Source organism: Spermophilus citellus (genome assembly GCF_964194105.1).
Source record: "Spermophilus citellus genome assembly, chromosome: 16".
Classification (NCBI taxonomy): domain Eukaryota; kingdom Metazoa; phylum Chordata; class Mammalia; order Rodentia; family Sciuridae; genus Spermophilus; species Spermophilus citellus.
In genome coordinates this window covers 37,928,582-37,989,529 of record NC_138196.1, presented here as the reverse complement: position 1 = coordinate 37,989,529, position 60,948 = coordinate 37,928,582, and the positions used below count along the sequence as shown (strand labels likewise).

The window sequence follows — 60,948 nt, the reverse complement described above, 5'->3', positions numbered from 1 at the left end:
TGTGGTGAATAACATTTATTGATTTCCGTATATTGAACCAGCCTTGCATCCCAGGGATGAATCCTACTTGATCATGGTGCACAATTTTTTTGATGTGTTTTTGTATTCGATTCGCCAGAATTTTATTGAGGATTTTTGCATCTAGGTTCATTAGAGATATTGGTCTGTAGTTTTCTTTCTTTGAGGTGTCTTTGTCTGGTTTCGGAATCAGGGTGATGTTGGCCTCATAGAATGAATTTGGAAGAGCTCCCTCTTTTTCTATTTCCTGAAATAACTTGAAAAGTATTGGTATTAATTCTTCTTTAAAGGTTTTGTAAAACTACGCCGTATACCCATCCGGTCCTGGGCTTTTCTTGGTTGGTAGTCTTTTGATGGCTTCTTCAATTTCATCCATTGATATTGGTCTGTTCAAATTGTGTGTATCCTCCTGACTCAGTCTGGGCAAATCATATGACTTAAGAAATTTATCGATGCCTTCACTATCTTCTATTTTATTGGAATATAGGTTTTCAAAATAATTTCTAATTGTCTTCTGTATTTCTGTAGCATCTGTTGTGATATTGCCTTTTTCATCCCGTATGTTAGTAATTTGAGTTCTCTCTCTTCTTCTCTTCATTAGCATGGCTAAAGGTCTGTCGATCTTATTTATTTTTTCGAAGAACCAACTTTTAGTTTTGTTAATTTTTTCAATAGTTTCTTTTGTTTCAATTTCATTGATTTCCGCTCTGATTTTAATTATTTCTTGCCTTCTGCTACATTTGCTGTTGTTTTGCTCTTCCTTTTCTAGGGCTTTGAGATGAAGTGTGAGCTCATTTATTTGTTGGTTTTTTCTTTTTTTTGAGGAATGACCACCAGGCGATGAATTTTCCTCTTAAAACTGCTTTCATTGTGTCCCATAGATTCCGATATGTTGTGTCTGTATTTTCATTTATCTCTAAGAATTTTTTGATTTCCTCCTTTATGTCTTCTGTAACCCATTGATCATTCAGTAACATATTGTTCATTTTCCATGTGATGTAGGATTTTTCCTTCCTTCTTTTATCATTGATTTCCAGTTTCATTCCATTATGATCAGATAAAATGCAAGGTATTATCTCCACCCCTTTATATTTACTGAGGGTTGCCCTATGGCATAATATATGGTCTATTTTTGAGAAGGATCCATGTGCTGCTGAGAAAAAAGTATATCCATTTGATGATGGTTGATATATTCTATATATGTCAGTTAAGTCTAGGTTATTGATTGTGATATTGAGTTCTATAGTTTCTTTATTCAACTTTTGTTTGGAGTATCTGTCCAATGGTGAGAGAGGTGTGTTGAAGTCACCCATAATTATTGCTACACAGGAGATATGGTCCTGTCTACATCTTGATTTCAGATTTCTGGCCTTCAGAATGTAAGAATAAATTACTGTTGTTTAAGCCAGGCAATTTGTAGTGATTTGTTGTAGCAGCCCCAGGAAAACTCAAAAAAGAGAGCATGCTTTTCTTGGGACCTTTTTGTCTGTGCCCATTAGCTAGCTTCTCCAGCACCCAATCTGGGATATATGAAAGAGAAAACCCAAAGAACTCACTACCAATGTCATTCCTCAAATCCCAAGGTCCCTATACAGTCTGCCTTACCCTCTACCTTCTTATATTTGCTCATATATAATGTCCAAAGGTTTTAGGTGTACTTAACAAAAAGAAAAAGCATATCTACTTCATCTTTTTGGAAAAAGAAGTCTTAACTCTTGGGTTTTCACTTTTTTAATTAGAATGGCCCATGACAAACTTTTCAAACTACTGCTTTGGCTATGTCATTTTCTTGTTCAAAATTCTTGAGTGATTTCTAATTGCCTATGAAACAAGTCCACAGCCCTTAACCCAGCCTTCTCTCCTGTCCCAGGGTTTCTTGTCTTATTTCCCACTATGTCCCTAACCAAGGTTTCCAAAATCATGCTTTCTCAAACCATAAATCCTTTGGATATTAATGTTAAACACACATGGGGAGGGGTGAAATTCTATGATCAAATGACATTGGTCAATAATGAATTTACCTAAAGTTAAGCAAGTTCCTTTATTATAAGACTTTTCAGAGACTTTACCAGTATACAGAGAAAATCTCCAGCAAATAGTTTAAGCATGAAGAATTTCCTAAACTTATTTGACCAGGCACTTGCCTCACACTATCTCCATGGAAATTACTTCATGAAATTCCTCTACTTCAAGTCTTTTTTTTTTTAACCAACAAAACATACCTGTTTATGATCATCTAAATTCATTTTTCTTGCTTTTACATATAAAATCGTTTTATGAAATGCTGAAGCAGAGCTACAACATTGTTTATGATCCAGATAATATTCAATTTTATAAAATTTTCCATTATGCTGGATGTTAAGTTCAGAAATTCTAACCATAGGTATTATAGAAATGGACTGCAGAATCCAGTCTAAGTATTTCAGTCACGTTTCAAAATAAAGAAACTATTTATAAAATAAACCAATTTAATAATACTGCTAGATGATATGAGAGGCTGGAACACCCCTACGCCACCACCACACAGAGACATTTTTTACAAGGTTAAAAAGGTCAGTAGGCTAGTCATTGACAGATACCCTTTTCTTCTTTCCCTCTTCTCCAGGATAACTTACTCCCAGGTCATCTTTGGAACTCAAAAGAAGGTAGTAGCTCTTTATCCTGTCCCTAGGAAGTCACTCTGTAGCTGAAAGGACTGCAGACAATGGGGGGCTTGGCATTACTACAACCAAGTGGGGGATGACCACGATGCAGTGGATAAAAACATTTTTTTAGCAGCAATGAAATAAAAAGGAACAGAGATGGGTTCTGGCCAAAGCTATGATTTAAAAGTCTGTTTAAGAGAAGCTGAATCCAGACGAAGTCTTAGCTGTAACATAAAAAGGGACAGTGGATTAAGGCCTCCCTGGAGCTCAGGAGAAGTCAGAAGAGGGCAGGCTGGCACCAAGTACCATTTCTAAAAGATTCAAGTTAGACATCTGTCCAGTGGTCTGTGTGGCAAACCATACTCTTGAGCACTCTTTTCATAGCAGAGGAAGCAGCTGCTGAGGCTCTGTTTCCCTGAAAACTTACAACTGGTATCGACATTTACTGGGCTTCTATAATGGAGGACTTCCAGTGTACAGACAAGGTACTGGCATGGTTTGCTGAGGGCCACAACTTTGGTCTGGGCTGAAAAACACAGATGCTGGGGAAGTAAGATCTCCATCTAGATGCTGGAGAACACTGGGACGTCAATACCACAGGAGCCTCTGTAGGAAAGTGGCAGGTCAGGTGGTCTAGGCCCCCAGTCATGAGGCTTGCTCCAAAGCACTCTGTTCTTCGTCCTCTGTCTGTAACCAGCTCCAGTCCAGAGCCTGCAAATCAATACGCATGTTAGACATTCTTTCCTTTTCAGGAGGCAACCAATGCAATTTCAAAGTAAGTTTAAAGCCTTCTGTCAGGAACAGTCCTGTTATTGCAGGGCACTCTTGAACTAAGCTACATATTCAAACCATGCAGGATATTTTTGGATCAGCTCAAAGCCCTGTGAAAACTAAAAAGAGAATTTTAGTACTACTGGTAGCTCACAACACTTACATACTCACTATAGGTAAGTAATACTGAGAGTTATCACCTCAACTCTAAGTTTCCAATCTCATAAGAGGAAATGGCCTGATGAGAAACGATTCTCTCCTGGCAGAGGTCAAGTAGCAGTGAAATGATCAAAATATATATATATATAGCACCAGGAGGTTAAGAGAAATAAGAGGTACAGAAAGCTCCCACAAAGGAGGACACTTGAGCAAATCAGAGACGACTACAACTGGCAGTAGTGTCCTCTTTGATTTTTCTTGAAGTTAGGGAAGAGTTAGAAAATGATTATATTAGCAGAAAAAGCCTATTTAAACATTTAAGGGAAAGATTTAGGATCCTCGAAGTGATTTCAGTTTTGTCTTAATGTACCTCTCTATCTTGGCTGGGTTTTCCTCATGTAGCTTCCCCATATCAGTACTGCCTACTGCTAAGCTAAGTGTCTAAGGTATAGAGCCATGAGAGATTGCTGTTTTGTCACCAGAATCCAGCACAGCACCCAACATAGTTGCTCAGCAATAGTAGCCAAGGTGGGGCAGGATCTTCTAGGAATAATGTTGCCTCCTCATCAGGATTCAGTTTTGTAAAGATTAAAAATGTACTTAGAAACATGCAATAATCAACAGCCATTAATTATTATGAATCACAAAAAAGTACTAGAAAATCATAAATACATACTGAGACCAAGGCTAATGTTGGGTTGCCTTTTCGTTTTCTCTTTTGCTACAGGAAAAAAGGGCATGAAAAGATAGAGTTCCCACAAGCTATTACCATCAAACTCTGGTCCTGCTCCTTCATGGTGTCTTGCATGGCATTTTCTAGCTGGGTGCAGAGAGTATGTGCTTCAGCCACCAGTTCTTCACTAAAGATAATGATCAATTATTAGAAAGGGTTATAAGTATCTTTTGAAGCTAATACTTCAGTTGAAAATATGCTAAAGAACCTTTGACACTATTTTTTGAATGACGCAACAATTATTTTGATCCTAAATGTCTTAACACCATGTCACTGACTAGTGAGTCCATTCATCTGATTAAGTACTTCGTAGAAGCCCAAATCCAGTCATGAGTATTACTGTTCAAAATGGGAAAAAGTAAATAGATCTGTTTAATTAATAAAGCAAAACAGCCTTTTGACTTACTAGATAGCTATACTGAATTCTTTTCAAATTGCCAAAATCTAAAGGTATCCTCTTAAGTAAATTATTTCCCAGTTTTTTAAATGGAAAAGAAAGAAAGGGTGGGGGAGGGGAGTAAGCAGTCCCCTGGGTTTCTACAGTTCTTTTTTAAAATTTTTTAGTTTTAGGTGGACACAATATCTTTTATTTTATTTCTATGTGGTGCTGAGAATCGAACCTAGTGCCTCACGCATGCTAGGCGAGCACGCTACCACTTGAGCCACATCCCCAGCCCTCCACAGTTCTTTTTGATCTGCTGAAATGCATAGTTCTGGGATATTATTTCATTGAATCTGATCTCTCTTTTCTATAGTAAGAAATGCCTGTTTCTTTTCATGAATGGGCCATCATGAGACTAAGGAGTATCTGTCAAACCATTTGTCCTTTTCTGACCTCTGCTTTATGACATGGAGAGACCAGAGAATCTCTGTGCTCTCAGTACAAATTTTCTGAACTTTAACAATACCACTGGAGGAAAAACACCAAGTATAAGATAATGGTGCCCTGGAATTTACTCTGCCCTGTAAAACTTGGTGGGAAAGAACAAAATCCTGGGTAGGAAGGAACCAGCACATTTGTGCTCAGGCTCATCTACGGGACTTCTAGCTAAGTTAAAGGCTCAGTATCAGCTCAGAGAGTCACGTGACCTGTGACCAGATTACAGTCCTCCAGAAGTTCACAAGAGATAGGGGATATAATGAAGAATCTAAAGTTGTGTATGATTAAATACCAAAACTGGCAACAAACTCCCCAAGGACAAGAACAAATTTTTTCAAAACATTTTGATATATAATTTATACACCACAAAGTGTGCCTGTTCAAAGTGAACAATTCCATGGCTTTAGTATATTTATAGGGTTGAGCAATCATTACCATGTCTGGTTTTAGAACATTTTTTCACCCCTAAAAGAAACCTAGTACCCATTATCAATCAGTCCTTTCGTCCTCCCCACTAACCCTAGGCAATCATTACTTTATTTTCTATGCCTACGGTTTTGCCTACAGGAACTGATTTAACCATCTCCAGTACCTAGGGATCAGAACACAGAAGGTGCTAAATAAATGCCTATGGAACTGAACTAGAAAACAAATCCTAAGAAGGGAGCAAGGCATGTGTGGATGCTCAAGGCTTTGAAGGAGGTAGAAAGCAGAGAAAAACAGTGTGCCCAGTGTGTGGGAGGATGACCACAGTGAAGGGCACCTGAAGAATGAGAGCTTGCTCAGTAAGGACAGCAGTTCTCATTCTTCCACATGCAGCAGAATCATCCAGACAGCTTTTAAGACACAGACTCCTAGGCACCACCACTGATTCAGAGCTTTGGTGGAACCCATGAACCTACTGTTTTAACAAGTACCTGGATGTTATTGCTGCTGCAGGTCTGGATGGGATTTTTTAAGAACTGGGCTAGTGCAAGAAGTTTGTAAGGGATAGTGGATAAGCCCAAGAGCCACAATGAGGTGCTTGCAAGTGCCTGAAAAAGTTCATACCTTATCTAGAATGGAATATGAAAGCCATTGTTAATGGAATGTGAAGCCACTGTTAAAGTAACTACTTGGTCAGAATAGTATTTGTCAATACTTGGCAGCAGGGTTGGGGTTGAAGCTTAGTGGTAGAGCTCTTGTCTATAATGCACAAGGCACTAGGTTCAATTCTCAGCTTTGCATATAAATAAGTAAATAAATAAAAGGCTCATCAACAATTGAAAAAATACATTAAAAAAAAAAAGTCTAGGCAGCAGTAACAGATAGGAAGCAGAAGCAGAAAGCCTTGCTAGGAAAAGGGTTGAAATGTTCTGTTTGGGAATTCCATTGAAGTGGTTCAGGAAAAAGGAAGGAAAAGAAGGGATGAATGGGAGATGAAGAGAGGCCCTGGGAAGAAAAATAGTAACTTGCTAACTCAAAATGTTATGGGCCACCATGAGACTAAGGAGATTCTGTCAAACCATTTGTCTTTTTCAGACCTCTGCTTTATGACAGATGTAGGTGAATGGGATGGAGGAGGCCAGACAACCCAGGTGTGAAGGGAAGATGATTGTTGATAGACTATATGTAACAATATGTGACTGACTAGAACTGTGTCCTCACTAAACGATTAGTAATCCACCTAGGACAAGGAAACTACTTAGTGGGCAAATTACAAGGGACTATTCGGGTAAAATATGAATCACCTTTGTCACTGTAGGGCCTTGCATATATAACAAAGAGAAGCATGCACAAAACCAGTAGATGTTTATCAGTGATAAATATAATTTCCATTTCCATGGTCTCCTGATGTGCCCTGAACGTGACACTAGGCATTGTTAACTGTGACTTACCTTTTCTTGGCTGACTCAGGTAAGCTGTCAGGGGCAGTGGATGGCTGAGACATCAGGTGACCGGGGTGACTAAGTCGAGAAGCATTCATGCTATCTGGGCTTCCACTGACAGGACCACGGACCTTGCTCTGAAGGACAAAACCCCAAAACAGTCAACAAAACAAATTCTGCATTCGCACCACAGTACTTCCTCTTGAGACAACTGGCTGCAAGACACCATAACTATTCCTAGAAACTACCAGTCAACATCTCTATCCGTGACAACAGCTGGGGATATTGCATTATGCCTCAAAAGTTGAGCTGGGGATACATCTCAATTGGTAGAGTGCTTGCCTTGCCTCGCATGCTCAAGGCCCTGGGTTCAATCCCCAGCACACACACAAAAAAAAGTGTTTCTGTATCAACATATGTGCTTTTTGAAAAAGGACTCTAAATATAGAGAACTTGAACACCTGAATTTGCAGGCTTTATTTAATTTGATTCCTGGAGTACTCTTAAACAAAAGAAAGGTATTTTTACTCTTACAAGGAGAATGAGACACACAAAAAGAATAAGAAACTGTGTGAACGGCACAATCTGCAGTAGAGTTAAGAAGAAAATGCAGCTGTTCTGAATCCCAGGAGCAATGCAGCCACTGCCCTTTCAAGCAGGGGGTCAGCCAGTGGCTCTGGCTCCAGCTCTTTGCACCTCTTCATATATGCAGCCTGTGAACATGACGTAGTGTGGACATGATCTATTGTAAACATGACCTACTGTCATCATCTCTGCACCTCAGGCACATCTATGAGTCTCTGGATACCTCCTCCTTCTACACTCACGATCCCTGCTTCTTACCCTCGCTGGAGGCAGCAGTTCTGCAGTCTCTCCCTAGCTGTCAATCTGGAGACCTTTCTAAGCTTATACTCTTCTCTGGCTAAACATTGAGGTTGTCTTTAACCAGACTTTCAAATATGCTAACTTTTTAATATTTATTTTTTAGTTATAGGTAGACACAATATCTTTATTTTATATTTATGTGGTGCTGAGGATCAAAGCCAGTGCCTCATGCATGCTAGGCAAGCGCTCTACCTCTGAGCCACAATCCCAGTTCCTCAAGTATGTTAGCTTTGCTCTTATCTATCTGTTGTGCCTTCCAGGCCGATCAGCCACCTACTCCTTCATTTCTTCCCTGGGTCTATAATTATGGGTGGCAGATAATTTCTACACAATCTGCTCCTAACATTCTCCTGTTAGGTCCTGTGCACCCACCACTGCATGGCCCCTCATAGTTAGTACTGAGGTTTGACAGAGTGCCAAATCTGGACTCCAGCTGCCACCAGAGTGATTCACATAAAACCCAAATAGGATCATATAGTTTTTATACTTGCGTTCGTTGATATGAGGGAAGAACAAATCCTGCTATATTTCCTTAGACTTTGAAAACACAGGGTGGCCTACTTGAGCTAACCCTTGACCTTCCCAGATTTCATTCTTGGTGAAACCCTTTCTCCAACACCACTGCAACCTGCTTCTGCCACCCAGAATGCACCACTCTCTTCCAGGCCTCTATGCTTTCAATGAAGCAATCCAACTGTACTGGAATGTCCTTACTGCCATTCCCCCAAGTAACTCCTATGTACTCATCAGGAGCCTTTCTTGTCGCTCCCTCACCTCTCAGATGAAAGCTGGCTTTCCTCCCCTGCATTCACACCACTGCTCATGCGTACTATAGCTATAGCTGCTTTTTAGCACTTCTTGCTCTAGATTGTTCTCATTCATGTCCTTGTCCATGGCCTTTGCCAGATTATGAACTCCCCAGGGCAGATGTCATGCCCTGTCCCCACTGTATCTCCAGTTTTCATCATACTGTTGAGCAAGTAGCACTCAAAGAATGCAGAAGGCAGGTCAAGTTATCACCTGTGCAGACCTCAACTTCTCTCTCCTTGGATCATCTCCTCCTTTTCTCTTTATCATTTTTCTGATAGGAGAAAATGCTGCTCACACCTTCCAAGGCAAATCCATCACAATGCTCCTGATCCTAACTCTTTTTGGGTCTCAGGACCAGATTAATCAACTGTCCCCCACCTCTCTCTGATTAAGGATCTCCTGGTACACTGTTTTCTGCTTGGCCCACAAATATGCTCTATTCTCTAAGACCTTTGAAAAGCACCATCTTTGTATCTTGCTCCCACCATAAGCAACCATCTACCCTTCCTCCTCCCTTTGCTTTTGAAGCTACTTACTAGTAGCTTCTTATATTTGTAAATCAGTAATTCTGCTGGCAGGAATTAGCAACCAAATTGCTCTCTTTCCATTCTTTCCAACCTCTCTGCAGCCTTTCATGATTGGGTCACTCTCCTAGTGGCTCTGGCTTCCATAACCAACTTTTTACCTGGCTCTTCTTTATTTTTAATTATTTTTTTAGATGTAGATGAACACAATGCCTTTATTTATTTTAATGTGGTGCTGAAGACCAAGCCCAGTGCCTCACATGTGCCAGGCAAGCACTCCACCACTAAGCCACAACCCCATCCCCACTGGCTCTTCTCTTTTCTCTGGCTTTTAAATTTTTATATTTTCACCCCAAGTGGATTTGATGGAATTACAGTTGCATTAAGATGGTATGCACAGAAAGTCTAGGCCATAATGCTGAGAGCACCACAGACCCAGATGAGGGTTGACAAGGCTGTTTTTAATTGGTGGCCCTAAAAGATGTGGGTCCAAGTCCTAACGCCTGGAACCTGCAAATGTGACTTTATTTGGAAAAGGGGTCTTTACGGATATAATTAAGGGCCCCCAAATGAGATCATTCTGTACTAGCTCAGTGTGATCCAGATATAGTAACAGGTGTCCTTAGAAGGACATCCAGATGGGAGACACTGAGTCATGTGAAGACAGATCCCAGAGTGACATGGCCACAGGCCAAGGAATACTTGGAGCCACCAGCAGCTGTAAAAGGCAAGGCAGGTCTCTCCCCTGGAGCTGCTGGAGGGGCCCTGGAACTCTGAGAGAATAATTTCTGTTGTTAGAAGCCACTTGGGTTGTGGTAATTAAGGCAGTCACTAGGATAAATAAAAACTACCAGCACAAGCCTTCCTCTCACCTCCCCACCTAGTCCTCCCTTCCCTGCCCATTCCATTTCATAGAGATGACAACAGAGCAGTGGCAACTAAGGAGGGCTGCTGGTGACGCTGTGGCTCCCCTAGCAGAATGCTGTCAGTGGCATAGAGGCAGGGAGGTGGCTGGCAGGCCAAGGGCTGACTCACACACGCGATCTTCAAGAGGTTCCAGAGCTCCTTCTGCCGCTTCTCCTGAAGCCGAACGACAGTCTTCTCATCCTCATTCATTAGACTCACCACTTCTTCCACCTTGGGCAACAATTCCAATGCCTTCTGCTTACAAACCACAGTTTTGCTGTGAAGAACAAACATGAAAAACTCGAGTGGGCTTTGGGCTGGAGCAAGCAGAACATCACCCTTAATAATATGGATCCAACTAGCAGTTGTGGATAGCTTCTTTTGCTGTTAAGCAAATCAGATCAGAGTGAGGGAAATGGTCTCACCCATGGCCTTCATGCTGCACTATATTCCATCCTCTAGCAGGAAAGGGGGCTCGTACCTGAGCTGTGTATAAATCATTCGCACTTTCTTTTCAAAACCTTGAATTGCCTGAAGTAGTAACCGTACCATCTCCTGACTGTCACCATCTGTTCGTTGGTCTGGGAAAGACAGGGGTAGTAACATAGTTGCTCCAGGTGCCTGGCAGAGTACCAGTGCCTCAAAATGAGATAAAAAGGAGCCAGAGGCCCCCATACCACCTACCTCTCGGTTTTTCTCTTAGTCTCCTATAAAGCTCTCTTGCTTCTTCCTCTCTGAAATATATAGGAAGCTCTGTTTAGATTCAAGACCAAATAGGAACCCTGGAATTAGTCTTGGTTGCTAATTCCTGCCAGCAGAATTACTGATTTACAAACATAAGAATGATGATATGTCTTTCTGGATTGGAGAAGACTATTATTTCTAGTAATGTCTGTGGTAAGTGAATGATTGCCTTCATCATCCAATTCAAATATCCCCAAGGTATCACTAGAGCAAATCTTAAGAGAAGCAGTATTGGCTCCATCCTTCTGAATTCCTCTTTCACTTGAATTCTACAGTAGTGACTACAGGTGCTATCCCTGGATCTGAGCAAGAAAACATGCTTACCCTTGAAAATTTGAGCCAAGGGCAGACACAAATTCTTACCCCATTCCCCTAACAAAGGTCAGGCAATGTTCTCAAAAGAAGACTCTCATTTGAAAACTAGAGAATAAGGATTAAAGAATTAGAGAAAATATGGAACAAATAATTAAAGTTCTGATGCTAAGATTTTTCATCTTAAGAATCCTAGTAAAAGCATCAGGAAATACACTGAGCTCAGCCATGGAGTCCTTAATACACTGATCCTGCCTGCCTGCTACCTTCTTGTCAGCACACAGGGGAAAGATGTTATTTCTTCAGGTAGGATGCTCTGCCTGTATGCCTCATCCCCTTCTGGAGCCAATGCCAAATACTTAATGAAGACTCAAATGAACCATGTCTAGATCTAAACTCCTAGACTTGCCAGGCTCCTCCCTCCCTGTTTTTCTTCCTGCTCTTTCAGTCACAGCTGAGCCACGGTAGGCAGGATGCGCAGTGATGTCTGATACAATGGTAAAGGATACTTGCATTTTATAGATCTTTATAGATTGCTTCTTATATGCAATTCACGAATGCATCCTCAAAAACTTTGTGAGGTCAGACAGTTTTCTCTGCTATTTAACAGATTTGGAAACTGAAATTCAGAGTGATGGTGATTTCCCCTGGCTCATCTCTGGAACATCTTGACATGATTCACCAGGGGAACATGCTCTGCAGGAGGCTGATTCTACCAAGCCTCCTGAGACGACACTAACACACAGCTAGAAACTTGGGCAGGGGTATCAGTATGGGGGAGCAGAATTGGTCCTCTCCCAGGTGGCACTCACAGGTCATCCAGTGTGCCCCCCTGCTTCCGGCCCATTGGGCTCCTCTGCAAGTCCACGATGTCGGTCTGCAGTGCCATCATACGTTCCACCAGATGTTTTACTTCATTCTCCTAATGAAAAAGCTACACTAATATCAACTGATGCAAGAAAAGCATTCTGAAGAACAGGTTTGCTTTGGGTTGCCAGAGGGAGAACCTCCAAACTCAATGGAAACTTTCAAGTGACTGGCTGAAGGAATATGGACTCTGGAGTCAGAATAACCGGAGTTTGGATCTCACATCTACCTCTGTGTGACCCATGGGCAGTTATTTAACCCATGAGTTGTAGTTTCCTCTTCCATAAAAAGAATTCTAGTAGGGCCATTTTAGAGATTAAGTACGATAAAGTATGCACAGTATCTGGCACAAAGAAGATGCCCCATGCACATTACTTTGTCTTCTCTCCATTTGTCCATCCCAATGCCATCATGTGTGTGAAGGCCTGGACTCCTTTACTTCATAGATGATGTATGTGAATGCCAAATAAGGAAATGTCTATATGATATTCACTTCCAAACAAGTTTAAACCCATCAGGACTCATTTTTAAAAACAGACATCAAGGAACAGAGGTGAAAGTCCTCATCCAAGTGCACAGGGTGGAGATGGTAGGAAAAGCCTTGGAGCCCAGGGTCTTGGATTTATGCAAGGTTTACCGAGTCACATTCCATTGACTCCACAATTGCTGTTTTTTCAGTGGCATCTGATTTAGTGTCCTGAAACTTTCTGCCAAGACCTTTCCTTTCTTATGGATTTCATGTACCAACAAAATCTGGCAAAAATTTTAACAAGAGGGTGTGTTGATCATTCATCTAATTCCCTTCCTAACAACAAGAGGTCTAGGTTTTTCTCCAAGGACATTTGATATTTTGCTCTTTACTTAAATCTGAAACATTGGTGTCTACCTTGAGTCTGCCTACAGTAGAGCTTCTTGTATTGGGTACTCTATCAGTTTCTTTCCAACAAGTCTGGTTAAGGAGAAAGGGCGTGGCAAAGAAATTTGAATTCTGACATGAAAGATCAACCAGTGTTTGATGAGAAAGTGGGAAATGGTAGAACAAAGCCTAACTCATATCACAAGAACAGAAACCTAAAATGAATCTCCTACCCGCCCACACAGCTCCACAGCCTGTTCCATTTCCCTCCAGGCCAGTAGCAGTTTATCTGATGCTGGAAAAACAAAAATTGGGAAGAAAAAAAAAATGAAAAACAAAAACAAAAACACCACAAAACCAAAACAGAAGTAAGCAACTTAATTACAAAAGGACAAAAGAAACCTAAGGGAAAAAAATGAATGAATGAATGAAAGGAGAGAAAGAAAGGAAGGAAGGGTTTCTTTACACTCATTGCAGAATACACTCACTGATTCCAAACTCGGTTTGCTCACTATACTTCTCCAGGTCAATCTGAATGCTGGTTTTAAAGAAATCCAACTTGGCCTTGAGCTGCTGAGACATAGAGGCCATGGAATTCTTCATCTTGGAGAGGCAGCTGTTATTCCGGAGGAGATTCATCCTGCAGGAACCACAAGAAACAGAACCTTGGAGCATCTTTGGGATCCAAATACCATTTCCTGTATAATAACAACCCCCCCCCTCAAACACCTAGGGAGGTCCCTGCTATAATAATAATCATCACTATTATTAAAGAAGCCACTTAAAACCATAAGGACAATTTCCTAGCCCTTAGCAATACATGGGGTTCTGCACCAAAATTAGAATTATATACAAACGGCCAATAAACTAAACTCTCTTAACTGGGGAAAGCATCTGTAACCCAGCATAATAATCAGGGGAGTTTTTCTAACCCAAATTGCAATGAGCTTCCCTGAGTTCCAAATTCTGTCCACAGTTCAGCCAACTCAACCCTCAGTTTTGCAATTCTGCTGCATATACTGACCACACTCACCTCATCAGGTTGAAAAGGGCTTCCCTCCAGCTAGCCCACCCAACCACTGCCTACCCATCCAAACCAGTGTCTCCCTCTTGTCTCTCATAAGAGTTGCTTCTGGGTCCCTGCCTCAGCCACCTCTCTTAGAGCCAAAGCCACCAAGGAATTTTAAATAAATTAAATTTTTAAAAAATGTCTGGCACAATACATGGCAGCTCGCTGTCCCTGCTGTAGCCGGTTACAATCCTCTTTCAGAGTTTGGATGCTGTGCCAGACCTGGCCCCACACTTTCCTCAGCTGGAAGAACGAGAGATTCCTTTTGGGCTCTTGAACTGGAAAAAGAGATGAACAATTGTCAGAAAATAACTCTCCTGCAAAGAACCACATCCTGCTTTGAAACATCACTAGTATTTAAAAAATTTTTATAATTATTATACTATTACATAACTTTTTTGGTATTATGCTTGGTTATTATCTTAAATATTTTGTGTAGCCTATTCACAGTATAAGCATGTACCAGATGGTTAATAAACAGCTACTGATTTGATTTGAAGATACATTTTGTGAACCATTTAAAGGCATGTTCACATGTACAGAGGCCCACATATTTTCAACAGAAACTCTTTTATGTTCACAACATTTAAGGTTCACGAAGTTTTATAAAAACACAGCATCAGCTAACAGTACTAGAGATAATTAAACTAGCGAGAAGCCTAGAGATCTCTAAGACCTTGGACCGCCAGTCTGTTTATTCTAGGTATATGTATGTTTGTTGGGGAGATGGGAGTAAAATTATTCATTAAACGCTCATGCAATGGAATGTTATACAGCTATTAAAAAACAAAACAGCTCTGTATGTACCAACAGGGGAAAAATCTATATAATAAATTGTTAAGTGAAAAGGGTACTACCAGTGGTGTGTGAGGAAAAAATACCCCTGGGTGGATATCCAAAAATTTGATAGCAGCAGTTTTCCTGGAAGGGGAACTCACAAGCTGGGGAGTTGGAAAGAGAGGCTGGCTTATTTTTTCATGGTATATTCAATCTTTCATATTTCTTCTTAAAGATACCATTTACATACATTAGTTACTAAAATATAAATGTAACTTCAAAAATAACTAAAATGGGTAATATGCAGTATTCTGTCCTCTGCTTAAAGCTCTATTATATTGAAATTAACTGATAATCTCCTTGACTTGTTTTGCTTGTGTTACTCCTTTCACATACTAGGTTAAGAAAGCTGCCCTTAGGACTGGGTAAATGAATTTCCTTTATGTAGCTCCCTCCCCTGGTTCAAGTCTCTCTCTTCTGCCTTCATCCATATATTACAACCGATCTTTTTTTTAAAAAAAAAAAAACAACAAATGATGTTCTTACGGATACAGCTGACACTTTCAGGTTGGGGTCGTGGGGAGATCTGAGTCTCATAGGCAATTTTACTGTTGTCAAAGAGAAAAACAAGATCCATGTCCAGTGTGCGGCCCTCATTTAGCTGCAAAGAGGCAAGAACATAATGAAATCTTGTGGATCCAACCTTCCCATTTCCCAGCTAATCATGAGAGGTTCTGGATCAACTTCCATTGTTCATCAAGGGCATCATCTTTAGCCCCAGGTACTAAGCAGGTATGATGATTTTCTTCCTGACTCCAGCCTACACTCATCTTTCCTTTTATCCTCATAATTGAGAAACCAGCCTCTACCTCAGAGCAAAGACTGTCCAAGGAAGGGGACGTGACCCTTGTCCTTGGAAAGACCCACAGAGCACTCCTAGGCACTTACCCACCCTGCTGAGTTGTCTATCTACAAATTACATGAGAGATCTTTGGCACCAGGTGTCCCTGACTCAGTCAGGCTAGGTGGGGACCCATAGCAACCCCCTAGCAGCCACCAATCAGCATGAGACAGGGAAAATACCTGGGATGCCAGATGACCCTCCCAGTAGTTTATGGTGGTTGATAACATGTTGGGAAACCATGTAGTTCAGCACAAACACCCCTCATGGTTTAAACCAATCAGTTCAAACGAATCCCCCTCTTGTACTAACCAATCATCCTTACCCAACTTGTTCCCGCCAGTGAATGTGCAAATCGTGTTTTAGAGTTGCTTTATGATTTTCCTGCAGTGTGTGATGATTTGCTAAGAGATGCTATGATGTATGTAAAGTCCCTGCCTTCCCCAAAGAGTATATAAAACTGCTGCAAACCCGGGGCCTCTCAGCGTCACCAGTTGCTGTGTGTGCGGGGAGGATGGAGCTAGCTCGAAATAAACGCCTCCTTGCTGCTTACATGGATCTATTGTCTCTTGTGGTCTTTTGGGGGGTCCCGAAATCAAGCATAAAAATAACATGAACCTAAACCTTATTTACATTTCATTCTATTTTGTTCTTTGATTAACTTTCCTGTCCAGTTAGAAGTTCACTGTATACTTCCCTATGCAATGACTATAAGTTAGTTTATAAGCTCTTTATGAGCAAGGACCATGTCTCACATTGAGGTGGTTAACACTGAGGTGCCTAAGAGCTCTATACACACAGGTAATCATAAATAGTTTTGGTTACTCAGAAGACTAGAGAATCATTTTGGCAATAAAGGCAAAAGAAAGCAAATCTGGGGGGCTGGGGTTGTGGCTCACTGGTAGAGCGCTTGCCTAGCACATGTGGGGCCCTGGGTTCGATCCTCAGCACCACATAAAAATAAATTAAAGGTATTGGGTCCAGCTACAACTAAAAAACAAAATATTTTTTTTAAAAGAAAGCAAATTTGGTCTGGAAACAAGTAAAGCATGAAGTGGCGTGTGTCTCCTAGTAAGCCACACAGGAGATCTCATACCCCAACTTATAAAAAAAAAAAAAGCAGGCATGTATATGTAATGCATGATTAAAAGTCTATTTGATACAGTCAAGTAGCAATCCAAAAGTGTGATTAGTTTACTAGGAGACGAAGTTAGGGGAAAACAGGGCAATCTTCAGGAAGCAAGGAGCTCACCTTGCCATCTGAAATACACTGAATGGCAGGCTTGTCGGGGATCAACGCCAGACCTGCCTCTTGCAGTAGCTCCTGGTCCTTTTCTGGAATTCCTGTATCTTGCTGGATTCTAGTCTTTAAGTCCTGTAGACTCTCATTCTCTGTCACAGGATAGGTGTGAATGGTGCCCGTGACCATGTTCAAGATATGAACCAGCTACAACACAACTCAGATGTTATATATTAAAAAACAAAACAAAAACAACAGTCTTTATGCAGATCCCCATCTATTTGTAGAGATCTTCCACTTCCCAACATTTCCCAGTCCCACAAAGTAAAGGCCTAACTTAAGGAAGGGAGGCTGGGTGCTAGGTTTCCACATTCCAGTCTTTAGTATTCCTGTTTGTATGCCATAAGGACTTAGCTATCAAGGTCAATGAGCTCAGTGTTTGCAAACAGTGATGACTTAACTTTCAAGGTCAGTGAGCTCAGTTGTCAGCCTCTTTTGTGGAAAGACTGTCAGAGAAGCCTAAATTTCTTCCTTCAGCAAGCTGGCCCCTGACCTACTACGTCCTCCTGCAAATCTTTCTTGTCAGAATTGCTATGTCCCACCAGGGGACCCAGCAGTTGCCTCAGGGCTACCTTGCTGGTGCATTTACCTTTAAGTTTAAGATGTCATCCAAGGCCTTGAAGCAGCCATTTGGACCATACTGGGGATCTGTGCCTCTTTGTCGGGCGTGCCACATAAGCATCAGCTGCAGCCACTTCTCCAGTCGTTCTGCCAGTACACTGAGAAAAGCACAGTGTAGAAGAGATACTGCCAGCAGTCTCAGGCTGCCTTTATGTGTAAATTTAAAAGTTTGACCCTGCATATGTCTTGTCATTATGCACATGGGTGGCAACCAATAAATGGTTATTGAAAATGAAATGGACTAATCTGAGAGAGAAAACCCTAAGTGCTTCCAACCAATTTAATCATTCATGTGTCATCCCTTCTCTCTTGACCTGCGAACACAGTTCCCCTAAATCAGGGATTTCCAATTCATGGACCAGTACACATTTCCGACTGGCTACCTGTGAATGACCTGTGAACAATGATCTGTGAAGTTTTTAAAATGTACTTTAGGGGGCTGGGGTTGTGGCTCAGTAGTAGAGCGCTTGCCTGGCATGTGTGAGGCACTGAGCTCAATCTTCAGCACCACATTAAAATAAATAATAAATAAACAAATGATATTGTGTCCATCTATATCTAAAAAAAAACTTTTTAAAAGAATGCATTTTAGGCCTGGGTGTGGCTTAGTGGCACAGTGCTTGCCTACCATGTATGAGGCTCTGGGTTCCATCTGTAGCACTGGACAGCCAGGGAGGGAGTGGTTTGTAAGTAATCACTAGCCCACCCCAAAACCTAGCCCCCACACTGCTGGATTTAGCATCTGGTAGGTGTCCATGACAAAATTCAAACTCCTTGTCCTGGACCCCCAGCACCTGCTTCCTAGATGCACTCAAGCCCTCCCCTGAGACCTACACAGCTACTCATGGCCTCCCCAAAGTGCCTTTGCTCACCCCAGTCTCCCCTCTGAACTTCTTTCCTCCAACCTTTTCATCTGTTCATAGCATATACATCCTCCCAGCACATCCAAAATCACCCCACATAACTCTACTGCACACCATACCTCTAAATGCTCACGGTCATCATTCCCCATACCTTGTAACTTTCCTTTGTATTATGAAACAATTCTGATAACTTAATTAACTGCTATATTCTGACTGGATTAGACTGGAATGCCATTCAAACTATAAGGATTTGTTGACTCTTAACACAGCATTAGGACAGATGAGGAGTGCAAAGAGAAATAAGGTACAATCTGCTCCCCTTAAAAGACTTACTATGGAAGTAATTATATTGAGTTCTTCGTGAGCTTTATCTTATATATAATTACAAGAAATGAACAAGAAAGAAAGAGAAAAGATGATTTCGAGGGAGGTGAGGGATGGGACTTCACCCTGTTTAAGATTGAGATAGATTATGTCAAGTTCTTAGTCACAGGGTAGTCTGTTTCAAAGTTATCAGATGTTATCTTGAACTTGTATTTCTGAAAAAAGGAAGATATGTAGTAAATTACCATGGTACCTTACCTGTTAAGATTATTGGGGTAGGGTAATGAGCTTGAAAACTTCACTGCTCCATTCAAGTCTTCACTAACAACAATATCCATCTCACTCTTCTGCCGGACTTTTGAGTGCCTGCAAGTATGCCATTATCATTTCCCTCAAGTTACTCAGTGGCCTCAAGAGCCATTTAATATTTGTAACATCATTTTACAACTATACAGATGACTTGTAACTCCAGATGGATATTTAATATTTTGGAAAAATGATTGGTATCCTGGTAGGTTGGTTTCTTCATTTAAGAATGGTTAGTAGTAGGGTAGGGGAGGTGTAGCTCAGTGGTAGAGCATGTACTCAGCATGCATGTGCAAGACCCTATTTCAATACGCAGCACCACATTACAAGAATGGTCAGTACTACCTGAGCGAGTTTTTAAAGGATAGCCTCTAGTGGTTATTCACCATCTTGTGCCCTGAGTTCTACAGACAGCAGAACTCTCATTCTTGGCTCTTGCTTTTCATTTTCTCTACTTTCCATTCCACCCAATGTAAGTTCTCATGTTTGATACAGGATAAAATTAGGACTTCCAAATCAAGATTACCAAATGCAGGTCACATTTAGATGAGATGTGCAATACATGCACATATGTATATACTTCCCTTTAAATGTGTATTGCTAAATATTTTTTTCTATGGAGAAATGAACTTTTACATTTCCCAATCTATGGAACCTCTTGGGATATCTGAAGTAGTATTTGAAGGAAAGAAATTTAAAACCAACTGGCTTCAATCCTTCATGGTAACAAAAATACCTTATATTTCAACTTTATAGATAACTATGTAGTTTGTCATTGTTTCCTTAGTTGCTCATGTGGTGATATCATTTTTAGTCCAACACTTAGTGATAAGGAGATGAAGATGAAGTGATCTATCTGAGGTCACACAACTAGAATGGCAGAATTAGGGTCTGAAAATTACTGGTGTAATTTATACTCTGCCTAAATATACAAATACATCTTTTCCTGAAACTCCTGAGAAATTCAAATTAAAAATGCTATTGTCCTGAACAATTCAGTGAACTGGCCTATCAGGAGCATGCATGAGATCCAGAATAGTTGGTGTCTGGCAGAGTCTTGGAGTTTCCACATCTGGCAGAAACTATGATAGGTAGAAATCAGAGGCCCTCTCTCTTTCTAATTGAAGTAGGATGGTCCTCCTACAGAAAACTGTCTATCAATAGAAAATTACAAAAGAACACACTAAATGGAAAATTATGTTTTAGGCAGATCCTAAAATATATTTCAAAATTGCTCCTGTTCTGAAATTACTATGGCCACCTGGCCTTCCAGTACTGATGAGGGTAGTTCTAGGAAGAAGATTCTGTAGACAATAGATTTAACTGTGAAGGTGCTGAGCAGTTAGAGATATATTTTCAAAAACATTTGTTCCTGGACTGGGGATGTGGCTCAAGTGGTAGTGTGCTCGCCTAACATGCGTGAGGCACTGGGTTCGATTCTCAGCACCACATAAATGTAAAATAAAGATATTGTGTCCACCTAAAAAACTAAAAAATAAATATAAAAAATATTGTTCCTACAGTTCTAATGGACTCTAACTCATCTTGTTATAAATAATGGAAAAGTTCAACATCTAAATTGAAGAAATGCAATAATCCCTTGATTGATTAAAACCACTATAGATACACAAATAATTTCAAACTTTTTTCATGATGGTTACAGTTAAAATGTGACTACAGTTATGAAATTCTCTAATATTCCAGAATCTATGCAGCTAAAAAAAAAGTTTTCTCCGTAAGTCACCACAGGAGGGCATATTTTGCCACTTTGCCAGACTCCTCCAGTGAAGGGACTTCACCTCCGTCCTCTTTACATTACCAGTGTCTGGGATACAAATACAGAATTGACTTGGGTTGCCATCACAAAAAACCTCTCTTCTAGAACTCATTTCAGAGGTTACACTTTATTCTCATCAATAAATATTCTCATGATGTAAACACTTGTCCTTTGAAAAGTTAATGTCTTTACTATTTCCAAAAAGATATTTAGAAAGATGACAACAGCCAACGGCAATGGTGTGGAGAAAGAGGCAGCTTTGTGTATTCCTGACGGAAGTAAGTATTTAAATAACCTTTTTGGCAAGCAGTGTAATACACATCAAAGCCTTTAAAACGTGCATACTCTTTGATCTGTTAATTCCATTCCTACGAATTTATCCTAAAGAAATAACTATGAGGATGTTATCCTAAAGAAATAACTACAAGGATGTTATTCTTGGTTTTATTTTAAGAAGTAAAAATTATAAACCACCCAAGCTTCCAACAACAGAGCACAAGTTAAATAAACTACAATGCAGCCAGACACTCAATGGAACACCAAACGGACATTCAAACAACATGGAAAAATATAAAGTAGGTTCAATATTAGTTTGAAAAGCAAGGTATATCAGAGTATGTATAATAACTTATTTTTAAAAATTATAAAACACATGCACACACTGAAGATACACAAATGTTCATAGCAGTTATTCCCAGACTGTCTGATTATAGTTGTTTATTTTTAAAAATTGTATCTGTATCTTTCAAAATTACAAAAATAAAACAAAATTTATCTGAAGTAATCAAACTGGGCAGACTATTTAGGCTCAAGACAAGGATTTTTTTAAGATGTAGATAAATTGGCTTTGAAGGAAACTTTGTTACAGAGTAAAACGTTTTAAAGGCACACAGAGGAAAGTGTTCAAATTATGCCACCAGTGGTGCAGAAAAAGGGGACAAATGCAAAATTGAACAAATAAATATCAGTCACTTTGGTTGAGAGGTTCTAAAAACATCCTCAGAAGTAAACAAAACCAAATGGTATCAGGTGCCTGTGGGGAGGGGACCAGGTGGTTGGAGACTGGTATGAGATGACTTTTGAGTACATACTCTTTCATACTTTTGAAGTTTGAACCATGCTAACTTATTACTGCTTAAAACAAACCAAAAAAAAACTTGAAATAAAAACTTTTTGAGAAACAACAGCATCATTTGAATTAGTGTGTGGCTTCTCAAGAAGTAATTTTCAGTGAAAGCTACTTGACTGGGGGGAATGTTAATTTTTAAATCATGTATTTTAGTAATGATTAACCTTTTTTTTCTTTTCCCTCCAGCACTTGAAGTTATTTTAACTGATAAGTAAAAAATAATTTATTAGATTCACAGTTAAAGCCACTTTCTTATACTTTTTAAAAAAAATATTTATTTTTTAGTTGTAGTTTGACTCAACATCTTTATTTTTATGTGGTGTTGAGAATCGAACCCAGGGCCTTGCACGTGCTAGGTGAGCATTCTACCGCTAAGCCACAACCTCAGCCTGACTTTCTTATACTTTTAAAACAAAAGTTTATATTCAGGCCAAGCATGGTGGTACACACCTTTAGTCTCATTTACTTGGGAGGCTTACACAGGGGAGTACTTGAGCCCAGGAGCTCAGGGTCAGTCTGGCAACATAGTGAGATTTGATCTCTTTAAAAGAAAAAAAATAAAAATGTATATTAAGGTGCACTAAAATTTGTCAACACTAAATTTTCATGTAAATATTTCCTCACATGTAATGTGCAGGTATCCTTTATTTTTTACTAATGTATAGCATTTTAAGTACACAATTCACTTAACAGTGGACAAAGAGGCTGACTTGTTACTGCTGAACACAGAACAAGTAGCACTCACATAGTATTAAATTTAAAGAGGTTTCTTAACAACCACCCATTTTTCTAGATTTGTGGAGTTTGAAATGCCCATATGCTATTTGCTAATGGGCTTTCCTCTCAGAAGATCAAGCACAGACCTCTCAGGCTCAGCTCTGGGGCAACCAGTGAATTGGGGACAAAGTGAAAGAGATGAACAGAGCCAGGGGTAACTCCATCTACTAGGCAGCCTTCCCTGCCCAGGCTCTCACTCACCACTGTACAGGCTGCCAGTTAGGGAGGAAAGGCCGGAAGCCTGTGATGCACTCAAAGGCCAAGGTGCCAAAGCTCCAGTAGTCCACAGTTACCGTGTACTTCTGCTGCTCTAGCAGTTCCGGGGCCTGCAACAACACAAGATGAAGCACACCTGAGCTGCCCTCTCTTCTTAGAAGCCACAGCAAAAGGTACAAGCAACTCATCTAATCATGCCCCACCCCCCCACAACCCCCATCTTTCCTGGCTCCATCCCAGGGGTTCTAGCACATCCACTCAAGGGTGAGGAGGTAACTACCTGAGGATGGTGGTCTAGCTGGTGGTACCTAAGGTTTTCCTGTACATCACATACTCTCATTAAATGCTGAGAGAACAGCTAAGGAGTCAGGGCCCTGAGGGGTTATATTTGGTAGATCAGAGTAAATCAATTATGCATTTCAATGTGCTTTAATTTCTCCCCTTTAAAAATGAGGGCTGTGCAGAATTTCAAGGGATTATTGAAAAGCTAAGACAATGCAGGGCCCAGTCATGGGTGCTCTGTAGAGATTCGAAGATACAATACATAAAACAAAGGAAAACAATACCAGGTTATGTATACCAAATGAACAATGTATGCATTAAATGCTGACTGAAATCTCCTGAACCAAGTAACATGTGGCCACACAATGGAATGGGATATTTTCAATCAGGCAGGAAAAAGCCAGATGCCTGACATCTGCCAAAGGTGAGAGAGTTAGGGTGATCCAGGAAGGCAACAAAGCCCAGGTGGGGCCAGAACTGGCCTCAGAAGGTTCATTGAATGATCAGGAGACAGAGACATTACAGAAAGGACTTTCATGAGCAAGGGAGACAGAACTATGTACAATGTGGGTAGAAATGTGATACAGAAAGGTCAGGGAGTCCAAGCCAGGAGAAGAGATTTGGGGATGGTTGGGTCAATCACTGGTTCTGGTTATGAACAGATGTTTTAACTCACACAGGTGAACAACTGGTCACAGTTGTTAGGATCCCCCTAACTGCTGCTGAGCTGATGACTCCTGCAGGTACTCAACAGGACAAATATAAGTACACGTTCTATGGATACAAATGCCCGAATCACAGCTCCCCACGAGTCACCACTAAGAAACCTCTATTCCACTGAGCAGGTGAGAAACGGAGAGAGTTCAGTAGTAGAATTGGTAGGACATGAAAGAAATATTAACACATGCAAAAAGAGAACAAATGGCTTCTTTCTTATTTAAAAAACAGCAAGATATTTAAGCTCCTCTAGCTTTTCAACCTTTTTTATCTAATTATTCTCTACCACCTCACTGCTACCACCAGCTCTGAATGGGCCTGTGGAAATAGGCTTCTTACTGCTTGTCTCTCTTGTTCAGTGCAATCCATTCTCTACACCAAAATGAAAGTAAGTATTTTCAAAGTCTGCTCCTTTTCCAAAGTAAAGCTCTTTAATGTCATTCCAGAGGGTTTAGGATATAGTTTAAAACCCTTAACCAGCTAGCAGGCCCTCGATCTGTCATCCCTCTCCCTCTCCCTCCCCAGCATCAACTTCAGACTCCCTCTTCCTTCTCTAGGTCTCAGTCATGCTCTTAGGTCTTCCAATGTGCTATTCCTTTGGCCCAAATCTCCCCTTCCTCTACCTTTGCCTTTAATCTCCAGCCCTTATCTACTCATCCTCTGGGGCCCAGACTTGGCTAGGTCCTATATACCCCCATGATATCCTACAGTTTTCCTCTGTAGGGCTCAATGCAATGTAACTCTTAGTTACCTGTATATCAAGTTAACACCTACTTTCTTGCTAAATTTTAAGCTCCTGGAGAGCAGAGGAATGCTTATTTTCTTTCCCATTGCATCACCAGCTCTAAGCATAGCACCTGTCACACAGACTGCACTGGATCGATATTCTGGAATAAATGGAGTAATTCAGAACTCAGATCACATAAAATAAAGAAGGGTAAGGAAAATACTTAAGGACAGTGAGGTTACAGTTCTGTGTAAAGGCACTCTGGCTCAGCCCTTCTGACATCAAAGAAGACTACATCCTTCTGGAGGGCATCTGATGGCAGAATATGCTAACTTGAGCAGATTATGGTTGTGAGCTCACGAGACAATTTCTATATATCTAGGAAACATCCATGAATCTGGCAGGACTTAGGTTCAGGCAGGTAAGGATGGAAAGGAGCCCTACAAACATGAGAGAAACTGATAAGTAAACATGTAAATCCCATTTCTTACCAGGTATTGCAGGGTCCCCACAAAGGAAGTACAAAGACTGCCCTGATCCAGTTCCTTGGCATATCCTAGGTCAATAATTTTGTGTATTAACTGAAAAAAAAATGGAGGAGAAATCTGAGGCTTATCAGAATGTGTTGTTCTTCTACAAAGATTCAGATAATTTGTCATTACAGCAGAGATTATTACAGAATTCCCAGAGAGTATTAAATCCTAGATTCCTAAAGCCAGATACATAGAAGAATGCACTGAATATGGTAGAGAAATCATTCACTGTAAAAATGCTAGGCATATATTCTCCCTCATTCTGCCACCAATCACAAAAAGGCCAAAATTAACTGGTCATGGACCAGCCCTCAAGATTGCTAAACCTGGACTTCTTAATGTCAGAGATCAGGCAAACTCCTTCTCAGGAAATACTTTAGTTCTCAAATTTTAGAAAAATCAGCAAGAATGAATATGCCCTGGAATGAAAGTGAATCCTGTCGTAGGCATGGGGTCAGGTCTAGGATGCTGTCAGAGTTGTACCAGGAGGGATTAGTGAACTGGAGCTGAGCTGCTATATTCCCTTCATCAGCCCAGTCAACAACAGTATCAAGTCCTGTATGGTGGTTACCACCATACCTAAGCAGGGCAGCCATTCAAGAGGGTCACAAGAATTCTGGGGGACTGCAGGCTGGACAAGGCTTGAGATGGCAAATGCCATTTCCAAGCGTCTTTTCTCAGACACACTGATAACCAATTTACAGTTGGTTTCCATTTTAGTATTAAAATTTAAGGCTCTTAAAACAAATGGAAAACAATAAGTCTACTTCCAAGAAGTACTAGCCCCAAAGTTTGGGAGTAGAGGTAGGACAACAAATAGTATTTTCCTTATCAGAATCCTGCAACTTGGGCAATTAACAATGTGAGCCATTTAAACTTGCCTCAATCTGCCAGTAAGAACTGAATTTTGTTTCAAATAAAAAAGTATTGCCAGAGGATCAAAGTGTGACTCAAGGAAATGTGAATATAAACAAACCTACAAAACATGTTCCTTCTCTACCAGGCAGCTTCCCTGAGGCAGCCCCTGAGACTTCCTGAGTACAGGAAGGTCACTCACTCTTTGCTCTCCTTGCTGAAGAACGATGTTTTCTGGTTTTAGATCCCGATGGATGATTCTGTTTTCATGAAGGTATCTAAGCGCAGAAGCTGAGGGAGTGGAAAGGGGAGTAAATTTTTATTAAGTTTAAGAAATGCTTTTCATTTCAGAATCCCCTATCCTATATAATGTGCCCCTGAAATGCACTCTATAACTTTTAGTGCACAAACTCACTGTGGCAGGAAGGGGCCTAGGACAGATGCTCCTCAGGTGGGGTGAAGAGAACCTGGCTAGATGAGCAAAACTTACGACTACCACAAAAATTTAGCTTGTTCATGCAAAAATTCCAAGGGGCTGAAGAGGAGCTCAATGGTAGAGCACTTGACTAGCATGCACAAAGCCTTGGATTCATTCCCCTGCACTTTAAGAAAAAAACAATTCTTTGTGTCTCCTAATCTGTATCATTGGTCTACATGTCTATTTTGGTGTCAACACCATGCCATTTTTGTTACTATAGCTCTGCAGGATAGTTTATGGTCTGGGATTGTGATGCCTCCTACTTCACTCTTCTTGCTAAGAATTGCTTTGGCTAATCTGGGTATCTTATTTTTCCAAATGAATTTTCTTTTCTTTTTTTTTTTTTAAGAGAGAGTGAGAGAGGAGAGAGAGAGAGAGAGAGAGAGAGAGAGAGAGAATTTTTAATATTTATTTTTTTTTTAGTTCTCGGCGGACACAACATCTTTGTTGGTATGTGGTGCTGAGGATCGAACCTGGGCCGCATGCATGCCAGGCGAGCGCGCTACCGCTCGAGCCACATCCCCAGCCCCAAATGAATTTTCTGATTGATTTTTCTATTTCTGTGAGGAATGTCGTTGGGATTTTAATTGGAATTGCATTAAATCTTTTGGTAGTATGGCCATTTTGACAATATTAATTCTGCCTTGCACCTATGAGGTCACCAATTATAGTTTAGAGCAGTGATTCTCAAACTGAATTACCTGCTAAATTCTCAGGCTCACCTCAGCATCACAAGTTCTCTAGTTGATACTGACACTGAAATAATCTAAGGGGAACTTCTCTGATCTTGAGGTATGAAAATCTAAACTCTGCAGGGAGAGCAAAAAGGTCATTTGGGCAAAGAATACTATGGTCATTAAGACCTAGAGTCTAATGAGGCTGAAGCTGGCTTTAAGAAGATACTGGGAAGCCTGAGAGGAACAGAAAAGGAACACCTTCAACACATTTCGAAAGTTCGGCATGTATTTATAAACTGTGCCTAGTTCTCTGGAAGGTTCTGCAGGGGATAAAACAAAGGACACAGTTCCAAATCTAAGAATTTATGTAGAAAGTGAGCCCATAGAAAACTGCCTATGAGGTCATTTGACACACACAGCTTCTGCTGTGAAGAAGAAATGGGATATTACACAAGGAGGGCCATGGCACAGAGCAACAGAGATCCAAGAAGAAGTGATTTTTACCTGTAAGAGAGGTTTAATCAACTTTAACAGAAGTCCTAGCTAACTAGAGACTAACTAGGGAAGAGAAAAATGGAATGAGTATCGGAAAGAGATAAAATTATCCCTATTTGAGATGATATGATAAATATGCATAGAAAACTCAAAAGACTAAAAAATGGAAAGAATTTAGTCAGAATCTAGTTGGCTGGAAACAAAACAAGTGTATACAAATCAATAGCTGCCCTCCCTGTTAGCTTATCTAGTTGAAAAGGAGAAAAAAAAATCTCTTTCACATTAGCAACAAAAACAAAAACATCATGGAGTGCAATTAGCAAAAAAGTAGTCTTATGTGAGGAAAACTACATGGTATAAAGATAAAAGCATAAATAACATTAAAAAGTTTTGAAAGTTTACGACAAAGATATTATAAACAAAGTCCAAATACTAGAAATAAAGTGAAAGTCAACAATCAGGGAATGGCTGATTATGGTAGATCCACAGTACAACTGGCAACTCTTTTAAAGTAATTTAAGTTTATAGTTTCTGACTCAGAGGGATGTCAATGATGTACTGCCAAGTGAATGGTTATGACCTGTTTTTTTTTTTTTATGAGAGTAAAAAGCAAAAGCAACAGCAACATTAAGAGAAGTTTAAAAACAAGCCCTCTTTATGCCACCACACACATGCTTAAACACTCCCATGCCCATATAAGCACACACACAAAAACACACATAAACTCTCTTTGGGTCAGACTGAGAATACAGCCGTGGAGAAGTAGGCAGCCTTGCAGAATAGGTGGCTGGTCCTGTCTATTTGCATCAGGAGGGAGCACTGTGCAGAGAGGAGAAAGCCTCCACAAAAACCAAGTGATCAGCATGCTCTGTGACGACTTTCACCTGAACATTGCCTAAAAATGCACTTGAAAGGCAAAATGAGAGAGCTCAACAATGGAACTACATTTTATTAGGTGGGTTTTAGCTCAGGACATTAAGCCATACTGCAAAGTTGCTAATTATATACCCTTTTAAATCCAGTCTTTGAACATAGTTTTAACATTTCATACTTGTTCCTGATTTTCTTTTCTTTCATAAGGGACATAGTAACCTGATTGGATTAGGTACAATTACCATCCAAATGAAGTCAAAGTTGTGCTGCTTTCCATGTGCCTGAAGAATTCCACTCTATCTTGGTCTCAACTTTGTTTTCTTATTTTGGCAGTACCAGGGGCAGAACTCAGGGCCTCATGCATGCCAAGCAAGCACTCTACCATTGAGCTACATACTCAGCTCAAATGCATTAATTTCTAAAAGTCAAAACTTCCTACCAACACTTTCATTTTTATTTTGCTATTTTTATTAAAGAAGCAAAGTGAAGTATAATAAAACTCCAATAACCACACCCACAAAACCTTACAGTCAGAGATGGCACTACTATTAAACTTGAACTATCTGCCAGCAGGCACCAAGATCACACAATAACTTAAAATTTTACTGATGGATTCAATAAAATTTTGGTATGTGACAAGCTGTTGAAGAATATCAGGATATAATGTATGTAAAAGTGTGGGTTAGTTTATTCCAAAGCAGACTATGTGAAACTTGAGACTCATGTAATTTGAGGAAGTACATATGCCAGACTAAGACAAAGGCCCTGAAGCCAGAAGTGTAACATTTTAAGGCAAATTACATGGGGTGGGAGCAGGTGAAGTGTTTCAAAAAGTCCCCAATGAGGAGAAAGAGTTCAGATGAGACAACATGTTATTCTCTACACTTCACTCATTAAGTGAAGAGGGATGGCAACTGGGTCCACTGATGACTATTAATAACTGTTTATTTTGATGCTTAAGCAACTGTACATAACAAACTTTAGTTCTCATTTCAGGGTGGTCATTTATTCTCAAATATTTCTGTTTACTTAACAAAGTCTAGAATTAAAGAATCTAACAGGTATAGTTATAGGTAGTTTCTTTACACATTTACACATTGTCTAACTGAAAACAGTAAAAATTCTGACAAGCAAGACCTCTTAAATGGTTTCTCTTGCAGAACAGGTCTTCAAAGAGTTTAGTTTAGTCAGACAGAGTCACATTTCACAAAACAGCCTCTGAAGAGCAGTGTCAGGAAATAAATCAAAATTGTCTAAAGCCAAGAGAACCTTGGTTTAAATTGGATGAAAAATGCAATATTGAGATTTAAGAAAAACAGTGTTGCATCTGGAAGTTTATTAAAAAACAACAACAACAACTCTAAACTCCTGGCAATAGTGATAGTACACATTTATAAAAATTGGGAACTACATCACTCCAATGCATAAAAACCAAGAGTTAATTTTTCATGTTCTAATAGCAGAAACAAGTTATGAGAAGTGCTTGCTCTGTGTGAACTTTGATGTTATACCTCAGGGGCTGGGGATGTAGCTCTGTAGTACAGCACTTGCCTAGCATGTGTGAGGCTCTGGATCCATTCCTCAGCAACACACACACACACACACACACACACACACACACACACAACAATTGTTGACTAGACTACACTGTGGCATGTCCTAGAAAGGACACTGCAGAAAGAAGAGTCCCAGTTGAAGAATCTTCTACAAATAACAGCAGCTATTATCCTCATCAGGAATGGCATTCAGAGACTTACCCCAGTGCTCCCTTAGCTTATGAGGCAGACACAGACATATAACTGAAGAATGTGACTATCCTGTGATTCTTACTGATAAAACACAATTCTAAATCACAGCCTGTGTATTTTTTCTGGACAACAACCCAAGTTAGGGAATAGCTGGACTCACTAGACTTCAATGTAGAAAGGAGCTTTAGAAGGGTTGTGTCTATGGATCCCTACTTACCACACCACAAGTTTCAAGAGATAACTAAGCTCACTTCAGAACACCTATTTAAAGTACATTCCACTGGGAAGAAATGGAAAGACAAATGGATCAAAATCTTGACACAGAGATTAAAAGAAAAAAGTAAAGGTAGTCACCAAAATAAAAGTTGCCACTGACTAAGAATGGCAATAGGATGCCCATGCACTCGATCAAAATTTATTTTGTCCCTAATATGTGCCAGCCAGTTTGTGTCCCTGGATTTTGCCAACAAAACAGAGTGGAAGGCCAACTGTGGACACATGGAGAAAGATTTAGTCTGGCTGGGTTTCCCAACTAAAACAGGCTCTATGACTAATCAGCAAGGTAGCAAGGCAGCAACACCAAGCGCTGAGGAAAGTGTAAAATCATTTCCTCAGTCCTTCAACAAGTACTTGTAGTCTCTTGTTAGGAACAAGGGAAGAGGAATCTTGTGAAAGAATCACTGTGTGTGCGATATCAGGTCTAAACCTCTGCCCACAAAGACAGAAAGGCTGAGGGCCCTTGGGGAGGTATACAAACGGAAGCCTAATAAGGGGCAGCATGCACAAAAGTCAGCAGGAGGATAAAAAGTGGATTTTGAGAGTCAAGTATATGGTAGGCTGGCTCTAGAGGGTGGGGAAAATGCTAGATTAAGAAGATTAGCCATTAGCTAATAGTATAATGAAATGTCTTTTCAGAGGCATGATAGATTAGCAAAATGTGGATAAGGAAGCCAGCAAGAGGTCATGACAGTGATTTACTGTGACACTGAATTAGTGGAGGCAGTAGTAACATGGAAAATGGATTATACAACACAGGCAGGTTAAATGGACTGAAGAATTTTTAAATGGGAGGGTATGGAGCAAGAGTAGGGAAAGATTCTAAGAAGAGGCAAGATTAAAAACTGACACTCATGTTGGGAAACTGACAGAAAGATGGGTCTAGTGACACAACAAAGTGGAAGCTGGGAAAGGCTCTGGTTTAAGGAAGAAGTCTAGGACTTCAATTTGGAATCAACTCTAAGAGAAATTCCTGTAGATATGGATATGGACTGAGGATAGAAATCAGATTTTAGAAAAGAAATGGTTAATAAAGATGACCCAAGAACAGCCTGGCAAACAGAATACTAGAAATCAATGGGCCACTGGTCCATGTGGGGAAGGATGAATGGGATGAAGCAGGAATGAGGAGAAAGTAGGAAGACAAAGCTCCTGGCAAAAGATCATGCAGATGAGTCTGTGGCAAGCTGTCAGGCTGGGACAGCTGAGGGCAACTCAAGGACAGTCTGGGAAAATCATTCTGCAGATCAGCTACCTAAGCAGTGAAATGAAATAGCTGGGGTGTAATGGACCTCAGAGGTCACTTAGAGACTCAAACCCCTCATTTAAAATTGAGGACCCTCAGACCCAGAAAGTCTCCAGCCTTGCCCAAGGTCAAAGAGCTGGTAAAGCAGAGAAACCCAGGACTGAGAGCCAGCTGTCTTCTCTTTTGTAATTATATTATATTTATTTATTAATCTGGTTATTTTTGCTTTTCGACACACTTTCTATAGAGATGATCTGGGATCATGAAATCATCTTTTGTTATAATCAACAGTAGAGTCAGACTGATGCATTCAATAGAACAAGCAAGAAAATTCACAGGTAGGAAAACACTAAACAGAGCACCCAGTTTTCTGATTCCTAATGGAGTTCTCTTCCCTCAAGCCATGTGTTCTCCCTGGAACCCTCTCTGCTCTTTACTACTGAAATACGGATGCCATCTAGGAGCAGCTGCCAACAGAAGTGGAGATGGTGATGCAGGGAACGAAGCACAAATAATGTGGGGTGGGATTCCTGAAGACTCGGAGAACAAGATGGTTAGTGTCATAGTTTGGATCTGGAACGACCCCCCAAAGATCCATATGTTAAAGGCTTGGTCTCCAGCCTTTAGCACTATCAGGAGGTGGTGGAACCTTTAAGAAGTGAGGATGAGTGACAGGTCTTCCGGTCACTGGAGGTGTGCTTTTGAAGGGGATAGACTGGAGGTGTGCTTTTGAAGGGGATAGTGGGACTCCAGACCCTTTTTTCTTCTTCTTTCTCTTTTGCATCCTGGTTGTGAGGTGAGCAGCTTTTTCTAATCTCATGCTCCCCACCATGATGTGCCCCACTTGCCCAAAACAATGGGGCCAAACAAACATGGTCTGAATACCTGCAAAACTGAGACAAAATGAATCTTTTCATAAGTTGATTACCTCAGGTATTCATTACAGTAATAGAAAGCTGACTAATATATTCAGTCACCACAGCAAGTCAGCCACCTAGAGAATCAAGGAGACCAATCCTAACGTAAGAACCAAAAAGGCCATGACAATCACACAAAGGGGTCCAGACTGCCCAGCTGGCCTCAGCATGGGCAGGATCCCCCTAACCCCTGGTACAAGGGAGTGCTTGCTGTCTGACCCTCTGTTTTGACTGCTCATCAGTTTCTTCCTCCACTGGTAGAAGGAAACACAGTCCAATGTTTTCCAAAGGATAATGAGCAAGATGTTAATTTACAGTCCACTTGCATTTGACTTCCTTGATCTATTTTAGGATCAAGTTGTGTAGAAGGCCAAATAATTTCTGGCTGCTCCACACCTGCCCCCACATCTCTTGCCAGTGTAAGGGCAATGGTTAGCAAGCTTGCCCTAGCACTGGAAGTGGCGGGCTCCCATGTGCTTGCCTAATTTCCTCATGTGTATTCTGCAGTATTATCTTGTCAATGTAAAGTTCAGTGGAAAAATTCTACCTATGTCCATTATCTTGATGCTACTCTAGGGAGGGCAGGGGTACAGAAGAAATTAGAAGCAAATAAGCTTAACCCTGAAGAGAAGGCAATAAATCTGGACCTTGCAGACAAGGGTGTGGCTCTGACACTTATCTGAAGTCAACAGGGAAAGGAACAGCAGTGGCAACTCCAACATAGGAAACGTGGGCCAACACTTGGAACAAACTAGAACAAAATATGCTCAGGAAATGTTTCAAAATACAAAAGAGTTATGTTAGATTAGCTGCTCCAAGTAAAGCTTTTGAACTTTGACTCAGTCATGAGATCGCTGCAAATGAAATAAATCTAATGGGTCCCGTATACAAATCAGAAATGCAAATAAAAATGAATTACAAGTTTATTAGTGTAACCACGAAATCAAGGGATGTGACTGCATCCAAAAGCTGACTGAGATAGGAATGGATCTGGAGAAGGTCAGCCATTTCCAGGAAAAAAAGTCTCATGACACAATCACCTGTCAGGTTTGCTAGATCCAAACTCAGGTCACAACCCAAATTAGGATCTGACATTTTTCAAAAAGGGAACCATAAATACAAATCCAGAGTAGGAAGGAAATGAGTAAGGAACAGCTAACTGTACATTCTGCTAGGAAAAGAATGTTGTGCTATGAGCTTTGGGTATACCATCTCATTTTATCCTTATAACAATTCTAATGAAGTTAGTCACATTTCTAATTGATAACTAATAAATCACACATTCTGAAAAATTAAGTAACACACCCCAGGTCATACTGCTAGTAAGTGGAAGAGCTGGTTTAAGGATAATATGTGGGCATCAGGTTTTTGCAAAACTAAGTTCTTTTTTTGTGTTAATTTCCTTTAGGGTTTATTTCATTCATTTGATAAATATTGATAGAGAAGATGATATATACAAAGTATACTCTTCTAGAAGCTGGTGCTAAAGCAGTTACTCAGGTTTCTGCCTATAAGAAATTTAATTCAGGACTTGGGGTATAGCTCAATGGTAGAATACATGCTTAGGATGGGACTTGGGTTCCATCCCCAGCACTCCCCACAAAAAGTAGTTTAATTCTAGTGTAAAAGTTCTTCAGAGCCTAAATATTTCCAACTTGGGGTTATAAATAGAAACAAGAGAGAATCAGTGACTTAAAGAATTAAATCCCCTATTTCATATAGGAGAGCTGAGCTGTACCACATAAGCACTTTAAAGCTCACCTATCTTCATTATTCTGATTCACATATAACTTACATCTGTGTGGGCAAATTGTATAATACAAAAGTTACCACACAAGTTAATGGTAAGAGGATTCAAAATATACCCAGGTGAAAAAAAATCTGCAACCAGTAGAGGTGTTATTAATATCAGTAGATAACTACTTAGGAAAGTAAAATGGCAGAAGACAGATATGGCTACTTGAGCTAATAATTTAAAGACTTTCTAAATAACTACTTGCTAAACATAAATAATCTGGATGAGCAAGCCATGCTGCAAGGAGTCAATAAATCAAGTGAAATCCTTGACCTCTAGATTAGATGGTCTAGGTAAATAGTGAGGGCCCTTCCTGCAGACACACGAAGGTCCACAGACAGAGAAATCAGTGAGGCCAATGGTGACTGCCCAGTCAAGTCAGATAAGACTGATATAATGTCAGCTTGCCCTCCATGTGAACTCCACCCAAAGGGAAAAGACACCACATATAGAGGGAGAAGGATTCAGATTATTGGATCTCAGACTTCATTAACTGATTCCCCACTGTCCCTTCACCCTCTGTCCAAAGAAGCAGAGTAAGGGAGGTGGACTCACACTAACAAGGCCAAGTGACCGATAGAGACTAGAGGCCAGCTCAAGAAGCCAGCTCAAGGGTTGGAGAACACAGCTTCACCAATGTGGCAAAATGCTGATGATGGGTGAATCTAAGGAAAGGGTGTGTGAGTTTCACTACACTACTCTTGTAACTTTTCTTTTTTTGACAATTTGCAAGAAAAAAACTTAAATAAAATGTACAGCTTCAAAAGGTTGAGATAAAGGGGGAATGAAAATGAAGTCATATTCAAAAATAGATTCTGATCCTTAGGATCTCAAACTATCAATATGTACTAACAACCTTGGATATTGTTGGATTTTTTTTTTTTTAAGTTTTAAAAAAGGACCTGAGAAAGTCTCTGTGGCACTTCTGGTGCCTGTTTTCCTAGGCCAGAGCCAAGGCGTGGGAGACGGCATGTGACCTCTGCAGGCTGAGGTGACTGTTGTCTCCAAAGCCAGCCTGGACTTCTCAGAGAATGCCACAGACACCCTCATCTGAGGACACTGACAGTACCAAACGATTAAACAAGGGTAGTTTTTCTAATGCCAGCGGCTGGCAAAAAACCATCAATGTGGAAGTGGAAAAATTCACTGCCAACGGATGAAATTCATTCAAATGACAACGTATTCCATCCCTTACCATTCCAGGAAAGTAGGGAGTGGAGTTTTTTAATGGGAAAGGAAATCTGTTGCTCTATATGCACCATAATTCACTCCATGACTTAGTCAGGAAGGAAGGGAAATCTATTTGAGTTCAGTGCCTGCCTGACTAGTCCCTGTTTACCTCCCCATTCCACTGGGGCCCCACCATGACCCCATCCAACCCTCTGTCAAAACCAAAGAACTGAAATGTCTCCCCTCTGTGCTCTGCAAGGACTCACAGAGGTACTACATTCTACCTGAAGGCCTCAGCCTGACTTCCAGGGAAGGGATTTACCAATGTCACTCAGCAGGGTGAGGATGGCTCCTTCTCGCAGGCCACAGCAGTTCTCGAATTGGTTCAGGTACTGCCAAGAAGTTGAGAAGCAGCTTCAGTGTGAGTGGTCACAAATTACCAATCAGCCCCACAGTAGCATACCAGTGTCAAAGCCAGGCCCTTGGCTTTGGGGACCTGCTTTTGAGGGAGGCTGAGCAGCAAAGTTGGCAGAATGGTCCAAGGAGGAGCTGGAGGAGGCAACACCCCCAGAGGCTCTCGTGCATACACAGCACTGGCCCTGATGAGGGTGGGGTGGGGTGTCTGAGTCATTCTAAGATGAGGAACTTTTGGTCTCACCTGTTGCTGTAGTCCTGAGGGAAGCAGGCCAGAATTTAAACTCAGCTCAGCTGGCCAGGCTGGGAAGGCATTCACTGAAAACCACCCTCTGACCACTTCCCTGACATTGCCTTGCCACATGGTGATGACAGCAAGAAATAGTTAATGTGCACTTACTACATGAGCTCACTAAGGCTTTACCTGCATTATCTCATTGAATCCTCACAGCTTCTGCTTAGGTAAGCACTACTAGAGTTTCCATTTCAGAGATGAGGACACTGAGACTAAAGGATTCCAATATCCATCAGTTCAGGCAGCTATCAGAGGGCAGGGCTAGAAGGCGCAGGCAAGCCACCTGGTGCTTGAGCCTGAGCACTTACCCTTTGCCCAACTGGCCACTTGACTTATCAAGGGGCTCCATGTGTGCTGGAAGTTGGTCTCAAAACAATGGAGAAAGTAACCTCCCAACTAGGGAGTATGGTCACTAATTAATATTAATATTCCTGAATATTCCAAGGACTATTTACCTATATGGCATACAGTCTTCACTCTTCTGGTTTTTTTGTTGTTGTTGTTGTTGTTGTTGTTGTTTGTTTGCTTTGTTTTTTGAGGCAGAATTTTGCTATGTTGCCCAGGCTGGTCTGGAACTCCTGAGCTCAGTAATCCTCCTGCCTCAGCCTCTAAATTAGCTGGGACTACAGGTGTGCATCACTATGCCTGGCTGACTTAACTTGTTAAATCAATTCTGACTTTGGCATGGCTGGCCAAGTTTGTTTGTGTCCATGAATGTAGATTTTGAACTTTTTAGAGGAGGGAAAGACAGGCTCTTATTTGGAGAACAAAAGAAATAACAGATGACAAGAACTCTAAGCAACAGGGCCCTCCCCACAGTGCCACACTCCAGGTAACAGCAAGAACTGAGGCCTCTGCCTCCCCAGAGATCATCCTGCAACCCAGGGGAGTCATATTGGAATTTTCATCATCTTCTTCCTTCATTGGCTCTTTGTTGCCTAGAAGACCAGTGAAAAATACCCTGCTCCACTTCAAGAGTCCTTGGTAATCTGGCCATAGTCACCTACTGCCCACACCTGTCCGCTAGGAATTCTCTATTCAATTATAACAACAAGGTTTTATCTCCACACAGCTGCAGTTAGTAACTGGATGATTGTCAAAAGGTTAGAAAAACAGGGTGGAAAAATCAAAGCACTGTCACATCCCCATTTCTCACTGGCCACTCCTGGACCATGCCAGTGACTGTATTCATATCCTGCCAGACAGTTCACCATTCCCAGGGCATGCCCACCTCCCATGGCTGGAGAAAGTTCCTCACATAGATCAACCCTCATGGAAACTTTCCTTTAAAAAAAATAAGGCAGAAATGCCCAGAAGAATGAGAATAGCACATGATGTGAGTCTGGGAAACTTCCATGTATAGACAGAACACATGAATGTGCATCCCTTCCTCTGATCCCCACAAATCATGGACTTTCTAGAGTGAAGAGTTGAGAAGAACTATACTAAGAACAGATCCAAGCTTTTATTTTTCCTAAGTGGCACTTCTCAGTTTCACAGATGAGGAGGAGCTTGTGGTTGGGTTCATAGCAGTGTGACCCCAGCTCAGCTCTTGCACTCCTGAGGCCTGAGATGACCTGACCTCTCTGGTCTATAATATCCATCTATACCACAGAAATCCTACTTGTGCACAAACATCATAAGGCTGTTGAAAACCATAAACAGGTACCATGTTAAAGCAGGTGGTGTAGTGCTGTTCTAGAGAACAGCTGGGGGTAGCCCGTAGAACCGTCCCTGAGATGAGGAAGAGGTGCCAACATCCACCTTCGGGTGTAGGTTCTGGGACGGAGAAGGAAGAAGGCAAAGCCCAGCAGGTGAGTCAGCAGTAGGTCTGGAACCACAACCAAGTGCCCCAATGACTAAGCCAGTACCCTTCCTGATATGCTCTGTGACTCTGTGCAGTGATGTCATATCTGTGGAGAAGAGTCCTCCTCATAAGATTGGCAGCAACACTGACCCTAAAGGACTGAAGTGGCCCTAACATGCAAGGGAAGAAAAGTTTGTGTTGGAACTCATCCAGTCTCTCCCCATGCTCCAGACCTGATGATGAGTCTTCCTAGTTCCTTTAATAATCACAGTGAAGAATGTACAGAAGGCCCTTCCCTGACTTTCTCATAAGGGCTTCTGATTCAGTCTCTTGATTCACACACATACATACATATAACACCAGCCAAAGTGGGCACGGAGAGGGGATTTGAGAAGGACCGAAAGTTCAATGAAATCATCATGGCTCCTTGAGCTTCCTGGTAATGACTTTGGTCAGAGGTCCCCCTTTCTCTGCCTTGATGAGCTCTGTACCTCACTACCCTCAAAGCCTCACCTTTCGGAGATCTCCTCCTTGGCAGTATTCCATGGCCAGCAGGGGCAAGTCATTGGGTGCCAAGTTCTGCATCCCCTCAGGGACATCACGGGCAGCCACCACATTGGGGTGATTCAGTCTAAGAAGGAGGAGAAAACAATGAGGGCAGAACCTGAGCTTCAGCTCAAATCCATTTCCCCTCTCCATGTATCAACCTTCCAACCAAGACCTGGAGTAACCAAGGGTCCTCAGAAACAAATAGAGGAAGACAAGGACCCAGGAACAAGCAACTTACCTCAGTCACTAGGTCAATTAGCATCCACCCAGCTCTACTTCCAGCACCCTGAACTCAAGCACCCTGTGAGTACATCATGTGTCACTTAATTTTCTTTACAGGGCCCCATTTCTAGTCCTTACTGTATTACAAAACTGCTTCTAAAAGCAGAAAACAGAAGGACTTCAAGCTCATTCAAGAGGATGACATGTGCCTGCATGTGAGCACACAATCAAGGTGGACACCTGCTCCTTTTCCTTTATTTGAAAGGTTGGCAGAGGGAGCACCTGTTTGCTGTCTTCCAGGCTGACAGTACTACCTCCATGCTTTCCTACCTCAGGGGACAGCATCCACCTGGCAAGTGACAGACCCTGGCTCCACAATGGAGGAATAAATATCAGCAGTAGGCTCACAACAGTAGAGAGTCTCATGCCACCTTAGAATTGGAAATACAGGGGAAAGAAATTTTTGCTAACAAAGGAAAATTCACCATGAAAGCTATTTATTTATTGAGATGGGGTCTTGCTGTGTTGCCCAGGCTGGTTGTGAATTTGTAGGCTCAAGTGATTCTACCACTTCAGCCTCCCAAACAGCTAGGACCACAGGTATGCTTTCATAACCATATAAAGTTATTTAATGTAACAAATAAAACTGGCCACAAGGCCCAAACTAGTCTTTATATGTTACTTCTCTAGAAGTCTCTAGAAGAGGAGAGTCATTTATTTGGACAGCCTGCAGGTGTCCCAACAGAGGGAGATATGACTCTCTTTTCAAGATGCAGCAGGCATGGCCATTGCTGCAGATTTCATTTCAGCATCCCATGGCCATGGTAGCAGCTCCCACAGCTCAAGATGCCCAGACCCTCACCTTCTCATGATCTGGATTTCCAGGCACCAGCGGTCTCTGTTCCGTGGGCTGAGCTCCTGCCGGCACTGCTTGATCGCGATCTGCTCACCTGTTTCCTATAGGAAGAGCAGAGTGGGGATAGAAGAATGAACTACCAAATGTGGTTACCTCTTGGGGCTCAGAGACCACACAGTTATCCCTGAGAGTGCTCAGGGTATCCTCTCAATCTGGCTGCTCTCCTCACCACTCCCACTTCTCAGCCTGCCCTTCTCCCACATCACTTCTACATGTAGAATCTACAAACCCTTTAAGACCTTGCTCCATTCCCAACTCCTCTATGGTATCTCTGCTGACCATTCCTGCCCAGATAAACTTCTATTTCTCTCTCCAAACTCTGTTTGGAGACTGCTTCTATAATAGGTTGAACCAGGTGATACTGTTAATATATGACAACTCTGACCTACAAAAATGGCACTCTCATACTGGTTCAACCCAATACTTCATGCCATATTTGGTGTTATCATTGTTTCATGTAAGAGTTTTGTCTATTCAGAGAGAATACAAGCAGAGTATAAGAGATGGGATACAGGCCAGCCCAAATTCCAACTGTCTTTACCACCTATGTGACCTGGGGGTCACTACTTGCTATGACTCAATATCTTCCTTTATAAAATGGAAATAATGATACCCACCTTCCAGGGCTGTCATGAAGATGAGCAGTGTCCTGTCCCTGGGAGATGTTTGAAGACCCTACTAAGAGGACAACTTATCACAATGTAGGTACTCCTTCATTTAAAAATCTCTGAAGTTTGACTCCAACTTGCTTACCCTGACACTCTCCAATGGTTCAGGCTTCCAAAATTGCAGCTAAATTATAACACCTGTCCTGGTCTGTGCTTTCCACGTCTGTGCTCTTGATCACACAGTACAGGCAATGCTAGCCCCTGACCGAGAAGACCTTGTCTTCCTCTGAATTCTTATAACAGGTAATTCCTTCGCTGCATACATCTATTAATGAGCTATTTTATATAGGGAAATGGGGCTCTTTCTCTTTTCTTTGTTAAATTATAGGCTTATCTATCTCTATGGGCTTTAGCCTCTATACTAGTAACTAGCACAATGTCCTCTACTGTGGTTTCTTAAGTGGAAGAGAGGGCAATCAATATATTTTGTGTGTGTGGGACTAATCAACTGAATGGTTGGTTCCTAAGGATTAGGAATTAATCCTAAGGATTAACTCATCTCTCATCACTGGTGTACCAAAAAGCCAAGCGGGGCACATATGAGTAAGGGCTCTGAGACTGCAGAGCTGGCAGCAGCTGTGGCCTCCACCAGGGGGCCTCCAGGATGGTTAAGGGACAGCAGTGTCTCCAGCTGCAACTCCAGTGGCAGCAGACTGGAAGCTAATCCAACTACCAGTGAACAACTGACCTGTGTCAGTGTCCTGTGCATTCTGTGCATCTGCAGCAAAAACCTCCCTCAAAAACCTCACTCTCAGCACACACCTAGAGGGGAGCAATGGCCTTGCAGGATGGTGGAATAAATGTGACAATAAGGAAATATTTCAAAACTATACCCAAATTCTACAAATTTTGTGCTTTATAATACACTCTATTTATGTAAAGCTTTATTTCCATGTAAAAAGGGCAAAGAATTGCAAACTATAAAGATCTTCAAAATCAATTACATCTATATAGATAATACTGTTGGCCCCGTTTGTAGGATATCCTGGAGGTCTTGTCAGACCATTTTCCTAAGTTTCTCATTTTATGAAAATGCATACTAAGGAATCCTAAATGTTCTAAGTGTAACATTCATATGGCACTGAAGGGGACTTAAAGACATGCACGGGATTGTGGCAAGTCTCCCAGTGTGCATGCTGCTATCCTGAATTGCATCACAGCCTCACATTTACCAGACTGGCCAAGATCCTCGGCAGGACTAAGAAGCCAAATAATAAGAAAAGGAACCACGCAAATCTCCAAACACAATCAGAAGTTGTCTAATAAAGATCACTAAATCACCAATCAATAAGCCAATTCTAAAACTGGCATTCAAGAACTCAAAGCTTCAGAACAAGGTGGAAGCATCATTTGACCATTACAGCTCCACTGCCAAAGAACAGATATTTACAACACCTCTAGCACTCTTTCAGAAGCTGCTTTTAATAAAGCCCAAAATTGCTTTGCTCAAGCTCTCTGAGCAGTTATATGTCTTTCTATTTTGATTTTTGTTTTTTCAGTACTGGGAATTGAACCCAGGGCCTCACAAAAAATAGGCAAGTAAGTGCTCTACCACTTAGCTACATCTCCCACACCTACTCTAATTTTTAAACAGTTCTACTGAGATATAATTAATTCAATATGTCAGTTTACAAATTGGAAAATTGTGGTCTTTTGCTAAACACAAACATTGTATCTAACACACAGACATCACCTGCACAATCCTAAAGCCAAGAAAAGATTTTTTAAATTTTTGAATTAAAATTTATTTTATTGGTTCTTTTTAGTTATACATGACAGTAGAATCCATTTGGACATAATTATAAAAGCACAAAATGTATCTTGTTCTAATTCAGTTCCCAGTACCTCTTCCTCCCCTCACTCCCTGCTCCCTTCCCTCTATTGATCTTTCTGCCATTTATCCATAGTTGTTTTTTTTTTTTTTTTTTTTTAGTTAATTTATTGGCGACATACATGATGGTGAGTTTCACTGGTTATGTATTCATATAGGAACATAGGAAAATTGTGTCAGATTCATTCCACTCCTGTTTCCAACCCCCCTCCCTTCCCTTCATTCCCCTTTGTCTAATCCAAAGTACCTCTATTCCGAGAATAGATTTTTATAACGATGGTTGATATTAAAGACTGAGGATTAGATTCTGCCCTTCAATCTCCAAACTCAAACTAAAAAGAGTGAACTAACAAGTCTTGGAATAACAGCAGAGTTGAAAAATAACTTTCTACTTATGGATAGCTCAGTTTAGCCCTACAGTTGTAGGGGAAATCCTAACTTCCTAGGCCTAGGAATGTCTGCAATAGATACATAAACTTTTCCTAACACAGTGGCCCTCATTGGTTCTAGGTAATACTCTAAAACATTCCCATTTTTCTGATTAATGATTCATTCAAAACAGAAACCCAAACAGGATGATTTTGTTACTAAAAATATACCTGCTCTAGAAAGCAAAATCCAATTACATGGTACAGAAACAGACTATGAATACTGGTTTTGAAACCCTGGAGAGTTTATTGTTTCTTAGCAGGGAAACTCAGATAGTAGTCAATGACTTACTGTATTTTGCTTGAACCCATGGAGTCTTAGTTCAGTTCTATGAAGTCCAGACTTGCCCTAAACGATCTCAGTATCAAACTCTCTAGTAAGTGGATTCCTCATGTGGGACAAAATTTAAAATTGGCTGTATTCTGAATAAATAAAAGGGCCAAAAGTATTATATGTGGTTGATTTTTAAGTCCCTCACAGTTTGCAATTCTTTGTCTTTAATGCATGAAAATATAAAAGTTGACTAATTGGAATAAAAAACAAATAAAAAATAAAAATTGTATATAAATGTGCAATATAAAGTTCAAAAAAGGTAAGGGTGAAGGGAGACACATCCACAGACCTGATGGCCACCAAAAGGTGCTTCAGCAGAAGTGAGCCAGAAGGTCAGTTTTACATAGGAAACAAAAGGGGCTAGCCCAGCTTCCCTAAGCTAGCCCCTTAATGACTCAGGGGCACAGGAAACCAGAGCTCCATTTAGACCCTTAGCCCAGAAAAGCCATTGCTTGTTTTCATGGCAACCATGAAACCAGGCCACAGTGACAATTAGTAATAATCTCTTCATTCCTTCTCAGACCCTGACTCTCAAGATGAATGTTTTAGAAAGAAGGTGCAAATCTGGGCCCAGAGAGATTATGTGGACAGGACCAAGGCTGGGGAGTCAAAAGGTCCAGAGTCCGGCTGCAGCTTCATCTCTAACTTAACAGATGAGGGAAACATTCTTTCCTCAGCGTTGATCAGAGACTGTGATCCTTCAATTGTACTTAAAGCAGAGCAGACACACCTAATGGACACAATGGACTCCAATCTTACCCACAGGAGCCAGAAACATGGGCTCAGGAGACAAATGTGTAACTCCTTCCTCCTTCACCAGGCAAATGTGTGGCTGAGCCTATTACTTAAGTATCTGGTTACTTATTCATAAGTGATTCTACCTTTTATTCATGACTGTACCCCTTCCAGTGCTGCCAATTAAATGGAACTGTAGCATCTGATCCGTAGTAAGCTTTGGATTAACTATAGCACTATCAGTTCCTTTCTCTGGTCCAATGTAAATGTTGCTCTACTCACTTGAAAGGTCTTCTCTTTTCCTGTCAGGCTATCTACCTCCTTTCAAGATCTTGCTGAAGCTCCATTTCCTCGAAGAAGTCATCCCTTGCCTCTGAGCATTCAAAAGACACAAGTGGATAGAGCATCTAGCACAGCTGGCACATGCCATTTGATAAATGGTAGTCATTATTATTTCCACAATATTTTGTGCTTGTATTTAGACTTACTCAATATATTCCCAAGTACCAATTTTATTACCTCAATTATAAGAACATCAAGGACAGGGTCATCTATTTTTGCTCCTATATCCCTGATGTAGCTTAGACCCGCCCAGTAAATTCATAGTGAACTCACTAACCAAATCAGTCTTCAGGACTTTAAATCACACAAACAAGCAGAAGTGAGCTGTATTATCCAGTGTAGGATAGTGCTATTTCACAGGAAGGATAATTAATATTATCGCCTTCTAATAGCCAGTGCATTACTTCCATCCTCACAAGCATCCCATAGGACCCCAGGGAGTATTCCCAGCCTCTTTTACATCAAAGTATACACAGAATATATTTCAAGGCTTCCGGGATGTTTTCAGATTCTCCCAGAGGGCAGTCGCCCCATATCCTGCTGACTGTGTTGGGGATCCAAAGCTGAGGGAATCAGTATCTCAGAAACCTCATAATGCATACGGGAACTTGTGACCCAAAGCCAAGACTGTGACACTTCGGGGTCAGGATTTGAAGCAATATCTATATGATTATAAGCCATTTTTTTTTCCTTGAATGTCTTTTCCCAAAAGGTACAGCAGGTTGAAGTTACTAGAGTTACCGCATTTTCTTTTTCCTTTGAATGCTAAATAGGTCTTACTGGAACTATTGGGCTATCTAAACTACACTGCTAAATGGTTTATGATGAGCATTGGACTGAAGATTTAAGAGCAGACTGACAGCAAGGAACATCAAGGCCCACACTTTGTAGGAAAATCAGTGAAACTGGGAGACCAGGGGTGGGATATTTATTATCCTTCCTCATTGGGATATACTGTTGAATGTCCCTTTTCTGAAACACTTGGGACCAGAATGTTTCAGATTTTTATTTTTTTTCTGATTTCGAAATATCTGCATATATATAATGAGATATACTGGGGATGGGATGCAAATCCACTTGTTTCACATGCACTTCTTCCACATAGCCTCAAGGTAACTTTATACAGTATTTTAAGGGCAGCTGCATTTTATTTATTTATTTTTATGTGGTGCTGAGGATCAAACCTAGGGCCTCCCACACATTAGGCGAGTGATCCACTGCTGAGCCACAACCTCAGTGCATTCAGCTGCATTTTGACTGTGACCTGTTGCAAGACCAGGTATGGAATATTCCACTTGTGGTGTCATATGGGTGCTCAGAATGTTTTAGACCTTGGAGCATTTTGGATTAAGAATACTCAATCTTAATTGCTCAATCTTAACTCTTTTGGGAGCTCTTGGTTTAACCAGAAAGATTTACATATTTTGTCCTTCAAAGAGTGTTTCCCCTAATGCTTTAAAATGGTTTGAATTGAGTGTGAAGAATAAAGGAGTACTAGGAATGAAATACTGGGAAGGTCCCAGGGTGTCTCTATTCATGGGCTCTACCTGGAGAAACCATAGTGGTGAAAGTCTGGTATTTGAACAGCTGTATACCTTCCAGCTCCTTTACTTACTAGCCTAGCCTATTTGGGTACATTACTTAACCACACTGTATTTTAGTTTACTCAGCTATAAAAATGACAATAGACAGTAGTACTTCCTGTGAGAGTTATTGTGAAGACTAGAGATAAAGCAGGTGAGATAAGGCTGGGAGTGTGCGTCAATGGTAGAGCACTCGATTGGCATGCATGAGGCCCTGTGTTCCATCTCCAGTACCACCAAAAAAAAAAAAAAAAAAAAAAAAAGCATGTATGATACCTACCCTAATGCTAGCATATGATGGATTCTCAATAAACAGTGGGCCTGATTAACAGGCATCATTTCTCTGACTATGAGTACCAATTCATAAACCACAAGAGTATTGGAAAATGAACATCGTTAAGCATTATACTTGACTGGAGTTAAATAACCAATACTAATGCTTCAGCTACCCTGTTTAAGAGGCTTTGAATAGAAGCATATCCTACAGAGAGCAGATCCTCACATTCTGATCTTAGATAGTGATTGAAGGCCTCCCCTGAGCACCCTGAAGCCCCTCAGGGCTTCCCAAACTGAGGAATTACCCACAAGGATGACAGAAAGCTTTCTGGGCTGAGCAGGTTCATCAGTGAGCATCACTAAAAGTCTGTTAACATTTGGCTCCTCCCTCTCTCTCAACCCCTTCCACTGTCCCACCACCAAGTTTGGTTCATTTTACCCCTAAAATAGCAGTTAAATGTACCCACTTACCATCATCTCCACCACTATCAGTCAGTCCAACCTCTCACTTGGGCTACTCCAAAGACTTCCTAACTGGTCTCTCCACCTTATTACAGTGGTGCCAATGGTGTCCCAGGATCAGCTAATTGTTCAATATTCTTAGTTTAGTAAAACTTGGTTATTCAACTGTTGGTGGCTTGAAATTAGTCATGCTAGGAGTAAGTAACCCCATGGAAATGGTTGTTAACACTAAAAACCAGAATATTTATTTTTCTTCTTTGTTGTTGCTATTGTTTGTTTTGTTGTTCTGATGACTGACAAAATTTCCCAGCACACTACTGACTGCCTGGATCCCATCCAATGTGCCCTTACAGTCAGAATAAGCCTCCAATACCATGGTCCTTCTCTCCCACTTTGGATCAAAAGTAAACCTTCTCGGCTTAAATTTCCTATGAATCTCTGCAGGGTCTGACTCTCACCTTCTACCTTTAGCTGCCTACCTGCTGCACACCTTGCTCTCCAAGTTCCTCTTCCAGTCCCACTGGTCTTGTAGTCCCACCCACTTGAAGCACCATTTCCTTGGGGATGCCCACCTCTGACCTCCTGACTGATCCTACCTATGTATAAGGTATCAGTGCATGAGGGGTCTTCAGACTCACTTATAACAATCAGGAATACACATTTATAATTAGTTGATTAACGGCTCTTTTTCTTCTCTTAAAAAGTCTGTTTTAACCACCATTTAAGCCATAACACATATTCAATAAATACTTAAAGATGAACTGAGTGAATGATTTTGTGCACCTAATACATATATAAGATCTTCACTATGCTGAAATCTAAAGAAATCCAGAACTGACCCATCTTGACATGGCACTCCTACACACAGACAAAAAGTCAGTCTATGAGAGGCATGCCAAATGAGTGGAGATAAGGAATTCAATGGAAGAATGAATTCCCAAGGAATGAAGCAGCCTGTGAAAAAGGGTTGATGGAGGTGGCCTACAGTTGCTCCTGGAGGAATAGGCAGAATTTATGTAAAGGAGGAAAGGGAGGCTTGTCCCAGAGACAGGGCTCACAGATTAACCTGTTGGAAGCCAAGGTGCTAGAAGGCAAGGTACACAGGCTGTGGAGGAACCTCAAACAACAAGAATAGGAGTCAGCATCTGTGGTTTTTTTTTTTTTTTTTTTGGAGGCGGTACCAGGGATTGAACTCAGGGGCATTCAACTACTGAGCCACATCCCCAGCCCCATTTTGTATTTTATTTAGAGACAGGGTCTCACTGAGTTGCTTAGTGTCTTGCTGTTGCTGAGGCTGGCTTTGAACTTGCAATCCTTCTATCTCAGCCTCCTGGGACACTGGGATTACAAGTGTGCACCACAGCACCTGACTAGACTTTTTTTTTTTCTTTTAAAGAAAGAAAGAAAGAAAGAAGGCTTTTGAAAAGGGTAAGTACTGGGAAGCAGTAATACTAGAGAATAATACGCACTCGTGCGTATTCTCTCTCTCTCTCTCTCTCTCTCTCTCTCAGGTCCATATCTATAAAGCCAAAAATAAATTCCATCTGGCAAAAGCTTTTCAAGTCCAGAGAGCAGACAGAGGTCATACTGGGCTAGAGATAAGAGACTCAGGGCACATTATGACAGAACTTTTTTTGAAGGAAACCAGGATATCTCCAGTTAAGCTGACTCTAGAAGCACTAGGCTGTGTAAAAAAAGTAACACAGTCAAGGTTTATGTGACTGCAGAATGATCTGGCTCTTTTGTTTTAATGCTAGCTCCTGGCTATACTGACCAGGACAAATATGAGGTAGTTGTATATCTTTCTTTCTTTTTCTTTTTTTTTGGTACTAGGGATTGAACCCAGAGGCCCTCTACCACCGAGCCACCGCCACCCCCAAAACTCTTTTTATTTTCAGACTAGGCATGAAACTTAGGTCTAAGTTGAAAAGGTTGGCCTTAAGCTGCTGATCCTTCTGCCTCAGTCTCTCTGGTCACTGGGATTACAAGTGTGTGCCACCATGCCAGACTTGAGACAGTTATATTTCTAAGGGCCCCTTATCCATAGAGTTTGCTGAAATCCTAGTTTCCAAGTTGGATGTGTGAATATTATCACCTGTGGAATAGTACTCTCCTCTCTAGCTCTGACACCCACATTCCTTGGGGGTCCTTCCACTGGCTCAAAGTTGACAGGACTCAGGGCATGGCCTGGAATGCTTTCCAACTAATGATACAGGAGAGTGACCATCTGTAATGACCTTCTGACATAGCTGGCTAGCAAACTTGATGACCCTCTCACTCACTGCAGCCAGGATCCTGGGAAGTGGTTGGTAGTTTCCTATCCCCTATTGTCACAAAAGATCCTCAATAGCCATTAACTAAAAAACAGTCCTTCAAGGATTTCAGTGGGTCTGATTTTGGGGTCAGGAACTTAATTTCAGTTATTTGGTGAATGAGGATTCCCTAGAGAAATGGTCTCCAAATTGGATATATGTTCTCCAAGTTTTACCCAAGACTGAAATCTAAAAAATGAAAAATAAAATTGAGCTTCTGCACACAGCACTCTTCTCAGATAATTTATTGTGCTATGTCTGACACTGGAGATAACCACAGGAAAGTACACAAGTAGGTGTTCCATGAGCAGGAGGGTGGACAAGGGCAGGTTACAGCCCCACTTGGGCAGAATTATTTATTTTATTATGCAATTTTGGTAAAATAACTCTCATACAGTGAACAAGCAGCTTAAAGAGAGTCCTACAGAAAATTTCAGTGCATGTAACATCTGCACAAACACAAATGTGGGAGAACTGACAGTTCTAATGTTAGAAGGACTAAACATAATGAGGATCTTATATTCAAAAAGATATAAGCTCAAATAACTAAAAATTATCTGAAATATGGACTTTCATCCATTACCCTCAGTAATATGCCATCCTCGTGTTCAAGCAGGTCTGTGTATTTTGTGCTATAAATTATACTGGAGAGACATCACAATTAGCAAATATTTAAAATATTTTAATTTTTAAAATATTAAAAATTTCATTATTCTCATCCTTTCAATTTGTCCATCTTATAACATTTATCAGCATGTTATGTATTAGTGCCTGATATTTGAATATTCTCAGAGACATATAATGTAAAATACGTAAACGGGGTTAAGCGCTTAATTTTTTTGTACTATTTAAGTAGTACAGTTAACAGAGGTTTGAGAGTCAGCTTAGCAGCCCCCTCCCATGGCCCCTTTCTCAGTCTCCCATATGACCACACCAAAGGGGAGGTCTTCTGTCCACTCAGAACAGTGAGAACAGAAGCAAAAAAAAAAAAAAAAAAAAATGAAAGGGGGCCATCTTCCCACTCTCCTCCCCTTCCTCTGCTCAGGCTGCAGAAAGCCCCTACCTGATTGTGCCATCGGATGACGTTTCCAAATCCCCCTGTACCAAGTCGTTCTTTCATTTCCCAGGCCCCACATGTCTGGGTTGGCAAGGAAGGTGACCAGCTCATATTGACGCCCTGCTAATTCTGTAAACAATTTGGGGTGGAGGACAAAAGTTAAGGTTAAGGTTCAGGTGAAAAAAGTGAGCTCAAGGAGATGGAGAAAGTAATGAGATACTACTGCTTTCCATGTGAGAGAAGAAAAAAACTGAATCCGTTTGTAAGTAAGCCAGTTCGTGTGGTTTGTTTGGGGTGGCCAACTTTGGGCTTTCTCACCTCCCCCCACCTTGTCTTCGAGGAAGCCAGCAGGGAAGAGTCACTCCCTGAGAGGGAGATGCTGCCCCACACGCTACGACCTAGAAAGGGGATCCCCCACCTGACTCCTGCGAGGGGCGCCCAGACTTGCCTGCCTTCTGCCCAAGGGAGCAGAGACAGAACCTATTTCTGAGCTTCCCCACGGTCACATGTGTCTTTACAAGTCAATGAATCACGGCTGTCTCCCAAACCACCCACCTGGGGCTGGGGCCATCCTGGCCAGGGCAGAGAGACACGCTCCCGCGCCCGGAAAACCCCGGTGTTTAAACTCCACAGAAATGTCTTCAAAGCCTGAAGTGAGGGGAAAGGAAAACGGGACGGGGGAAAGCCCGCCCCGGGCAGAGGGGACACCAGGTTGTAGGTGGCACCTGGAGCCCCCGGCCCGCCCAAGGGACTCACCTGTCGGCGGGGACGCGGGACAGGGGACAGGCTCCCGGGGGCGGGGGAGACAGGGGCTGGGGTGGCAAAGCTGGGGGCTCTGACACCCCCCTGAAGACATTAAAATGTTGGAATCTTAAACCAGCGACTTCCTCAAACACTTCCTGCTCTGACGTCACGATCACGTGGGCCCTGGCCGGCTCTTAAAGGAACCGCGCGGGGCTGCGGGGCAAGCCGCCACAGTGCCCGCGAGCCAAGCAGCACGAGCCTACCCAGCCTCAAGATCCCTGCCCAGGTGACTCCCAGGGCTCAGGGAGAGGGTTTGAAGGTGGCTTCCAGACAGCTCTGGAGGAAATCGGGCAGACTGCTCACTAAGATGAAAGAATGGCCCTAAAATGAACTAATATGCCCGTGTTCTTAGACGAGTGACTTCTACCTGCAGCGGTTTCTGCGACAGGGGCTTGGGGATTTCCTTACCTGGCACTCCTAGGGTGAACTTGACACCGCTTCCTAGACTTTTAACTAGGTGGAATTTCCCGCGCCCCCGCCCCCCGCTAGGATTGATGTAGGGACTGTTTACAAGAATTGCCCGCCTGTCCTCCCACAGCGCTCCCCTTGTTTGGCAGCTACTTGGCTGGATGTCAAGAATGATAAATAAGAGCGGTACTCCTCAAAGTGACACCCCCTCAAAGAGTCCCAGACAAAGAGAATCGAGTAGTGTTAAACTAACTTGGATTTTCATCTCCAGTAAAGCGGGGGAAATTATGGGAAACTCTCAAGCTTTGAGATTCATGTTCATCACCTACCTACTTAAAATTGTAACAAGGTCTTCTACCATTGAGTTTCTCAGTTCTATGGCATTGTATTAGCAGACAAAGGCAGTGTGTGTGTTGGCACATTTTACTTAAGCAGGAAAAACCATATAAAAAGAAACCTGATGATAATACTTGACATTTTCAGAGTGCTTACCTTGTGCCAGGCACTATCCTAAACTCTGTACTTAGATTTCCTTAATCTGCAAGTCAACCCTACAAATAGAAAATATAATATTAATATTATTATCCCCATTTTGCCATTGAGAAAACTGATGAACAGGAAAAAGTCTTTATCCCAAAGTCACAGAGCTACTAATTGAAACTGAATCTCAAACCCAAGGAGCTTGCATGTTCTGGGTGCATGTTCTTTAATATTTGGTTGAAAGTAGCATGCTAAAAAATTCAGAAGGCAGAAAACTGAAATTTGAATCTACATAATGCTATGGATGACCTCTGATGTTAGGGCAAGTTACTTAGCCACTCCTACATTCTTAAAATAAAATACAGGCATTATTAGGCTGAGTTACATGAAATTGCCTTTTCTTTAAAAAGAGATCAAGACATCAGTAACAAAGATCAGCAATTTCATCTGGTTCAGCCTAACAGCAGCAATACTAAAGGGCACATAAATTGTAAAAAGAGGCACCAGGAGAGTTGTGAGGAAGAAATGAGGTAATAGTAAAAGCAACACTTGATACAGGGGACTCTCCTGACTGAACAGAACCCAGTGCTTGAAGTTAATTCATAGGAACATTTCTTTCTTTCTTTTTTTTTTTTTAAGAGAGAGTGAGAGAGGAGAGAGAGAGAGAGAGAATTTTTAATATTTATTTTTTAGTTCTCGGCAGACACAACATCTTTGTTGGTATGTGGTGCTGAGGATCGAACCCAGGCCGCACGCATGCCAGGCTAGCGCGCTACTGCTTGAGCCACATCCCCAGCCCAGGAACATTTCTTAACTCAAAAATATGAGTTGACGGTGCCTAGGGCTGTGCTAGGCTCTTGGACTGCTCTTTTGTTTATTTTTTTGTTTTCTTCTTTTGTGGTATCTCATACAGGCTAAGCATGTGCTATATCACTAAGCTATAGTATTTCTTGATTACCCTATAGTCACATTTGAATTACATACTCAACCTCAAAGTAAGAAGAAATAGGAGTTAATAGACATAAAGCACTTTGCAAGTCTAGTGCATAGCATTTGTTTAATAAATAACTTTTAGAAATAAAACATATTAACTTAGCACCTATGTGTGCTGCATACTATGTAGTCTTTTTCCTGTATGATGTCATAAATGGTTTCTCTTTAGTCCTATCATCTCTGAAAATTGGTGTCCCTAAGAAACTTATCAGGACATTTACTAATATGCCAAAGGTTTACTCTACATCACTGAAATTAAAGAGTTTTCATTTTGTTCAGCTCAAAATAGCTTTGTTTTCAGCTGTACATAAATCGTTCTGATAAAGTCATATATTAATAGGTTTGGGTGTTTTTTTTTTTTTTTAATAAATGATGTGCCAGGAAGGGGCCTCTGGAACTTATCATGTTCCAAGATATTTATCATGTTAAGCCCTATTTTCCCTCCAGATAAGACCATGTCCAGATCACTGCCTGCATCTTGTCTCTATCTTGCTCTGGTGATGTGAGCAGACTGTTGACAGATATTTTTCAGATGCAGCAGAAAAATGTTTGTTTTTCATCATGCTTTGAGTCTGAGTGTGCTATTTAGCTGTGACTAAAGAGTTATCATGAAACACTGAACAGCATGGGACAGCTGTAGGCATCGTTGACCCCCAGGGGACCCCAGCAGTATAATTTGCATCAGAGGCATTCAGAATCTTCCTGGAGTTACTAGACCCACAGACAGCCATCCATTGTGGGGAGATGAGGACCAGGCCATATAAAATTTGTGCTAATTCATTGTGCTACAGAGATAGTACATCATTAGAAATAGGGATAAAGTTTATGAGTATTGTTGATTGTAAAATGAAATCTTGTTCCCTGAGGAAGTCAAAGATAACTATCCTCTTAGTTTTTTTTTTTTTTTTTTTTTTTATGTTATCAGTTGGTTAAGCTCTGCTCACTCACCTAATAGCAACCAGGCGAAGCAGCACTGAGCTCCTTTGAGTGAGGAAGATTGTTTTCAGCACCATCTGGGGGCTAAATTGTAGTAGAAGAAGCCAGTCTCAAAGATAGGGAAAAAAACAGACCCCTCAGGATGGATTTCCCCAGCCTCCAGAGTCAGCTCTGCTTTAGTGATTTTAGCGATTCTTTTATTATCCTTCCAAGTTGGTTTAATCCTGGACCTGCAGAGAGAGGATTCTGCAAGTCAGGTCTTGCTCCGTCAACAATACTCCTCTGCCAGGAAAGTTGGAAAAACATGTTTAGTTAGAGGACATGAAGAAATCTGCCTTTCTTTGCAGGGAGTTAGCCGGAGGAGGTGGACTGATGGAGACTGATAGTGACAATGAACCTTGTCTCAGATATTTCTAGGCTCAGTGTAGAACTGCAGAAAAGGAAGGAATGAAGAGGCAGCCAACTTGGACTTGAGTAATGGTGAAAACTTTAAGAGGAGCAGAACCAAACAGACCATCCTGTCTCAAACTTTGGATGAAATACTGAAAGCCAAGGATTTGGGGCCTTGAGTCACCCTCTCAGAAGGAATGAAAGTTTGGGGGTGGAAATCACTTTGTAAGCTCTCTTTACTTTTATATACATGGTTTTATTCCAGTAAATTCCAGTTAAAGAGGAAGAAGTCACTAAAGGGCAACTTACCATTCCTTGACCTTGGTTGTAGGTATATTTCTTTGCTCATCTCAGTTCTGAGTGTTTCCTTTTGCTCTATGAGAGCAAAGATTTTGTTCACTGTAGTATCCCTAGTTCCTGGTACATATAGGTGCTCAATAAAAAATTGATTGAATTGAATGAATGAGGGAATTGGCAATGAAAAGACAAGTGATTCTATACTCTTACATTTGGTTATACATAATGTCTGGAATTTGAGAGATGTGGATTCTTATCCAGGCTCTGACTTTTCTTGGATTTATAAACTTAAGCAGTTTACTTAACCTCACTAAACCTCAGTTTTCTATAAAATGGAGGCTAATAAAACCTATTCTTCATGGTTATATGATAATGTATTAAAAAGTACAGAGTCACTTACTTATTACACCCCTTTGAATAGTAGTTATAAATGCTATTGTTATTTGTAAATTATTATTATTTGCAGTGTTGGGGGCAGGGGGGATTAAACCCAGAACCTTGCACACAAAGTACACTACCACTGAGCTATATGTCCAGCCTTTTTTTTTAATGCTATAACTTAGAAATGAGCTGAGATCTCTATCCTTTGTAATTCAAATAAAATATACTGAATGATTCATTCCTTCCCTTTGAAGTACAAGATCTCCTGTCTTTTACCCTTCCCCTCCAGGAGCTTGGTTTCAAAAGAGGTATATGATGGCAATGAGGCAGGTGATATGTTTCTTACTTGCTTCCCACTCTGACTTCCTCTTTTTGCTAAATTCTTAACTGCCCTTTCTAAACAGATCCTCCTCCCCACCACAACTTGTTATCTTATCACCACACTCTATTCTAATCTTTCATAAGATTAGAATTTTAATAGTATTTGTTTCTTGTTTATTGCCTGCTTCACCCAATATTGTCAGCTCCCTGTGTCCATTCTATGTCTGATTGTTCAAGCTAATATGCAAGCATTACCTCATGCTGGCCATACACAATAATGACAGCAGCAAACATTTATTGGTCAAAAAAATAGGTGCTTACTCTGATTTGGATAAGTGTCCCCCTAAGGCCCATGTGTTGAAGACTTGGTTCTTAGCCTATGGAGCTTAGAAGGTGGTGGAACTAGTAAGTGAGGTCATCAGGGCCATTCCCTTGAAGGGCATATTGGAACCCACCTTTCCTTTTTCTTTTTTTGCTTCCTGGCCACCATGAGGTGAGTGGCTTTAGTCTACCACAGGCTCTCTGCCATGATGTTCTGGCTCATCAAACACCCAAAGCAAAAGGGCCATACAACCATGTCCTGAAAACACTAACCAAAATAAATCATTTCCATTATAATAATTGTTTATCTCAGATACCCTGTCACAGTGATGCAAAGATGACTAGTATTGTTCACTATAATTATTTATTAGAAATTTGATCAGTGTATGGATCTTTTAGCCATCCAAGGATCGTGGAACCTTTTTTCTCCTCCCCTCACCCTTCGACCCCCCCCCCCAGATGTAGAAGTCAGCCCTTTCCCATGATTTAATCTAATGATCATTCATAGAAAGACTTGATATTTGACATTTAGTGTTTGATTTGACCAAGAGTTTGGAGAGGTGGATAAATTGACATCAAAGTGTCACAAGCCATTTAAAATTAAACATCAGAGAACTTCAAAAGTCACCAATTCCATGAGCCCATTCTGAGCCATGCATCTCAGCTCTCCCACTCTTGCCCAGCTTCTCAGGCCTCTTGTTTTTAACAAAGAACCAGATTTCTCTCCATTTTTCCTGCAGAGCAACCAGCAATCCTCAGCCACAACTCCCAACCTCTGCACCTGAAGGGCCAGGGAATCTAAAGTGGTTAGCTCAGCAGCTTCACTTTGATTTTGAATACCCTAGGCTATGTGCCTGAAGGCTCTCTATTTTGTGGCTGACTGTTCTGCCCTACCAAGGTAAAACTGCTCCTTCTCAAGTTGACACTACTTACCCCAGACCTTCTGATAATTTTTGCACTCTTTTTATGACCAAAGTCCTGGGCCAAACAAAGGACTAACTATACACAGTGTCTAATATCTTTTTCTGTCTGTCCTAGCAACAAGACTATCTGAAAGGAAAAGGGCCCCACAGTGATTTTTTTAAAAAAAATTTTTTTTTTGTAGTTGTAGGTGGACAGTATGCCTTTATTTTATTTGTTTATTTTTATATGGTTCCAAGGGTCGAATCCAGTGCCTCACTCATGCTAGGCAAGCTCTCTGCCGCTGAAACACAGCCACAGCCTCAGCCCCCCACCCCTGCAGTGATTTTATTTGAATTATGTTTCCTCTTAGAAGATAGAAAAACTGACAGATTTTGACATTAAATAACATCTCTTCCTCTCTGCTACTTCTAATAATTACTAACTGCCAATCTGAGTGATTTCACACTAATCAAGTGCATGGATAAGCAAAACAGGCAAATACAGCAGAACTAGGAGGGATAACTCTTTTTTTTTTAGTTGTAGTTGGACACAATATCTTTGTTTTATTTATTTATTTTTATGTGGTACTGAGGATTGAACTCAGGGCCTCACACGTGCTAGGCAAGTGCTCTACCGCTGAGCCACAACTCCAGCCCCTAGAAGGGATAACTCTTAAGGGGAAAAATTATAGATCCCTACTCATTTTATTATCTGAGGATATAGGCTAATTTACATACACAGATATTCTCTGCTTCATTTCCATCATTTTTTAAAATTCAGAGGTATAATTCATATATAGTTAAATTTATCAATTTTAAGTGTATAATTTAATGAGTTTTTAGCAACTGCACATAATTTTTAACTATCAGAAGAATCACTGTATGAAACATCATTCCAAAAATTCTCTTGTGCCCCTGTGCTGTCAATCTCTTGCCTTTCCTTCTGCCCTCCAGCCTCTGGTAACCTCTGGATCTGCAGTCGCTTTAGTTTCATAGTTTGGCTAGTTTTAATTTAACTTCTTAGCTACATTTTTCTAGAGAACTGCTAAGGTGTGGCCAGACTTCTGGGTTGGGTTGGATTTTTCTTGCTCAGGAGTCAGAGGAGGTCACAGATGATCAAATAGCTGACCCAATAGGGATGGGTCTGATTCAGCAGCCCCAGAATAATCCAAGGATGGATGTCCTGGCCATGGTGAAAAAGGACTGCTAATCGCAGAGACTACAGAGCCTATGCCAAGAATGAGGAAAAAAGAGAGGGAAAAAAAAAATCCGGATTTGAGGGTGGAGGAATAGAAAAGGCCATAAAGCCTGCAAAGACGGGGACATTAGGTAAAGGCCTGAGCTGTGATGCAATTCAACTGTCAGACCCAAATCCATCCTGAGCCCAGGCTTCTTAGTACTTCTGCTTGTCCGCAGTGTCAATCCCACCTACTTGCCAGTCCCGACTTCTCCTTTCTGCAAGAGGCTGTAGGTGACCTCAGAGCTGCCACATCACTAAAGAAGACCAAAAATGTGCAACTCCTAAAGAACACTGTGGAAGCCCAGACTATATTACACCAAAAAAAAAAAAATGACTTTTTGGTATATGGATTGTTTTGAGAAACAAGCAATCAGAGTCTCTGAAAACAGAAAAGAAATTTACCTTTTCATAAGGTGTCCAAATTTTTAGGCCTTCCTGTGCAAGCTCTAACCAACAGGTTGAGAACACCCCACATATAGCCAAACAGAAGTGGGGGTTGCAAACCATTTGCAATTATTCTACCAATCGTTGACAGACCTCAGTGGACTTGTCTAAAATGATTTCTTTGGGGTGGTTTTGGGGAATGACTCTGGATTTTCAGAGGGCTGAAACTTTTGAGTCTTCTTTTAGGGATACCTCTTGTGTCTATGGTTAAGCCATAAATAGCTTATTGGTTTCAGATCATCAGGGCTGTTTTGCTTTTGGTCCTTCATATATGATAAGTATTTCTTTGATGTAAAAGAAAAAGAAAAACAATTTTTTTTGAAGTTCAATAATGCTAGAAATATTTACTGGTTGTCCCAACTAAATCAATGATAAGATATTTGAAAGGATAAGGGGAAAGAAGACCTCTATGGTCAGAAGTTGTCCTTGCTGGAAGCTAATATTAAGACCCTGATAGAAACTTTTGTTTTCAAGATCTCTCTGCTCTATTTGATCCTCCTCCTCCCATGGGATCTTGTCAGGCACCTGAAACTCCCTTTATGTTAGTCAGCCTGCCATCACTGTGACAAAATGCCTGAGAAAATCAACTTAAAGGAGGAAAGATTTATCTTGGCTCATGTTTTTGAAGGTTTCAGCCCACAATCAGCTGGCTCTATTGTTTATGGGTCTGAAGTAAGTCAGAACCTCATGGTGGAAGGGTGAGATGGAGAAAAGCTGCTTACCTCATGTGAGCCAGAAAGGAAGGGGAGGAGGAAAGAGGAAGGGACAAGGGAAGAAAGGAACTGGAGACAAGATATATCCTTCAAGAACAACTCAACAGTGACCTACTTCCTCCAACTAGGTCCCACCTCCTGAAGTTTCTACCACTTCCTGATAGAGTCACTAGCTGGAGACCAAGTCTTCAATAAGTGAGACTTGGGGAACATTTCAGAGCCAAACCATGCCACTTTTCTCAAACACCTGCTGACTATATGCTCCTCAAATTCTGTTTACCTCCTATTGTTGGCATGGTTTGCTACAAATAATTTGGAACTTCATTGGCTTCTTTTGGATACTAAGCTCTCTCCAAAATAATTTCCCTAAGACCTTTTCCTTCTATCACTTCTGCTCCTCCTTCCTCCTTTTACCATCTTGGATCCTCTATTTAGTTCTCTTAAATTCTTGAGAATCCCCTTTCAAATCCTACCTCCTGCATCTCTCCGTCCACCACTGCCAGACCTTTTTTCTTTTCACTCCAGCCTCTCAGCCTCTCAACACTTTAACCTTTGCTACCCCTGCTCTCAGGGAGTCTGGGTCTCCCAAAAGCAACTACCTGAGGGTAAGTAAGATAGTCATAGACCAGATATTTTATCCACTCATATGGTCTTTGGAAACATTCAGATAGCTGCTAAGTGTCTCCTCAGTCACTTGCTTTAAATTTAGTTCACAGCATTCACAAAACTGACTTCTGACCATAGGTAAATAACCCCCAAATATTCTTTCTTAGAGAAAACGTATATCTGTTCTCTGCCTTTGAGATATACATTTCCTACTCTGTTTCCTCTAGGATCTGGGGCCCATCACCTTGAAAGGCAAGCTTTGGGGAAATTATTCTCATCAGAAGGAGGGGGAGTTGTACATGGAAGCAAACTGGCAAATGAGGGCTGGAGATGTGGCTCAGCGGTAGCGCGCTCGCCTAGCATGCGTGCGGCCCGGGTTCGATCCTCAGCACCACATACAAAGATGTTGTGTCCGCCGATAACTAAAAAATAAAATATTAAAAAATTCTCTCTCCTCTCTCTCTCTCTCTCTCTCTCTCTCTCTCTCTCTCTCTCTCTCTCTCTCTCCCCTTCTCCCTCTCTCTTTAAAAAAAAAAAAAACTGGCAAATGAAAAATCTAGTCTATTCCATAAATATTGGTAAACAACATGAGCCAACTAAGCAATAACTTTCATTTATTCAATCTGGCTGAAACTCAAATTTGGAATGAACTTAAAAAATAAACTAGTGTATTAGTCTGTTTTATATTGTTATAATAAAATATCAGAGGCCATATACTTTATAAAGAGTAGATGTTAGTAGCAGGGCATGGTGGTGCATGCCTGTAATCCTAGCAATTTGGGAGGCTGGGACAGGAGGATTACAAGTTTGATGCTAGCCTCAGAAACTTAGTGAGGCCCTAAGGATGTGGCTCAGTGGTTAGTGGTTACTTCTGGGTTAAATCCCTGTTATAAACAAACAAACAAATAAAAGAATAGAGATTTATTTAACTTATGGATGTCCAAGAGTGTGGCTCCAGCATCTGCTTTATCAGTTGAGGGCCTTCTTACTGCAGCATAACGTGGCAGAGGACATCACTTTGGGAGATATCGCATGCATGCTAACTTGGGTTTCTTTTATGATAAAGCCAATAAGGCTGTCTTGGGAGTCCTGCCCTGATGGCCTCTTCTAATTCTAATTACCTTCCAAAGGCCCCACCTCTAATATCATTAACATAAGACTTTGGGGATTGAGTTTCCAAAATGCGAACTCTGGGAAGAAAAATGGAAACCACAGCAACTAGTAAATCTTGTATTGTTGTACCTGGCACCTTGCTGAAAGTAAACTTAATGTTTTTATTAGTGCATTGTAGATACATAGTCGAGGAGTTCATTTTTATGTATTCATGGAATATACTTTGCTCCATTTCAATTCGAAGTACTCTGCTGAACTTTCCCTTCTCCCTTCCCCTGCTTCCCTTTCTCTACTTTAATGCTCTACTTCTATTTATTTATTGTTTTAAAATTTGTGCTTTGTAGTTATACATAAAGGTAGAATTCACTATGGCGCATTAATGTCATGGTACATTGCATCATTTAGTCAATTTCACTCCACAGTGCCTCTATTTTCCTGTCCCTCCTCCTTCCCCTTCAATACCCTTCTTCTATTCCACTAGTCTCCCTTCCGTTTTCATGGGATTCTCACCCTGCCACCTTGCCACTTTTTTCTCCTTATT

At 41.1% G+C, this 60,948-nt stretch overlaps 1 protein-coding gene across 2 annotated transcripts; it reads right to left on the bottom strand.

Annotated features, from left to right (window-relative positions):
- Positions 1 to 1,733: 1,733 nt before the first annotated feature.
- IKBKB (inhibitor of nuclear factor kappa B kinase subunit beta) lies at positions 1,734 to 50,964 on the bottom strand. 2 transcript variants are annotated; one of them, XM_081269254.1, is made up of 22 exons: positions 50,815 to 50,964; positions 50,065 to 50,187; positions 39,977 to 40,071; positions 38,857 to 38,974; positions 36,150 to 36,219; positions 26,355 to 26,443; positions 25,256 to 25,345; positions 23,024 to 23,148; positions 19,092 to 19,199; positions 17,615 to 17,744; positions 16,978 to 17,172; positions 15,371 to 15,485; positions 14,202 to 14,325; positions 13,467 to 13,618; positions 13,212 to 13,273; positions 12,068 to 12,177; positions 10,884 to 10,933; positions 10,681 to 10,780; positions 10,329 to 10,476; positions 7,084 to 7,211; positions 4,363 to 4,453; positions 1,734 to 3,374 (listed from the first exon to the last, which is right to left on the bottom strand). In XM_081269254.1, the coding sequence occupies exons 2-22, from the start codon at positions 50,167 to 50,169 to the stop codon at positions 3,309 to 3,311; spliced, it is 2,271 nt and encodes a 756-aa protein (XP_081125380.1). In that variant the 5' UTR covers positions 50,170 to 50,187; positions 50,815 to 50,964; the 3' UTR covers positions 1,734 to 3,308. The 2 variants fall into 2 exon arrangements, with proteins under 2 accessions (XP_081125380.1, XP_081125381.1); XM_081269255.1 differs by lacking the exons at positions 25,256 to 25,345; positions 26,355 to 26,443; positions 36,150 to 36,219; ... (2 more) ...; positions 50,065 to 50,187; positions 50,815 to 50,964 and adding an exon at positions 23,997 to 25,245.
- Positions 50,965 to 60,948: the final 9,984 nt, after the last annotated feature.

What these genes read in the sequence shown, in the direction of transcription:
- IKBKB (XM_081269254.1), bottom strand. Translation starts at nt 50,169, where the DNA reads ATGAGCTGGTCACCTTCCTTGCCAACCCAGACATGTGGGGCCTGGGAA. An exon ending in TGAAAGTGTCAGCTGTATCC is followed by an intron (nt 14,326 to 15,370) that starts GTAAGAACATCA and finishes CTCTTTTTCCAG; the next exon opens with TTCAAGAGCCCAAAAGGAAT. An exon ending in AGCAGGACCAGAGTTTGATG is followed by an intron (nt 3,375 to 4,362) that starts GTAATAGCTTGT and finishes ATTGATTTGCAG; the next exon opens with GCTCTGGACTGGAGCTGGTT.